Consider the following 55,148-nt stretch of genomic DNA (forward strand, 5'->3'; position numbering starts at 1 on the left):
CCCGTCCGAAGCACTCACCGTCCTTCCAGGAGACAGCCCCGGGAGCCCCCCATAAACTCCTCTTCTCCAGCAGCTCCGTGCAAAAGCGATGTGAGGAAAACCCCCTAAATCAGCCCTCGGAGGAGCCGCCCCCTCCTCATCATCCTCACAGCTCACACCTGGGGCTGCTCTGAGCCCCCATCATCCTAACAGCTCACACCTGCCGCTGTTGCCACTCTCCAACAGCGTCTCTCCCTCTCCAGCACACAGCGCACTTCTCACAGACACAGATCCAACAGAAATCTGCTACGGGTGTCAGCTTTTCTTAATCCATCTGGTTACACGATTAAAACACATACATGCATTGATGGTCATTGAGAGAAAGCTTTCCCCTGGAGAAAATAGTCACTTTGGTAGCACACTTTGATATATCTGTGGAAAAGCAGAATCAGCACCAACTCCTAAGACCCCTGCTGAGGAACCCAGCCCTCCTTGGGACACCCAAAGCAGCAGACCTCGAAAAAGGAGGGGAAAAATGAAGCTTGGAGTGGAAAAAGAGGATAGAAGTACAGAAGCCTTTAAAAATGCCTGCATGGAGCAATAGTGGGAACCAGTCACATTTCTTCTTTCCTTGCTTTCTGTGATGACATAAATAGAAAGTAAGAACACGTTAAACAAAAGGCAGAGCTAGGATTTTACAGGTCTTTATTTTGGCAGGCTGGAATGACAAACGCCTCTTCCGGGGCTGCGACACGTTTTGAGGAATGGCAGAGAACGGAGGCAAAAGGTGCCGGGGAGCCCTTTCTGTTCCATTTAGCCCCTGCAGCTGCTCCGCTGGTTTCAGGGCACTCGCTTGGTTCGTTCCTAGAGAAAAAGGCTACGGCATGATTTTCAAAACTACTGCCCATCCACAGTCAGAGTTTCCTACATTCCTGGGTACAAATGAGTGGATCGAGAGAGGGCTTCTTTTCAAATTAGTTTAGCCATAGCTTCCTATTCTTTACCAATACCTGTGAAAACGAAACACTTGCCAGGTTTTAGTATTCTACACACACCCCTCCCTGGGAATTTTGGGGTAGCTTTGGGTCCCTCTGCGGGACGGCACCCAGCGTGACCCCCCCTCTCATCTGCCACCCACCCGCTCCCCCACCGCAGTGTGCGTCCCTCTCCTAGCGACCTTGGGGTGCCCCAAATGACATCAGAGCCCCGAGTCTTCAGCCCCTAACCCTGACTCCCGAAGAAGGCACAGGACGAGTCCAACTGCCCCGGACAGCAGCCCAGCACTCCCTTCCAGCCCTTCCCACGCGTCCATCCCCCCAGAAAGGGACTCCGCCGCAACAAGGAAGGGGGGACAGCCCCCAGAAGGCTCGAAGCTCCTGCCCCGCCTCGCTGTCGCGGGCCAGGGGCAGAAAGAGGGAGCGGCAGAGGCGGCGGGGACGCGGCACGGCCGGCACGGCACAGAGCGGGGGCCGCTCGCAGCGCGATGCCGGCGGAGCCGCAGGTCCGGCAGCGCCGGGGCGGGGTCCGAGCGGCGCGGGGGATCCGCCGAGAGCCTCCGGCCCCGTGCGGGGACTCCCGCAAGGCCCGGGGGGCGCCGGGCTCCGGCCCTCGGGGCTTTATTCTCCGGCGCCCCGAGCCCCGCGGCTGCGGGGGAAAGAAGCGAAGGGGCGACGGGAAGAGAGGAGGGAGAGCGGGGCATGCGAAAGGTCGGGGAGGGAGGACGGGCTGCGGAGGAAAGCGGGCGGGGAAGGGAAAGGCCGGCAGGGGAGGAAGAGGGACGGTGAACAGAGGAGGGAGAGAGGGGGAATGGAACGGAGGAGCAGGGCAGGGACAGGACAGGAAGGAGCCGAGTTTGGGGGGGGACACGGAAACGGGGGAAAGAGAGGTAACTGAGGGGAATACGGGGAGGAGGATGGAGCGGTAGAGAGAGGGACAGGAGGGGATCCTCCCAGCGCCCCGCCCTGCCCGGGCTGCTGCGCTCGGCCGAGCTCGGCTCGGTTCGGCTGGACTCGGCTCCTCGGCCAGCTTCGGCTACTTTGGGCCACGCTCGGCTATTACCAGCCGCATTCGGCTCGATTAGCCTCTTCGGCAAAGCTCGGCTCGCCTCGGCTGTACTCGGAGCCGCTCGGCTACGCTCGGCTCCTCGGCCAGCTTCGGTTACTTTCGGCTAAGCTCGGCTATTTCCGACCGCATTCGGCCCCACTCGCCTCTTCGGCGCAGCTCGGCTCCACTCGCCTCCACGGGCCCTCCCGACCACTTTCGGCCACGCTCGGCTATTCCCGCCCGCACCCGCCTCCATTCGCCCACTCCCACAGCTCGGCTCCCTCCGGCTCACACATTTCCTCAGGGCACCTCATTCCAGGGCACACAAATTGCAGCCCCTAAAGGCTTGCGGCTCTTTCAACACACACTTGTAACTCAACTCTCGGGACAGAGCTGATGGCTCCTTTAGGACAAGAATAGTTACATCTAAAAGCAATTCCCTCATTTTGCATCTCCTTTTCATTTAACCCCCCCCCAAAATCCCATACATATCACAAGGAATGTGCAGTTCTGGTTTCCCCACCCTCCGTATACTATTTGTACAAAGGACCTGGCCACAGCACACACAACTGAATAAAGCCCAGCTTCAATAATCAGAACAACTGACATTTGTTTACAAATTAGGTGCAGTTTTGTATGGTGCTGCGTACCCTCGGAGGCGAGTCGAGGAAAAAGAGCTACAGCACTGGAACCTAAGTTTTAGCAGCTGAGTCATTTGTAACTTGTGCCATAAAGTAAACCAAGCATCACTACAGTATTATCTGCTGAAGTTCTCCACTGTAGGTTTAAGGTACAGCAGCACGTGCTTTACTCCCAACAAAAGCTGCTCAGGTGGGGGGAGCCGGGAAGCCAAGTCTCTCCACTTTGTCTGAACACCATCTTCCAGGAAGGTACTGCTTCCTCTCTCCCGGGCTCCCTTCAGCAAAGTAGCAAATACAGAATCCGGTGCCACAGAAGGCTCTTGCCTGACCTCCTTGTGGTTTTCAAACTGTTTAAAGCGAAACAAAAAGCGTAAGAGAAAAACAGTGATGAGTATGAAACAAAAGTCTCTTCAGCCACCTTTGGTTTGAGATGAGCTCTGAACTGAAGCTCTGGGAGCACAGGCGTGCAGTCCTGCTAGAACAGAGCTGTCCAGTAGTGTCCCCAGGGGTATCTGGAGTGTTCACACTGCTGAACTGAGAAAAACTCACCAAACCCAGCCCAGGGGCCTGTGATCCTCCACCCACCCGGGGGAACTCCGGGCGCTGTAAACAGAGGCCACAGCGCACACCAGGCTCTGCTGTGCCTGCTGAGGAGTCTCTGTATGAGCCCTGAGGCCTGGTATCGCCTCCCAAACACCACAGAGACCTCTTGTGTCATCAGAGAAAAGCCCTGGAGCAAACGTGTGTCCCCAGCACGATCAACAAGGATGCAGAATTACCTCCTCAATAAAAACGCTGTTCCTGATGGAAATGTAACCTCTGTCAACTGTGAGGATTTTATAGGAATACTGGCTCAAGAATTCAGTGACTTCAGGTATTCCATACCACAGGTTCCTGGGACTACTTGGGCATCCAGAGTCTATAGTATCGGTTAAACTGGTAGAGCTGAGGATACTTAGCAGCTTTGTCACAGAGCTGGAACGTCAAGCAGGGAGAAAGGGGCTCTCTCGGAGAGTGCAGGAGGCCAGTGAAAACAGCAACAAAGTCCTCCACGACATCTGCTCCTAGAAAAGCCAAATAAATTAAACTATTGACATGAGCACGGACACTGGGGCAACCTTCCTTACTTTGGGCCTTGCCAGCAGCCCACAGAGCCTCACGCAGAAAAGAACTGAACGAGATCAAAAAGTGTTCGCAGTGACCTAGACACGTGCTCCTGACTGCAGAGGTACCTGAAAAACCCTCCAGACATCATCAGCTCCTGCTGAAGCAAACAATCCACCTTCGCTGTCTTGTGCCAAAAACACGCCCGTCTCTTTACAGGGAGACACCCTGCCAGGCACCGCCTCAGAGAAGAACCGAGCTGTACTGGGGGGATACACCCAGCCAACGTGTACAAGTTAAACAGAATTTTCTGTCAGAACTGGGACTTTCAGCACCCCCCAGGTGCTACTCGACTGCCACATACACAGAGAGGGCTTCGTGAGGTGCTCTGCGGTTGGCCAGTCCTGTTCCAAGCCCTGCTGATGCCCCTGTGGTTTTAACGCTGTCCTCAAGGAGGTAGTAGAACCTCGCAGTATTTGCCCCTGGAGCTTAATTTCTGAAGTTTTCCTTGGGAAACGCATCCATTTCCTACTTAACAAGGCAGTCCCCTCTCCCTGATCTCGGGAAGAGCTGCCCACAGGCACGGGAAACACCTTCCTCTCCTGATCGCCATGCTCTGCCCTTAAAACGCTGTGTTACTGAGGCCAACTACTTCCAGACCAAGACTGTCCATGCAGGGACAGTGTCCCTTCTCTTCAGGGTCAGGGAATTAGGGCAGAAGCACCTACAGAGCTTCAATGCCCCTCTTGAGCACAAAACACCATCAATCTGCACCTCCTTCTGCTTGCAGGGAAGGTAATAACATGCCTCAAGGTAAAAAATTATAAACGGTAAAAAATTATTACAAGAGAGTAGAAATGATGCCACTTTCACTCCACTGCTAGAAACGACACATAAAACATAAAAAAAAAAAACTGTACCTGTTCCGTTTTCAGACTGAAGCAACAGCATATTCCTGGCTGCTAATGCAGCAGGGACAACAGCACTGAAGGGAAATGTCTGGATAATCACGCCTTCATTTAAAGAGAACACAATTTCCTCATCTAAGCCATCACTGCCCTCCATCAGAACAGCCAGCATATCCACGACATCTAATAAGTGAAGGAAAAAATGTAAGCAGAGGATCCAGACTAACTGGGAAAACAACAGAGGTAGAATGCAACATTCCAGGAACACAAGGTATCTTTTTAGTTCCCAAAAAAACCCAAAAACAAAACAACAACAACAACAACAAAAAAAAAAAACGAAAGCAAACAAAACAAACAAGAAAACCTTAAAAAAAAAAAAAAAAAAAAAAAATTCAAAGGCACATTTGCCAGGCAATACAATGTTGGGGGCAGCACAAAAATCACAGCTGTACTTCATTCTGCCTTTCAAAGCTGCTGTCCAGCACAGGTTGCCCAGAGAAGCTGTGGCTGCCCCCGGATCCATGGAAGTGTCCAAGGCCAGGCTGGACAGGGCTTAGAGCACCCTGGCATGGTGGAAGGTGTCCCTGCCCATGGCAGGGGGTGGAACGGGATGAGCTTTAAAAAAAGGTGCCTTCCCATCCAAACCCTTCTGGGATTCCACGATTCTGTGAACAGCTTCAGGCAGGACTACATTTCCATTGTAGTTCAATAATGCTGCTGCAAGAACACGAAGAGAGATTTCAAATACTGTTAAAGTGGCACAACCACATCAAAAATTACGTCTGGGAGTAAAGTGGAAACTCTGCTGATTCCAAGGACACATGGAGGGCTGAATCCTGGAGATCCTTACATAACAGGATCTCTAGAGTTATCCATCCCCAGTTTGTTGCTTAGGGTTAGAAAAGGTAGCCCCAAGTCGTGGAGTTCTGTTCTTAAGGGGTTACCACATACCATCAATGTGAGAGACGGGGATGCTGATGTTTGATCAGAGTCCTGTAGCAACCTGGAGCACGCTGGCTTCCCGAACCAGGTCTGCTGCTTTGTCCGTGTAGCGGTAGGGCTTTGTCCTCAGCCTTCAGCAGGATCTGTCAGCAAAGGTGGAGAGAAAAGTAGAGTGCAGCGCCTCTCAAGCATGGGGGAACCATGTGCTGCTAAGGAAGACCACGTGCTGAAAGTGGTTTGAAGCCGGGTGGGTTTTGGGAGGACAAATTCCATATTACTTCTGCAGGATTCTGTCTGCAGTTCCTGCTCTACAAACCAAATACATCAAACGACAAAAACAAACAAATAAAAAAAACCCCACATTAAATTAACAACAACAAAATAATTATTCCTACCTCAATAAACCCATAACGCCTCGAACCATTCCAAGGAGGGCGGCAGGAGGGGCGGGCAGAGCCAGGGCCCCGCTCCGCCGCCCCGGCGGCATTTTCCGGCACGCGGCCGCTCCCGGCGTCTGGAGAGGGGCGCGGGGCCGGGAAAGGCGGCGCAGCCCTGCTCCGATGCCGCTCGGCCGGGGCCCGGGAGCGCTGCGACCGCGCCTCCGCCGCCCGCCGGCACCGGCCCCACCGGGCTGCCCTCGCCGCCATCCTCGCCGCCGCTGAGCCGCCTTCAGCCCTCCCCTCACTCACAGACACCGCCCCACTCGCCGCTCGCTCCCGCCCCGTCTCGGTGGTTTTGCCGGGCGCTGGCTGGGGGGCTGCAGTACCACCCTCTGTCCACAAGGCGGCAGCACTTGTCAAGAGAGTGCGCGACAAGCACTCGCAAGATGGCGGCCCGTGAGGACCTTGACGGAGACAGGCGTTTTGCCGATGCCTGTCGGCTCGTGCCAAAATCCCGCAGGCTCGCGGTGCTGCTGACCCCACAGCCCGTGTGCACGGCACCAGAACTGCCGCGGAAAATCCCCTAGGGGGGCGCCGGCGGTGCGGGCAATTCAGGCAGTGTGGAAAACAGACACGGGTCCTCGACTTTCTTGTCCTCGTTTTTGCACCCTCTTGAGAAGGTCAAGCCGAGTCCGCGCCAAGCCACTCCCAAGATGGCGCCCGCGGGCTGTGTCTGTAGTACCCACCTCTGTCCACAAGGCGGCAGCACTGCCGCCCGCCACCGCCGGGGGCCGCCGCTCGCCTCGGGGCCGCGGGCGGGGCAGGCGGCAAAAAGAACGGGCGCCGTCCCCTCCGGAACATCCTCGGTAGCAAATGCCCCAAAATATCCCGCGCGGAAAAGAACGCCAACAAAAAAAAAACCCCTTGCCTCTAACCCAACAAGAACCAAAAGAAAAAACCTTTTCTTTTAAACTGCATTTCAATGTATTTTATTTTTATATTTTTCATATTTATATTCACATTCGGATTTATAATGTATATTGATGTATAACTGAATTTTTATAATTTCTTACATTTATTTCTATTATATTTTATTCTATTTTAGTACATATCTTAATATATTGCTTATATATTTCTATAGTTAGATTTAGATTTCTAGAAGGTTTATATTGCTTAAAATAAACCCCTGCCTCCATCCAAGTCAAAATCTTTAAAAAAATCCCATTATTTAAGCTCCGTTTACGTTTATCTCTATTTTTTGCATTTATATTCAAATTTACATTTTAAATGTAGATTGATGTATGATGTTATTTATAGCCTATCTCTTCCTAATACTTATTTTTATTTTTTTATATTTTTATATATATCTGTATACATTGAATATATATTTCCATATTTAGAACGATATCAAAATAAAATGTATATTCATATTTTTTCTATTAAAGCCCCGTCTCTAACCAAATTTAAAAAAAAAAGCTCTGTCTATAAGCAATACTTGATTATTCATATAATTTTTCATCATTATAGTCACATTTGTATTTCTACTTTACACTGATGTATTTATAAATATATATTATATATATTATAAGGTAGCAAGATAGATAAATTATTATTTAAACTCTATTTCGTACATACTGCTAATACTTATATTTACTTACCACTGAATTTTTATATAGATCTTAATGTATTTAGGATATATTTCTACACATAGATTTCTAATTTTATTTTATTTATATTTATAATTTTTGTAATAAAACCCCTACCTACTACCAAATAGAAAATAAAAATCCCCTTTATTTTAAACGATATTTAAATATTTCTATATTTTATTTTTAATAGTACTTATATCTTCTATCACAATATATTGAGGTACTATATTTTGATATATAATATTTATGACATATAATGCGTTATAATAACACATATACTGTAAAATATGCATTATGTACTGCATTGATTTCTATTATTTTGTAATTTTTATATTTATATATCCACACGAATTAATTATACAACTCTATATGGTTATTTTGCTTGTATTTATAATCTCTATTTATATGTATTTATATATACATATAAAATACTCTATATCAAACAATATAATACCTAATAGTAATGGATAACATTATTTATGTTACATGTTTTATTTATATGTATTCCGTTTATATTTAAAATTGAAGGTTTATATTCCATTTTCATATTTATGCATTTCTTTTGTTTCATTAGAGTTATAGTTAAAACTTTGCAGTTATAATCCAATTCCTAAAAATAAAATGCCAAAACAAACAGCATCAAATTCCCACCAATACCATCCAAAAAATTCAGAAAGGCTCCACCAGCCAACCAACTACCAGCAAAAAAACCCACACTACACTCCTTTCACTAACAGTTCTTATCACATCACAAAAACGAAACAAACATTTAAAACAACCTATAGAAATCCACACAGCAAATCACAAAAACCACTAAAATGAAAAAAAAAAAAACCCAACTAACTTACTATACTGCAAATCATACAACAGACCCCGAACGTTTCTAAAAAAAATAACCAAAACTCTACCACTACACTAACTCATAAAGAGAACCCAATGCTCTATAAAATGAACTAAAAAAACCCACCAAATAATTACAGATATTAAAAAATCGAAACCACGAAGGAAAAAAAATTCACCACCCAGATAAAATAACTGCGCATAAGGACCCACCATAGATAGACCCATGTTCCCAAAAATAAAACTAATAAAAAAACAACAACCAAATACATCAAACTAAAAAAAAAAAAATATATATATTAACAACAACAAAATAATTATTCCTAACTCAATAAACCCATTATGCCTCAAACCATCAAAACACAAATACCACCTAGAAATAAACACGTCGCCAAAAGAGAAATGTAACAATTTTAATAACTCCCGAACTCTCTGCAACAATAAAACATACACGGCAATCAAATACGCCAAATGCATAAAACCCCTATAACATAATAAACAAGAATGCAATAATCAATATTAAAAAAAAAACTCACTGATTAACTACAGGACACTACCTCAAACCCACCAAAACAAACACTACATATGCTCATGCTAATAAAAGCCTTCACAAACGAATTAAAAACCTAACGTCTACTTCATGCTACGACCCATAAAAACCATTGTAAACCTTTAAGAACACATTCTTTAGAAACATAAGAACGGATCAAAAAGAAATCCAACAACACTCAATCAAAAAAAACCCCCTTGTCATGCGCACCTGAAGCAAGAACCGTAACAACCAAAAAGTAACACCATGGCCCTTCTCCTACAGCAACTACGAACAAAAGAAAAGGATCCCATAAATTCCTCAAAAGCAGCGCAGCGAGGGAGGCTGGAAGATGCGGAGCCGCGCTCCCGGCCCCGGGCGCAGCGCGGCTCCGGCAGGAAAGCGGATCCTCCGGCAGGCAGAGGCGGCGCCGCGCCGGCAGACCCCCGCCCGCTGCCCCCGGCCCGGCGGGGCCGGCACCGGGCCCGGGGGGCCCCGGCGGCGCCCGAGCCCCGCGCCCGGAGCGGCGGCACCGGCCGGCGCCGGGGCGCGCCGCCCGCGCCGCCTCCCCCGCCCGCCGGCCCGGCCAAAGCTCCGCTCGGCTCCGCACGGCTCGCACCGGCGCGGCTCCGGCGGGCCCGCGGCAGCCCAGCCGCGCCCAGCTCCCCTTCCGCCCCGGCCAGCCCCGGCACTGCCGCCAGGGCTCCGCGCCGGACCCTTCGCTGCCGGGCCGGGGGCAGAAGAAGCGCCCCGAATGCAGCGGCACAGCGCGATCCCCGCCCTGCCAGCGCTGCCACGGCTGCAGCTCCCTTCCTCTGAAGGCCCGACAGTGACGCCACGCTCCAGCGCTCACCTCACCCCAACGAGGGCACAGAAACGTGCGCTCCCCCCCTTCAATTGCGTCCCCTAGAAGAGCAGAAAACAAGGGGCCTGCCTCAAATAATGGTAAAAGGGAGAATTTTACCTCAATCCAAACCTCTTAAAAGGCGGGACCACAGGACTGACCCCTCCATTTCAACCTCAGGATGACGAAATTTCAAAGGGAAAGGACAAAAGCCCCCACTACAAAGGCGCACCGGCTCACCTGTTTGGCTACTGCTTCTCGGCACAAGGGTTTGTCCCTCGGCTCCTCCTTTGAGCAATGCTCCACGTCTCCAAGTGCATATCCAGGTGATCCCCCAGACCCCGTCCGAAGCACTCACCGTCCTTCCAGGAGACAGCCCCGGGAGCCCCCCATAAACTCCTCTTCTCCAGCAGCTCCGTGCAAAAGCGATGTGAGGAAAACCCCCTAAATCAGCCCTCGGAGGAGCCGCCCCCTCCTCATCATCCTCACAGCTCACACCTGGGGCTGCTCTGAGCCCCCATCATCCTAACAGCTCACACCTGCCGCTGTTGCCACTCTCCAACAGCGTCTCTCCCTCTCCAGCACACAGCGCACTTCTCACAGACACAGATCCAACAGAAATCTGCTACGGGTGTCAGCTTTTCTTAATCCATCTGGTTACACGATTAAAACACATACATGCATTGATGGTCATTGAGAGAAAGCTTTCCCCTGGAGAAAATAGTCACTTTGGTAGCACACTTTGATATATCTGTGGAAAAGCAGAATCAGCACCAACTCCTAAGACCCCTGCTGAGGAACCCAGCCCTCCTTGGGACACCCAAAGCAGCAGACCTCGAAAAAGGAGGGGAAAAATGAAGCTTGGAGTGGAAAAAGAGGATAGAAGTACAGAAGCCTTTAAAAATGCCTGCATGGAGCAATAGTGGGAACCAGTCACATTTCTTCTTTCCTTGCTTTCTGTGATGACATAAATAGAAAGTAAGAACACGTTAAACAAAAGGCAGAGCTAGGATTTTACAGGTCTTTATTTTGGCAGGCTGGAATGACAAACGCCTCTTCCGGGGCTGCGACACGTTTTGAGGAATGGCAGAGAACGGAGGCAAAAGGTGCCGGGGAGCCCTTTCTGTTCCATTTAGCCCCTGCAGCTGCTCCGCTGGTTTCAGGGCACTCGCTTGGTTCGTTCCTAGAGAAAAAGGCTACGGCATGATTTTCAAAACTACTGCCCATCCACAGTCAGAGTTTCCTACATTCCTGGGTACAAATGAGTGGATCGAGAGAGGGCTTCTTTTCAAATTAGTTTAGCCATAGCTTCCTATTCTTTACCAATACCTGTGAAAACGAAACACTTGCCAGGTTTTAGTATTCTACACACACCCCTCCCTGGGAATTTTGGGGTAGCTTTGGGTCCCTCTGCGGGACGGCACCCAGCGTGACCCCCCCTCTCATCTGCCACCCACCCGCTCCCCCACCGCAGTGTGCGTCCCTCTCCTAGCGACCTTGGGGTGCCCCAAATGACATCAGAGCCCCGAGTCTTCAGCCCCTAACCCTGACTCCCGAAGAAGGCACAGGACGAGTCCAACTGCCCCGGACAGCAGCCCAGCACTCCCTTCCAGCCCTTCCCACGCGTCCATCCCCCCAGAAAGGGACTCCGCCGCAACAAGGAAGGGGGGACAGCCCCCAGAAGGCTCGAAGCTCCTGCCCCGCCTCGCTGTCGCGGGCCAGGGGCAGAAAGAGGGAGCGGCAGAGGCGGCGGGGACGCGGCACGGCCGGCACGGCACAGAGCGGGGGCCGCTCGCAGCGCGATGCCGGCGGAGCCGCAGGTCCGGCAGCGCCGGGGCGGGGTCCGAGCGGCGCGGGGGATCCGCCGAGAGCCTCCGGCCCCGTGCGGGGACTCCCGCAAGGCCCGGGGGGCGCCGGGCTCCGGCCCTCGGGGCTTTATTCTCCGGCGCCCCGAGCCCCGCGGCTGCGGGGGAAAGAAGCGAAGGGGCGACGGGAAGAGAGGAGGGAGAGCGGGGCATGCGAAAGGTCGGGGAGGGAGGACGGGCTGCGGAGGAAAGCGGGCGGGGAAGGGAAAGGCCGGCAGGGGAGGAAGAGGGACGGTGAACAGAGGAGGGAGAGAGGGGGAATGGAACGGAGGAGCAGGGCAGGGACAGGACAGGAAGGAGCCGAGTTTGGGGGGGGACACGGAAACGGGGGAAAGAGAGGTAACTGAGGGGAATACGGGGAGGAGGATGGAGCGGTAGAGAGAGGGACAGGAGGGGATCCTCCCAGCGCCCCGCCCTGCCCGGGCTGCTGCGCTCGGCCGAGCTCGGCTCGGTTCGGCTGGACTCGGCTCCTCGGCCAGCTTCGGCTACTTTGGGCCACGCTCGGCTATTACCAGCCGCATTCGGCTCGATTAGCCTCTTCGGCAAAGCTCGGCTCGCCTCGGCTGTACTCGGAGCCGCTCGGCTACGCTCGGCTCCTCGGCCAGCTTCGGTTACTTTCGGCTAAGCTCGGCTATTTCCGACCGCATTCGGCCCCACTCGCCTCTTCGGCGCAGCTCGGCTCCACTCGCCTCCACGGGCCCTCCCGACCACTTTCGGCCACGCTCGGCTATTCCCGCCCGCACCCGCCTCCATTCGCCCACTCCCACAGCTCGGCTCCCTCCGGCTCACACATTTCCTCAGGGCACCTCATTCCAGGGCACACAAATTGCAGCCCCTAAAGGCTTGCGGCTCTTTCAACACACACTTGTAACTCAACTCTCGGGACAGAGCTGATGGCTCCTTTAGGACAAGAATAGTTACATCTAAAAGCAATTCCCTCATTTTGCATCTCCTTTTCATTTAACCCCCCCCCAAAATCCCATACATATCACAAGGAATGTGCAGTTCTGGTTTCCCCACCCTCCGTATACTATTTGTACAAAGGACCTGGCCACAGCACACACAACTGAATAAAGCCCAGCTTCAATAATCAGAACAACTGACATTTGTTTACAAATTAGGTGCAGTTTTGTATGGTGCTGCGTACCCTCGGAGGCGAGTCGAGGAAAAAGAGCTACAGCACTGGAACCTAAGTTTTAGCAGCTGAGTCATTTGTAACTTGTGCCATAAAGTAAACCAAGCATCACTACAGTATTATCTGCTGAAGTTCTCCACTGTAGGTTTAAGGTACAGCAGCACGTGCTTTACTCCCAACAAAAGCTGCTCAGGTGGGGGGAGCCGGGAAGCCAAGTCTCTCCACTTTGTCTGAACACCATCTTCCAGGAAGGTACTGCTTCCTCTCTCCCGGGCTCCCTTCAGCAAAGTAGCAAATACAGAATCCGGTGCCACAGAAGGCTCTTGCCTGACCTCCTTGTGGTTTTCAAACTGTTTAAAGCGAAACAAAAAGCGTAAGAGAAAAACAGTGATGAGTATGAAACAAAAGTCTCTTCAGCCACCTTTGGTTTGAGATGAGCTCTGAACTGAAGCTCTGAGAGCACAGGCGTGCAGTCCTGCTAGAACAGAGCTGTCCAGTAGTGTCCCCAGGGGTATCTGGAGTGTTCACACTGCTGAACTGAGAAAAACTCACCAAACCCAGCCCAGGGGCCTGTGATCCTCCACCCACCCGGGGGAACTCCGGGCGCTGTAAACAGAGGCCACAGCGCACACCAGGCTCTGCTGTGCCTGCTGAGGAGTCTCTGTATGAGCCCTGAGGCCTGGTATCGCCTCCCAAACACCACAGAGACCTCTTGTGTCATCAGAGAAAAGCCCTGGAGCAAACGTGTGTCCCCAGCACGATCAACAAGGATGCAGAATTACCTCCTCAATAAAAACGCTGTTCCTGATGGAAATGTAACCTCTGTCAACTGTGAGGATTTTATAGGAATACTGGCTCAAGAATTCAGTGACTTCAGGTATTCCATACCACAGGTTCCTGGGACTACTTGGGCATCCAGAGTCTATAGTATCGGTTAAACTGGTAGAGCTGAGGATACTTAGCAGCTTTGTCACAGAGCTGGAACGTCAAGCAGGGAGAAAGGGGCTCTCTCGGAGAGTGCAGGAGGCCAGTGAAAACAGCAACAAAGTCCTCCACGACATCTGCTCCTAGAAAAGCCAAATAAATTAAACTATTGACATGAGCACGGACACTGGGGCAACCTTCCTTACTTTGGGCCTTGCCAGCAGCCCACAGAGCCTCACGCAGAAAAGAACTGAACGAGATCAAAAAGTGTTCGCAGTGACCTAGACACGTGCTCCTGACTGCAGAGGTACCTGAAAAACCCTCCAGACATCATCAGCTCCTGCTGAAGCAAACAATCCACCTTCGCTGTCTTGTGCCAAAAACACGCCCGTCTCTTTACAGGGAGACACCCTGCCAGGCACCGCCTCAGAGAAGAACCGAGCTGTACTGGGGGGATACACCCAGCCAACGTGTACAAGTTAAACAGAATTTTCTGTCAGAACTGGGACTTTCAGCACCCCCCAGGTGCTACTCGACTGCCACATACACAGAGAGGGCTTCGTGAGGTGCTCTGCGGTTGGCCAGTCCTGTTCCAAGCCCTGCTGATGCCCCTGTGGTTTTAACGCTGTCCTCAAGGAGGTAGTAGAACCTCGCAGTATTTGCCCCTGGAGCTTAATTTCTGAAGTTTTCCTTGGGAAACGCATCCATTTCCTACTTAACAAGGCAGTCCCCTCTCCCTGATCTCGGGAAGAGCTGCCCACAGGCACGGGAAACACCTTCCTCTCCTGATCGCCATGCTCTGCCCTTAAAACGCTGTGTTACTGAGGCCAACTACTTCCAGACCAAGACTGTCCATGCAGGGACAGTGTCCCTTCTCTTCAGGGTCAGGGAATTAGGGCAGAAGCACCTACAGAGCTTCAATGCCCCTCTTGAGCACAAAACACCATCAATCTGCACCTCCTTCTGCTTGCAGGGAAGGTAATAACATGCCTCAAGGTAAAAAATTATAAACGGTAAAAAATTATTACAAGAGAGTAGAAATGATGCCACTTTCACTCCACTGCTAGAAACGACACATAAAACATAAAAAAAAAAACCTGTACCTGTTCCGTTTTCAGACTGAAGCAACAGCATATTCCTGGCTGCTAATGCAGCAGGGACAACAGCACTGAAGGGAAATGTCTGGATAATCACGCCTTCATTTAAAGAGAACACAATTTCCTCATCTAAGCCATCACTGCCCTCCATCAGAACAGCCAGCATATCCACGACATCTAATAAGTGAAGGAAAAAATGTAAGCAGAGGATCCAGACTAACTGGGAAAACAACAGAGGTAGAATGCAACATTCCAGGAACACAAGGTATCTTTTTAGTTCCCAAAAAACCCAAAAACAAAACAACAACAACAACAACAACAAAAAAAAAACACAAAAGCAAACAAAACAAACAAGAAAACCTTAAAAAAAAAAAAAAAAAAAAAATTCAAAGGCACATTTGCCAGGCAATACAATGTTGGGGGCAGCACAAAAATCACAGCTGTACTTCATTCTGCCTTTCAAAGCTGCTGTCCAGCACAGGTTGCCCAGAGAAGCTGTGGCTGCCCCCGGATCCATGGAAGTGTCCAAGGCCAGGCTGGACAGGGCTTAGAGCACCCTGGCATGGTGGAAGGTGTCCCTGCCCATGGCAGGGGGTGGAACGGGATGAGCTTTAAAAAAAGGTGCCTTCCCATCCAAACCCTTCTGGGATTCCACGATTCTGTGAACAGCTTCAGGCAGGACTACATTTCCATTGTAGTTCAATAATGCTGCTGCAAGAACACGAAGAGAGATTTCAAATACTGTTAAAGTGGCACAACCACATCAAAAATTACGTCTGGGAGTAAAGTGGAAACTCTGCTGATTCCAAGGACACATGGAGGGCTGAATCCTGGAGATCCTTACATAACAGGATCTCTAGAGTTATCCATCCCCAGTTTGTTGCTTAGGGTTAGAAAAGGTAGCCCCAAGTCGTGGAGTTCTGTTCTTAAGGGGTTACCACATACCATCAATGTGAGAGACGGGGATGCTGATGTTTGATCAGAGTCCTGTAGCAACCTGGAGCACGCTGGCTTCCCGAACCAGGTCTGCTGCTTTGTCCGTGTAGCGGTAGGGCTTTGTCCTCAGCCTTCAGCAGGATCTGTCAGCAAAGGTGGAGAGAAAAGTAGAGTGCAGCGCCTCTCAAGCATGGGGGAACCATGTGCTGCTAAGGAAGACCACGTGCTGAAAGTGGTTTGAAGCCGGGTGGGTTTTGGGAGGACAAATTCCATATTACTTCTGCAGGATTCTGTCTGCAGTTCCTGCTCTACAAACCAAATACATCAAACGACAAAAACAAACAAATAAAAAAAACCCCACATTAAATTAACAACAACAAAATAATTATTCCTACCTCAATAAACCCATAACGCCTCGAACCATTCCAAGGAGGGCGGCAGGAGGGGCGGGCAGAGCCAGGGCCCCGCTCCGCCGCCCCGGCGGCATTTTCCGGCACGCGGCCGCTCCCGGCGTCTGGAGAGGGGCGCGGGGCCGGGAAAGGCGGCGCAGCCCTGCTCCGATGCCGCTCGGCCGCGGCCCGGGAGCGCTGCGACCGCGCCTCCGCCGCCCGCCGGCACCGGCCCCACCGGGCTGCCCTCGCCGCCATCCTCGCCGCCGCTGAGCCGCCCTCAGCCCTCCCCTCACTCACAGACACCGCCCCACTCGCCGCTCGCTCCCGCCCCGTCTCGGTGGTTTTGCCGGGCGCTGGCTGGGGGGCTGCAGTACCACCCTCTGTCCACAAGGCGGCAGCACTTGTCAAGAGAGTGCGCGACAAGCACTCGCAAGATGGCGGCCCGTGAGGACCTTGACGGAGACAGGCGTTTTGCCGATGCCTGTCGGCTCGTGCCAAAATCCCGCAGGCTCGCGGTGCTGCTGACCCCACAGCCCGTGTGCACGGCACCAGAACTGCCGCGGAAAATCCCCTAGGGGGGCGCCGGCGGTGCGGGCAATTCAGGCAGTGTGGAAAACAGACACGGGTCCTCGACTTTCTTGTCCTCGTTTTTGCACCCTCTTGAGAAGGTCAAGCCGAGTCCGCGCCAAGCCACTCCCAAGATGGCGCCCGCGGGCTGTGTCTGTAGTACCCACCTCTGTCCACAAGGCGGCAGCACTGCCGCCCGCCACCGCCGGGGGCCGCCGCTCGCCTCGGGGCCGCGGGCGGGGCAGGCGGCAAAAAGAACGGGCGCCGTCCCCTCCGGAACATCCTCGGTAGCAAATGCCCCAAAATATCCCGCGCGGAAAAGAACGCCAACAAAAAAAAAACCCCTTGCCTCTAACCCAACAAGAACCAAAAGAAAAAACCTTTTCTTTTAAACTGCATTTCAATGTATTTTATTTTTATATTTTTCATATTTATATTCACATTCGGATTTATAATGTATATTGATGTATAACTGAATTTTTATAATTTCTTACATTTATTTCTATTATATTTTATTCTATTTTAGTACATATCTTAATATATTGCTTATATATTTCTATAGTTAGATTTAGATTTCTAGAAGGTTTATATTGCTTAAAATAAACCCCTGCCTCCATCCAAGTCAAAATCTTTAAAAAAATCCCATTATTTAAGCTCCGTTTACGTTTATCTCTATTTTTTGCATTTATATTCAAATTTACATTTTAAATGTAGATTGATGTATGATGTTATTTATAGCCTATCTCTTCCTAATACTTATTTTTATTTTTTTATATTTTTATATATATCTGTATACATTGAATATATATTTCCATATTTAGAACGATATCAAAATAAAATGTATATTCATATTTTTTCTATTAAAGCCCCGTCTCTAACCAAATTTAAAAAAAAAAGCTCTGTCTATAAGCAATACTTGATTATTCATATAATTTTTCATCATTATAGTCACATTTGTATTTCTACTTTACACTGATGTATTTATAAATATATATTATATATATTATAAGGTAGCAAGATAGATAAATTATTATTTAAACTCTATTTCGTACATACTGCTAATACTTATATTTACTTACCACTGAATTTTTATATAGATCTTAATGTATTTAGGATATATTTCTACACATAGATTTCTAATTTTATTTTATTTATATTTATAATTTTTGTAATAAAACCCCTACCTACTACCAAATAGAAAATAAAAATCCCCTTTATTTTAAACGATATTTAAATATTTCTATATTTTATTTTTAATAGTACTTATATCTTCTATCACAATATATTGAGGTACTATATTTTGATATATAATATTTATGACATATAATGCGTTATAATAACACATATACTGTAAAATATGCATTATGTACTGCATTGATTTCTATTATTTTGTAATTTTTATATTTATATATCCACACGAATTAATTATACAACTCTATATGGTTATTTTGCTTGTATTTATAATCTCTATTTATATGTATTTATATATACATATAAAATACTCTATATCAAACAATATAATACCTAATAGTAATGGATAACATTATTTATGTTACATGTTTTATTTATATGTATTCCGTTTATATTTAAAATTGAAGGTTTATATTCCATTTTCATATTTATGCATTTCTTTTGTTTCATTAGAGTTATAGTTAAAACTTTGCAGTTATAATCCAATTCCTAAAAATAAAATGCCAAAACAAACAGCATCAAATTCCCACCAATACCATCCAAAAAATTCAGAAAGGCTCCACCAGCCAACCAACTACCAGCAAAAAAACCCACACTACACTCCTTTCACTAACAGTTCTTATCACATCACAAAAATGAAACAAACATTTAAAACAACCTATAGAAATCCACACAGCAAATCACAAAAACCACTAAAATGAAAAAAAAAAAAAACCCAACTAACTTACTATACTGCAAATCATACAACAGACCCCGAACGTTTCTAAAAAAAATAACCAAAACTCTACCACTACACTAACTCATAAAGAGAACCCAATGCTCTATAAAATGAACTAAAAAAACCCACCAAATAATTACAGATATTAAAAAATCGAAACCACGAAGGAAAAAAAATTCACCACCCAGATAAAATAACTGCGCATAAAGACCCACCATAGATAGACCCATGTTCCCAAAAATAAAACTAATAAAAAAACAACAACCAAATACATCAAACTAAAAAAAAAAAGATATATATATTAACAACAACAAAATAATTATTCCTAACTCAATAAACCCATTATGCCTCAAACCATCAAAACACAAATACCACCTAGAAATAAACACGTCGCCAAAAGAGAAATGTAACAATTTTAATAACTCCCGAACTCTCTGCAACAATAAAACATACACGGCAATCAAATATGCCAAATGCATAAAACCCCTATAACATAATAAACAAGAATGCAATAATCAATATTAAAAAAAAACCTCACTGATTAACTACAGGACACTACCTCAAACCCACCAAAACAAACACTACATATGCTCATGCTAATAAAAGCCTTCACAAACGAATTAAAAACCTAACGTCTACTTCATGCTACGACCCATAAAAACCATTGTAAACCTTTAAGAACACATTCTTTAGAAACATAAGAACGGATCAAAAAGAAATCCAACAACACTCAATCAAAAAAAACCCCCTTGTCATGCGCACCTGAAGCAAGAACCGTAACAACCAAAAAGTAACACCATGGCCCTTCTCCTACAGCAACTACGAACAAAAGAAAAGGATCCCATAAATTCCTCAAAAGCAGCGCAGCGAGGGAGGCTGGAAGATGCGGAGCCGCGCTCCCGGCCCCGGGCGCAGCGCGGCTCCGGCAGGAAAGCGGATCCTCCGGCAGGCAGAGGCGGCGCCGCGCCGGCAGACCCCCGCCCGCTGCCCCCGGCCCGGCGGGGCCGGCACCGGGCCCGGGGGGCCCCGGCGGCGCCCGAGCCCCGCGCCCGGAGCGGCGGCACCGGCCGGCGCCGGGGCGCGCCGCCCGCGCCGCCTCCCCCGCCCGCCGGCCCGGCCAAAGCTCCGCTCGGCTCCGCACGGCTCGCACCGGCGCGGCTCCGGCGGGCCCGCGGCAGCCCAGCCGCGCCCAGCTCCCCTTCCGCCCCGGCCAGCCCCGGCACTGCCGCCAGGGCTCCGCGCCGGACCCTTCGCTGCCGGGCCGGGGGCAGAAGAAGCGCCCCGAATGCAGCGGCACAGCGCGATCCCCGCCCTGCCAGCGCTGCCACGGCTGCAGCTCCCTTCCTCTGAAGGCCCGACACTGACGCCACGCTCCGGCGCTCACCTCACCCCAACGAGGGCACAGAAACGTGCGCTCCCCCCCTTCAATTGCGTCCCCTAGAAGAGCAGAAAACAAGGGGCCTGCCTCAAATAATGGTAAAAGGGAGAATTTTACCTCAATCCAAACCTCTTAAAAGGCGGGACCACAGGACTGACCCCTCCATTTCAACCTCAGGATGACGAAATTTCAAAGGGAAAGGACAAAAGCCCCCACTACAAAGGCGCACCGGCTCACCTGTTTGGCTACTGCTTCTCGGCACAAGGGTTTGTCCCTCGGCTCCTCCTTTGAGCAATGCTCCACGTCTCCAAGTGCATATCCAGGTGATCCCCCAGACCCCGTCCGAAGCACTCACCGTCCTTCCAGGAGACAGCCCCGGGAGCCCCCCATAAACTCCTCTTCTCCAGCAGCTCCATGCAAAAGCCAGCGGAGGCAAACCCTCGCCCTAAAATAACCTCCCCCCAGCAGGAGCCGCCCCTCCTCATCATCCTCACAGCTCACACCGGGGGCTGCTCTGAGCCCCCATCATCCTCACAGCTCACACCTGCCGCTGTTGCCACTCTCCAACAGCGTCTCTCCGTCTCCAGCACACAGCGCACTTCTCACAGACACAGATCCAACAGAAATCTGCTACGGGTGTCAGCTTTTCTTAATCCATCTGGTTACACGATTAAAACACATACATGCATTGATGGTCATTGAGAGAAAGCTTTCCCCTGGAGAAAATAGTCACTTTGGTAGCACACTTTGATATATCTGTGGAAAAGCAGAATCAGCACCAACTCCTAAGACCCCTGCTGAGGAACCCAGCCCTCCTTGGGACACCCAAAGCAGCAGACCTCGAAAAAGGAGGGGAAAAATGAAGCTTGGAGTGGAAAAAGAGGATAGAAGTACAGCAGCCTTTAAAAATGCCTGCATTGAGCAATAGTGGAAACTAGTCACATTTATTCTTTCCTTGCTTTCTGTGATGACATAAATAGGAAGTAAGAACACGTTAAACAAAAGGCAGAGCTAGGATTTTATTATTTATTAATTATTTATTATTTATTAGGTCTTTATTTTGGCAGGCTGGATGGCAAATGCCTCTTCTGGGACTGTGACACCTTTTGGGGAATGGCAGAGAATGGAGGCAAAGGTGCCAGAGAGCCCTTTCTGTTCCCTTCAGCTCCTGCTGATGCTCTGATGGTTTCAGGGCACTTGCTTGGTTCATTCCTAGATAAAAATGGGCATTAGGGCATTATTTTCAAAACTACTGCCCATCCTCAGTCAGTTTCCTACATTCCTGCATACAAATGAGTGGATAGAGACAGGACTTCTTTCCAATCTTCTTTCCAAATGAATTTAGTGATAGATTCCTATTCTTTACCAATAACTATAAAAACGAAACACTTGCCAGGTTTTAGTATTCTACACACACCCCTCCCTGGGAATTTTGGGGTAGCTTTGGGTCCCTCTGCGGGACGGCACCCAGCGTGACCCCCCCTCTCATCTGCCACCCACCCGCTCCCCCACCGCAGTGTGCGTCCCTCTCCTAGCGACCTTGGGGTGCCCCAAATGACATCAGAGCCCCGAGTCTTCAGCCCCTAACCCTGACTCCCGAAGAAGGCACAGGACGAGTCCAACTGCCCCGGACAGCAGCCCAGCACTCCCTTCCAGCCCTTCCCACGCGTCCATCCCCCCAGAAAGGGACTCCGCCGCAACAAGGAAGGGGGGGCAGCCCCCAGAAGGGTTGAAATTCCTGCCCAGCCTCGCTGTCACAGGCCAGGGGCAGAAAGGAGTGGCAGCAGAGACTACACAGGAAGGAAAAGAACAGGGTGCAGGATGAAATAAATAAAAAAAGCAAATCCCCAAAAAACCTGGGATGGGCAGCATGACAGAGAGGGATTAAAAAAACCAGGGACCGTAAACAGGACACAAGGATCTAGCGAGAAACAATGTCAATGGAGGCTTTTCAAGAGAAGGGTACAATGGGGAAGGAGGACTGGACAGCAGGTGTAGACAGGTACAGACAAAAGGACAGCTAGAGGGACAAAGAAATACAGTTATGGTGAAGGATAAAGGGGAAAAAAAGAGGAAAAAAGAAGGAGAAATAAAGATGCAGGCAGGGAGCGAGACAAAGATAAAAACTTTGGGCATCTGCCCCCAGGGATGGGGATTGAGTAATATTTATTAAATAAATATTGGGGATTTATTTGTTAAAACAAAAAAAAGAACAAGAGAGAGTGAAGTAGTGAAAGGGAAGGGGGAGCACATCGGACAAGAAAGAATCACGAGACACACTTTTACAGGTGTCATCAAAAAAAAAACCACCAGGCTGTATTCTTCTGGATTTGCCACTTGAAACTGCTCAGCACAAAGCTGACATACATCTTTGGCACTGATATCTGGCCCTACCAGAAAAGTCTTTCCTCCACAGCTGCTGGTAACTTCCTGGAATGCAGCACAAAGGTAGTACGAAGGTAGTTCTGTGGAACAAGAAAACAGACATCAGGAACTTGAAAAATCCTCATCCTCTGAAAACTGAAAAGTCAGCAACAAAAAGTAAGCCTATCCCTGCTCCAGCTGTCAAACACACCCGGCAATTCCTGGACATTACAGCCATCCTGTCAGCTGCAGCCTGGAGTCTAAGCATGGCCTTACCCAGCTTCACAGGACAGCATTTCATTTTTTTTTTACAGGGATTCAGAAAGAAAAGTTACTCTGCACCATTTGAGTAAATCCACATAATCTTGAGGCAAAAGCTGGATCTTTTCTCTTGTAGAAACTGACACGTGCCCACAACTCTGCTAACATGCATACATGCTAAATAGGCCCCAGAGGGAAATGCAGTTTCACCTGCTTTCTGTTTGTTTTAAAAGAAAAATTAGCTGGAATTAAAGAGTAAAATGCAGTAAGATGCAAGGAGATGGAAAAAGTTACAGTGATAAAGATTTGTTTATTGACTGAGCTGGCACCTATGGTTTGTATGCTGAATAAATTAAGCACGCTAATTCCCCATGGTAGAAGTTCATATTTCATAGAAACAAGCTGTTAAAAGATAGGACTGAAAAGGTTCCAATGACTGAAGTTCCAAAGAGTGGTCTTTTTTAATCAAATATCCTTGATACCATGCAGACTGAAACACTGAACCTCTGCAACAGGATTTTAAAAATTAGGACTGAACCGGACAGAATAGAACTAATCCAGTTTTGTTACCAGGTTTGAAGAACTTGTAGAAAAAAAACAGAGCCCTAGATAGGGCAGAACACACTAGTTTAATTCTTAATGCAGCTACCACACAGAAGACCTGTTCTGAAACACACAAGCTTTTAGAGAGACAGGACTGTTGCAAGGAAAGGATGAAGTTTTTTTATAGATGCCTGTAACTCACAGATGAAGTATCAAAATTATTTCCACAATATCAGAAAGCTGTATTTAATTATCATCAAAATACTGGAGTTTTTGCTTTTCCATCCATTTGGGGAAGGTAGAAAGACAGCCTCCAGGGCCCAAGAGCTGTGAGAGTACAGCAGAGAAATGGCATGACCACACCCTGCTTCCCTGGGAGAAAGATGATTGGAGCTGCAGATGTGTTCCATGCTGGTTGTAGGAAAGGTGCTTCATGGCAGGACTGCAGGACTCAGAAAGAGAAGAGAGAAAACTGTCATTCTGAGCAGAGAGTAAAATGCTTACATTTGTGCCAAGCACATGATGGGAGTGGTGGGATCCACTAATTCGAGGCACTCTTCTGAAAGAGATAACAGCAGGAGAAGCACTGACAGCTCTTCCCTGCCCCCTGCATCTTCCTGCATCCAAGTGAACATTGAGCCTGGACCAAATTCATTTGCACAGAAAGGGAAGATGGAATTTCCTACAAGACCCTGCAGAAAGATTGTTCTGTCGTTTCCTCACCCAGCAGAACTACAAGGTGCTGGATGCTTCTACAGAAAGTGCAGATTTTTGCCGAAAGAACAGACTCCAGCTGCTGGAATCTAACACACTGTGGTTCCCAGGGTGTTGGGGATTAGGTTTCTCTCTTTTTTACCTATAGAATTTTCCCCATACATTTATAGGAAACTAAATACTGGGTACTTAGGATTACTTAAGAAAAACTGAAGAAGCGGCCAAGCTCAGGAGAGGAGTGTAGCATCTGGCTACACTTCTTTTTCTCTGTGAGTTTCTGTCTGAGAGGGAAGATAGTGTGAATTTTGGGGACAGGTAAAAGACGCGGTTGTGGGCAGCTGTTCTGTCTCACTCACAGAAGGAAAACGGTCAAGCTATTGCTTACTGCGGGGAGAATTTACTGCCACTGCCGGAGTTCAGGCCTGTACTGCCTCTTCCTTTCTGTAAGTAAACCTTTGCTCATAAGAGCAGCCGTTGGACTGGGACCTTAATAAACACCCTACCTCACTAAAAGTGGAATCTATCACCATCTGCTCGTGTGCCCGGGAATCCTGAGCTCGCCTCTCCCTGCCCTGCTGAGAACCAGGCCACCGCTGTCCCACCCCACGGTTTCTTCGGCACTGCTCTGGGTTTCTCTACGCTGTAGTCCCACACTGCCCTGCCCTGCCCTGTCAGGATGTCCCGCAGTTCCAGCTACCACCATGGAGCTGTGGATACATCTCGTCCGCCAGTCCAGAATTTTTGTTCATTCCTGCTGTTCCAGTTTGGTGCTCCTCAGAGTCCTGCAGGGGCACGGGGAACAACTGCTCCAAGGTTTTGGGAAGCAAAGCTCTCCTCCAGCATCAGCCGCACAATCTCTGGGGAGGGGGAATCTTAATCTTGATCCTAAACCTAGTTCTGATCCTAAACCTGATCCTAATTCTGATCCTGATCCTAAATATTATCCTGATCCTAATCCTGATTCTTATCCTAAACCTAAACCTGACTCTGATCCTGATCTTAAACCTGATCCTAAACCTGATCCTGATCCCATCCCTGACCTGGCTCCAGCAGCAGCCACACGATCTCTGGGATGGGGAAAAAAATCCTAATTCTGATCCTAATCCTAATCCTGATCCTATTCCTGATCTCACTCCTGACCTCGCTCCAGCAGCAGCCGCAGGATCTCTGAGGAGGGAAATATTGATCCTAATCCTGATCCTTTCTAAACCTGATCCTAATCTTGATCCCAATCCCTATCCCATTCCTGGTCCTGATCCCATCCCTGATCCTGCTCCAGCAGCAGCCGCACGATTTCTGGGGAGGAGAATCTTCATCCTAATCCATCTCAGCTGATAAAGCTATCACAGGGTTCCTGGTTCTGTTTGTTGCTAACACCATAGCTGTTGTTTGTTTGCCTTGTTATACATCCTAGTAAAGGACTGTTACTCCTATGCTCTTATCTTTGCCGGAGAGCCCCTTAATTTCCAAATTATAATAATTTGGAGGGAAGAGGTTTACATTCTCCATTCCAAGGGAGGCTCCTGCCTTCCCTAGCAGACGCCTGCCTTTCAAGCCATAACATGGGCAGATGGGCAGGCTTTGAGCACTGGACAGGCATTGGAATTGCTCATAAACACTTCTCTTCCTCACTGAAGACAGCTGAACACTAAGGAGTAAATCCTCTCTTCCCAATTCCAACATCCTCCCTCTTTCAGCCCACAGACTGCTTTACCTTAACAGTCAGTCCAAAGCATATGAAAGAGATGCAGGCATGCTTTCAGAAGATGAAGTAATAAATGACTGTTTTGTTATTCTGCCCTTGAAGGGTACTGCCCTACTCTGGAAGAGCAGTACAAAATACAGGGGACAAAAAAAATCCCAAAACATAAACACAAGAACATCCATATTAGAGAATTGTGCTGCCTGCCTAAACTTCTCAACTGTTGGGGAACATTTCTCCCACCTCTCCTCTCTGCTATCTGATTTATGTCACCACTGGCCGCTGGGGAGTTGTACTGATTTATACTCCTGGAAATCTGGGTTTGATCTTTTTAACAGTAAAGCATATAGAAAATCTGGATCGAAGATAAAATTCAGTTTGTCCTCACTTTAGGAAGTGAGGACAAACTGAACTTAAAAGGGAAGGTAAGAAAGCTGTATTATATAGTGTTTTCTTCAGACCATCATAATGAAACTATTTGATAAAAAGTGCAAAGACTTCAAAACAGAGGCTAATTTTCCAGATGTAATCTCAGCACTTGTGGCCCCAAGGGAATTTGCTATGAATTATATGTCTCAAATGGGAATTTTCAACAACACAATCATTCCATTTTCTATTTCAGCTCTAAGCTCTATGTGAAAATCATCAGCTGAAGATATTGTCCTGTTTGTTGTCCTCCTCTTGTGCCATTGCCAGAGAGTATCTCTGGCCTCTGAACTGAGCAGCTGGGCAGCTTGTTCTTCCTGGAATTTCTTGAGGAGCAAAAAGTGCTCCATAAGCACTCCTCAAGTACTTGCCTCCTGTGAAGGATAGCAAGAAAAGAACTTCTCAGAGTGATCCCAGTCATAAGTACAGGCAGTTTTCTTTGAGATACATAAATATGCACAGAGAGGCACCCAGACAGACACATAGACATGAGAGTCCCCAGATTGTATTGCCAAAATATTTACACACAAAAGGAAAATGGCTCACTGGCCTGCAAAACACTGTGGGGTGTGTTCTCAGCTGCTCAGAGAGGTGCAGTGGCTGCATTTACACAGCGGTGCCCATGGCTGGTTCCTCCTCTCATGTTGAGGAAAGCTGATTCCTTAAATGACTCCTGTCACTCTTTCACTCCTGAGTGTTCACTCCTCCACTCTTAGGACACCAGCTTTATTCTAAACAATTTCCAAACACTGTTTTGGTTTCTTCCCAAGCTTCAGAGGTGGATGAAATAAACGTGGCTGATCAATCAAAGTAAAAGACAGTCTACCAGTGTTCATCAACTTAAAAGCAACCACCCTCAGTGGCAATAAAGCAACAACTGAGTGTGAGATTTGTACTCTGGAATCATCCCGAAGAATTGCCTTTGTTTTTAAAACAACAACTGATCTGTCACCTTCTTAGCATTCCCCATAACATCCAACTAGTTCAGGAGATGGTGAGTACAGCCCTACATACTCCATCTTTATTACAGGAGTCGAGAACAAATTAAAGCCACAACAGAGTTGCCAATGTACAAAAGAAGCTGTAGGGTCTCAAGAGTCTCAACGGGAGGTAACAGTTCTCAGCAACCAGGAGAAACAAAAGACCTGTCTGTCTTGGGTGGGAGTGCCCAGCTAAAAGGCAGCACAGTCTATTCAGAGGCATTCAGAGATGCATTCTATGCCCACAGTAGTATCTTCTGTATTACTGACAGCATCCCCTCTCAGCCTTTTAGCTCTGCAACAAGATTAACACATAAAATGCATGCAAAACCCGTTAGACAAATTTGGCAATACATTACAGTTGAAATGTACAACCCCAAAGCATTAAACAATTTTTTTTTGCACAGTAGAGCTGAGCTAGTGCAAATGACAGGCCCAGCCAATAGACAGACTTCCTTTGCTGCATTCAAAACAATATGACTTAATAGTCCAGTAAACCTTTTTGCTTTTCAAACATGTTAATGATGTCCAGCTTCACATCTCAAGTATCTTCCGTGCTAAGATTCCTAACAATGCACTCAAGGATGCTCTGTACCCCAAGCAAGGAACAGACTAGTGCCAAATTGGAGGAATCATGGCATGAATTCTCTCAGGCATACTGGCATGCAAGAGGATATAGCAATTTCAGAAAGCCAAGATATAGCAGGAACAGGAAACACATACATACACCTAAACATGCAGCTAAGATTGGCTGCAAGAACCTTTAAACTTCCTCATATATCTGGGACCTACCAGCGCCTTGCAGAAAACTTCTTCGTTAAAAATGCTACCACGGAAACAGCAAAGAGGTAGATTTCCTTGCCTCTAGCAGACTTTAGCCCTCATTCAAGAAATGAGGCTCAGGAAACATATTCCTAGGGCTCATAAAAATACTTTGTGAGAAGTAAATATTGGGAAGAAGAAAAGATCATTTAAAAGGAGCACTATTTTTAAAAGCAATTCCACAAAATTGCAAAGAAGTACCCCAGAAGTTTTCAAAAAGCACCTAACCCAAGTCTCATGATGTGCCTCACAATTAGCTCAGTGCTGCTGCCCCATAAATCCTTCCAGGAAATTTTCAGGCACAAAAGGCTAACACCATTTGGCACCTGCGCAGTGCATGTGTTTACCTGCTGAGTCAAAATGGGTTGGAAACAACATATTTGCTCATAAAGCAATACACAACAGCAGATTTTCAGGGCACTGGGGCTTGTGCTCCGCAAGCTCCACAGCAGCGGCAATGATAACATTCTCTTGTTACACTAGCAACATCACTGTCATTAGGTCTCCTGTTAATAGGATTCCTACTTAAAAAAGGGTAACAGCAACTGTGTTGGGAGGAAAAACGCCCCCCTCACTAGTCATTCATGCAGTTCTAGTAAAAATAAAAAACCCAGACTACCTTCTCCATGCAGCAAGGATGGATGCAACATCCCCATCATCATTCCATTTCAGTCCCGGGGCACTGGCGCGTGCCCCCCTTTCCCGGGGGCTGCAACCCCTCCTGTCCGCCAGCAGGTGGCGGCAGCGAGCAGCCCCACGCGCGGCGCTCCCCCTTGGCCGCGCGTGCGCCGCTCCGCGAGCCGTCGCTCGTCTCTTTGCTTGTTGGAGTTGTGCCGCTCATGCGCACGCAGTGTTGCTGGGTGTTTTTATGTTTGAGTAGTTTTATTACTGCTTTTTAATTGCGCATGCGCGACATTGCAGAGTTCCGTGTGCACGGGTGGAATCCTCCGCTGCACACAGAACAAAACGCTACTGCACACACAGTAGCAGAGGTCAGAATTGTAATGTGGAAAAATATGCTTTCCTTTTCGCCCCCAACACAGGAGCCCAGGATGGACACTTGGAGCATGTCCAGCTGAGCACCAAGGAGCTCTGCAGGAGCCACAGCCTTAAATATTGACAGTGGCACTGAGCACCTTTGCATCCTGTCAATCTCACAGCTCTTAACTGGCCCCAGGATGGGATGAAGCTCTCAATTCTGCAGCTTGTTCCCATTCACACATGGATCTGTTATCACTGGCCTCGTTAGGGCGATCTGGGCCCACCACTGAGGATCAGGTATGCCTATTAATTGCTAAAACAAGCAACAAGCCACAGTTACTCCTCATGTCTTAAAACCCTGGGAACAAACAGGGCACATACATGTGTGGATGAGAGAAAATGCATGTTTGCACAGACACCCGCATGGACACACGTGCAATGTGCTAACAAAAATCTGCTTGCATGGACCCAAAGAGCTTGCACAGATAGGTGTGCCCGTTGACAGAGATCTCACGCCACAGCTACACAGATGACAACTAATCTGGCCACTCCCAGGCTCTACCTATCTAAAGCTGTGGAGCATCAGGGCTGCAAGGCAGCTCTCCTCTGAGAAGGCAGCTGGGTCCAGTGGCACCATTCTTGCCAACTGGTGCATTCAGACCCTCTACTCTTCACCAATTCCACTGTGGCATTCCCCCATGTCACTCATTTGCACTGAAACTCGATAAAGCTGTAGGACACCGAACGTACATATCACTTCAGCCACATTTGTACGTGGAGCTCCTTACATTGCTCACCTTCATGGAATGGCATTTGTTACAAAGACTGAGGAAAAATTCTTTAAAATATCCTTCAAGTCATGAATTTATTAGGGTATCAGAACCCATGCTTGTAACCCTAAATGTATTTGAGTGCATATAAAATACTGACTACTTCCATTTATGACATCTTCTTAAGCAGTACCATCTAACTCAGCAAGGATTGAACATTTATTATAAACTTCAATTCACCTTCTTCAGAAACAAGTTAGAAACATCCTCACATATGCCTGGACTTTCACTTTTCAGATAAATGTCCCGGAGCTGTATTTCAACTCATTACTGAATAATACTTTTAAGTGTTGGCACCAAATGCCTAAAAATACCAAAATGGATACAGAAATGCCATTTCCTTAGTGTTCCATTTTTTTTTCCAAGTCTTACAGATGACAGGCCAACTCATGTAATGCTAGCAAAGTCAACTCTACAAATCACAAGTTCATTTCAGCTGGTAATGCACATCCTTTCATCTGCACAAGTTAGTTTTACATACTGCGACAATAAACTAGACTCATGGCAATTCAACATACTGCACTCTTTGCAGATACATTGTTACTGTGGTTATCACAAAACTAACACATATCTGTAGGAAATGCAATTCCAACACATGTATAAGAATTTATTGTACCACCATTTATACAAAGCATTTCAATCCAAAATGGTTAGAACTATCTTATATATCTGGATAAGAATTTAGTAACATTAGTAAAGATATCCCACAGACTCCAGCTTTCTATGTTTTCATGTGTAAGTTCTGGTAGATATCCACATTTAAATGAAATGGACAATACCAGTAGAGATGCATACCTCTTTTGTCTTTATTTATAAAGAAGTGACAACACTAGAAAACACATTGATAACTGGTGCTTTGAACAGTGAAGGTGGGATCTAAAAAAAGTCTGATTAAACTAAACAACCAGAGGTCTTTGTCAAGTTGCATATCTGCCAGGAATGCTGAAATGCAAGAGTTTACACCTGCAATATTCCATAATGGAATAGCCACATGATATCAAATATAATCTCAGATTTCCAAACTGGTACATAAAAAAGCCATGACCAAGTATTAAAAGACCACTGCAAGTTCTTATTGCTTTTTGAGTTAAATAATAATCTTCAAATAAGCCTAAAGCCAAACAATCTCTACAGTACCTTGCTTATCCTCCTGTTCATTCATTAACAATGGAAGCAATCAGTTATATGATGCAGCAAAAGAGGCATTTAAGAACACCCAAACGAAACCTATTTAAGTACACGGGCATCCCCACCCTCCCCCTGAAACCCCTTATAACCACTTAGTGCCAGTACAGGAGCAAAACTCGGTAAGACAAAACCAGAACTTTGACTACAGTAAGAAGGAAACACAAAGGGAGACAGAGCTTCCTTAAATATTCAGACTCCAATGTCTTCCAAAACAAAGCACAACATCCTCATAATTTGAAAAGGGAGGTTGCTTTCTATGTATCTAATCCTCACACATGCTGAGTAGTTCTCAAGTCTACTGAGCTCCACTGTGCAGCAGTTGATTTTGAATTCAACAATGCTTCAAAAACTACAGTAATATTCAATGCGCGTTTTACTAAGGAGAGGAATAAAAAAATGCATATTGATGTTGTTCTTGCCACTTCAGCATTTCTGCAGCAATTCCATTTGTTTCTTGCAGTAAGAAAGTTCTTCCAGCATCAGTCTTCAGAGTCATCTTCAGAAGCTGTTGGGACAACACAGTAATCAGATACCTTGACAAAAATGTGCAAAATTAAAGCACTTTAGGATGAGTAGAGGAAATAAAGGTGATTTTATAATATCAAATAGCAGACTGCAATACCCACCCAAACCTTGAGTAATTACATAACTTAATTCTTAAATGCATTTAATGTCAGAAAAATACAGCATTTTCAAATCAAAACTCAACAGATCATACAATTTGCTGTGTCCTCCTACTCTCCTTCCTCAAAATAAGAGGAAGAAAACTTAATTATGCCAGAGATTCAACTTTTATGTAGTGCTTAGAGTGACTAATTCCAGCAGTAGTCAGAAGAGGATATACTCAATCCATGACAGCAGCACCCAATATAAGGGAAAGAAATTACTAAGTTAGCAACTTGGATACTAAAAATACCTAGAATGATCCAGCAGTCTAAAAATAGACTCTTACGTTTTATATATATAAATATATATGTATGTTGCTTAATGCAAACTGGGCCTGCTTGGAAGCGGCTCCTCTCTCTAGTCCTGTCCTTTCAGCATATGCAAGACGAACACAAAGCCCACATATGCACGGGATTTTGTCATTGCAAGGCGAGTTAAAAGACAAATGCACACTTGTCAACTATTGTAGAAAAGTCAGTATGCACATCTACATCAGGTTTGTAAAATGTTAGCTTCTCTGTAACAGGAATTTAGTGTGTCCTCTTAAGCAAGGTCTGCAGGCAAGGAAGTATCTATACTGGAATAACTTGTTCCATCCCTGAACACAGAAAGAAGAAAAGTCTAACTCCTTGCTTCTTCAGTTCTTAAAAATGTAACTGAAGTGCATCAATAATAAATCTAGAACTCAGTATTCCTCATCTGCAGGTTAAAAGCTGAATCAAATATAGATTGAATTAAGGAGTAAAATGACACTCCTTAATTTTTCCTCTAATAGAGAAAATGCACATAACTTAGGAATGAATAACTCAAGTCCACATTTGACCACTCTGAATGCAGAAATAATCACCTTGAACCAGAACTCCCTCTTTCACACACACACACACACTCCCTTTCTTTATGGTATTCCAAATGCATCCTGTGTACTGAAAACTCATATACAGTTGACAGACACGTACACACTAGGAAAAAAAGGGCAGACCAACTTCCCTTGCACTGCCTATTCAACACGCCCAGAAACAGATCCAGGGTGTATTTACGAGAAATGTAACATATCAGCATATAGTTTTGAATTTAAGCACACACCCACAAAAAAGACATTAGATGAAAATAGGCTAATGCTTTGCCAAAATTGGCAACTTTTAGAATTCATTAGAGATCTGATCAAGGAACCCACACAACCAAAAAGTGTATGTGAATGGGAAAAACAAAGGTGAGAAGAGAGAAAGAAAAAGAAAGGGAAGAAAGCTGGCAATACAAGTGTCTAATTTAAATGCAGTAAAATTAAATTCTAAATGTTTCTTTCCTACTACTTTCTTTCCTACTTTCGCTTGTAAAAGGAAGCAACCTGAAGGTCATAATTTATCCTGTAATTATGAATTACCAGAACTACAATAACCAAACTGTAACTACTATGGAATTTTGTTAGTGACTGCAGATAATTCTTCTGTGGTCTTAAACAACTGTGTGCTCTTGGCAAGTTAATCATGGAGAATTAAAATCGGTTCCCCCTCAGAATAATTCTACTGATGATGGAAAAAGCACTGCTGAGTAAGGTTTTCAGTAATTATGTTCAGTATTATGAATCTTGGCAAGGAGGATTGTACTCGTTAACTTTTAGTTGACTAATGGGAGGGGAGGAAAAGAGGGGAAGCACCTACTTTCAATATCTTCCATATGTGCCTGAAGAGTTCTTGCAAGGTTAATAAACTAGAAACAAGGCAGAGAGAAAGTAGTTTAAAAGTTGCAAAGTTACCTGCAGACATTTGCAACAAGTTAGCAAATTTTTCTTCACTTTTTACATCCCAAAGGTTCATGACAGATATTGGTTAACTAACCCATTTGCCCAATTTACAAAAAACAATGCAAAATTTAACATAAATCCCCACACTCTAGACTTCAAATTGCTACTGCAGTTATTTCAGCTTTAAAATGTTTGTGGTAGCGACTTGTGACTATAAAACACATCAAGTTTGAAAGCAGCAAACATAAACAAGTGTCAGTTTAATGAAAACCATTCCTAGAAACTGTAATGCAGAAAAACAATCACAGTAAGGACTTGCATTAGTTAAATCCATTTTGTTTAATTCATGACTAATACAACAAAACAGAGCCCTCTGAATGTATGTGGTTTAGGAAAAATGCATAAACACAAGTTTTTGTTTACAGTTAAAAATCTTAAGAGCATGATTACTATTGGGCAATGGTGGCAGTCTGATGTAAGAAACACGCAGTATCAAAACCCAAAGCCAAAATTCCTACAATTAAAGTCTCAGCCAAGTGGTTTTCTTTTGTCACTGCCAATCTGCATCACTGCTTCAGTTAAAAGTCCAGACACTGAGACACAGCAGATAACAAGAGCTTCCACAGCTTATTCATATGCTTGATATAAAATACCAGCATTGGTGCTCTCACTGGTTTAAAATGCAGTGTCACACACTCAAGTATGTAATGCCTCCTCTGATGGGAAACCGGTAAAAACATCTGCAATACACTCAAGCTAAACAATCTGTGCTGGATGCTGGCTACAATTAGATCATGCATCTTTTATATCTCTACACTTGTAGCATAGAATACAAGCCCTATATTGGATCTGTACAGAGAAGAGGAGCACTGTTCTAATACATTAAGAGATTAGGCAGAGCAGTCTTGCCTCTTCCAAAGATCTACTACCTGCTACCAGCCAACCACTACCATATGCACTAGATAAGGTTAATACTGTCACTTCTTTGTACGTAAGAAAAAAATCCAAAAATAACCAGCTTTTCAGGAGCTCAGTTGACTAAGAGCACTGATTAATTATCTAGTATCAAATAACCATGAAGAATACTGGATTTATGAGTGAATCACTGTGCAGAAAGAACGCTGTATGCTGATCTCTTACTGGTTAAAGGTATATTAAACACGTTCCTAAGCCAGGCATTGCAAGTGACGAGAATGCAGTCAAATGCAACAAATAAGAGTTTGGACTAATGCTAGAGAAACCATACGACAGCTATAGGCTGCTGCAGAATGTTAATATTCAAGTACACTTTTAGGTGTAGTCTGGCAGACGAGCACTAGTCTAGTGCACTAGACAAGCACAAGTGCCAGGCCTTTGCAATAGGAGACTTGCATAATGAGAAAAATTAAACAAATCAGGTAGTACAACATTCTTAACTACACACCTGGCAGAGAGGTTAACCTCCCGTTTTGCTTAAATTCACAATAATCATGACAACACGTATGCTATCTGTATGCTAACTAATAAATTACCAACAACCTTGACAGAAAGTATTCTGTAGCAGAGTACCTGCAATTATTCCAATTTATTAGTTTCCAATCAAACACGGTGCACTGACAAGCACAGCCCATTTTAAACCTAAATTTGTTTAAAAAGTTTGTTTCTTGGCTATCTAGTCCTAGGTCACTCAAGGTAACAATCTGTTTGCAAGTTCTCTGTATGAGCAATTCCTGCCAGAAAATCACTGCATACTTACTCTGACACGTGTGCTGGCCTCAATTGCAGTTCCTAACATATCAGAAAAGCGCTGCTCGCATAAGTGTAACAACACTACAAGGTAGAGACCAGAGCTGATAAATTCATAGTCTGCCTTAAAGGAGATCAAAAGAAACATTCAGAATGTCAGTAATACATCTGCATATATGTTTCAAGTAGAACAACAATTAGATTTTAATGAAACCGTTACAGATTTATCTCTAATTGTTCCGAAAGAATTAGGAAAATGTAATACTAAAAAATTTAAGCTGCTGAAAAGCTAGTTATGCTTCTGGTCCTTCCCATCCACCCCAAATCTAACATATTATCCTTGAAAATAAATAGTTCTACAAATAAAATCTCAGTCAGCATGATTAGTTCAGAGGAAAGAATGTGCAAATCAGAGTATTATATCACTTGAGGAAATAAAACCAGTATTGCTGGTTTCTTCTCTGTGGTCCCAAGGCTTTACAGAAAGCCATAATAAAGGAATCTATTTTAAGAATGTTATGATGTTACAAATATTTAAGGAATTCCTTTACCTGCTAAGGTAAGAGAAAAGTTTTTAAAATGCTTCTGCTGAACAGATAATTTAGTAAATTCTTTACAAAAAAAATTCCAAGTTCTTATTTCTAGTAAAGTGCAATGACAGCAACTAATAAGCACTAGCACTAAAACAAGATAATTAGCACTCTTGAAAAATACCTTTCAGAGACTCCCCAAATAAACAGGAATTAAGAGTACTAGGGTAAGAACTTACTTTAAATAATAAAAATATTAGAGGCCAATGTTTTGCCCCAAAATTGATGTCACTTGGTATTTTCTTTAAACATTTGAGGTAGGCTAATAGCATTAGTCTTTGTATATTGTCAGATTACAACTGAGAGAATAGGAAAAAACCCTCCAAATAAAGTTGATTAAAAACACCAGCTTTGTCTTATTTACTCTTTTTTAAATACTACGCAATCCAGTAGTTCTCAGACATTCGATTTTAAATAACAAGTCTAATACCAATGGGCCTTTGATTATTGTTTAAGTTAGTGAATTATTTGAAGGAGCAGTTAGAAACTGCTGGAACAGAGGTTAGTTTCTACCACTCTAATGAAACAAAAGAAGTTTGTAATTTTATGTTTAAAACAACTGCTAAACTGTGTCCAAAACCAGCTAAAAGTGACAACAACACCTGACTTAATGTGAAATTCAATCTAATCATGCTAGACTTCACACTGCACCTATGTGGCAGAGACACTGGATTACAAAGCTAGATGACAGATACGCAACTATGGAAAGAGATATATTACACTTACTGAAAGCTCAGCTGTAGGAAGCGTAGCAGGAAGGTACTGGTAGTTGGAATATTGAGAAGAAAAGTCTGTTCCACATTAACATTACTTAATATGCATAACAGTCCGTCTGAGATGCATTTGGCTTCTCTAAAAACTGTCCTCCCAGCACTACATCAACACTTACCAAATAAGGTAAAATATACTAACTTGTTCATTTGCATGTGCCCTATAGAGTTCATGAATGTCAAAGTCTTCCAGATTAAGATGCAACTTCTCCTTGCACAATTCACAAGTTGTCACTGCTTCCAAAGAAGAACCTGGTGGGGTGGCAGGCAAGGGGAAAACTCAGTGTCAAATTTCAACAATCCGTAACATATGACACACTCACATAAACATTAAAAACTCTGTAATTTTTGGTTTTATTTTGCAGATCAAGGTTAGAAGAAAAGCAAGCCTCTAATAGGAATGTAGTGACATCTGCTACTGTCAGAATTTAAACACTGTAGAATGTTTATTCTCTATCCAGCTGCACCTCTTTTGCCTCCCATTCACTCTGGGCATTAATATGCCTCTTCCTGCAAGTCTGGTATAAAACAGCTTCTTGGGCTTTCCGAATTTTACCATGTAATCCAAATACACACAGAAGTAAAAATAAATATACTAGAACATTGTTAAGTAACATTTTGTCTTAAGTACCAGTTTTAAAACAGACAGCAAGTTGATAGTGTATGTAAGTCTTCATATATAGCTAAATAATTCAAAGTAATTTTCTTCTACAGGCTGAGGCTTCTAAAACATCCTCTGGTGCTGAGTAAAAAAGTCAGATATTAGCACCATCCTTTAGTATAAAGTATTTCATGTCTTCTATCAAGCCACCTACTTTTAAGAATACTGCAGATAACAGATACTAACCGGTCAATCAATCTGTTACAGAAATATTTCTACAACATGCAATATCTGAAGCATTTCTTAAAATTCTTAAAGAATTATATATGCACTTTGAAGTAATTTTTGAACAAGCATTTTTAAAGTGCCTTGCACAGGAGTTAGTATCTTTAAGAAAAAAAAATAACATACTTTGGTTACAATTCAAAATAATTTCTGGATTTTCAAATTCCTATCACTGCTAACAGTTAGCTCAGCTATAGAAGTCTTGGAAAAAAGCACAATCATTTCCATAAGGAAGGGTGGGGGAACAAATGCTACCCAAAGTAGTATCACTGAAGTGGCAGAATAATTCTAAAGCTACACTTTTTCAATGTTATCTTTCATCTAACATCTTAGTAGATGACCCCAAAAAATGTAGTTCTCTAAAGAAATACAGTTCTTCGAACTACTCACATGAGAGGCTGCACAGAACACAAAAAGCCTGGAAGTGTCACACTACTGTTTGTCCCCACTGCTTGCTTTTCAACTAAATACTTCAGTAACTGCAACTCTTCTGATAAGCCTCCATGTATAACTAGAAGTCTACCTTGGTCTAGAGTTTGCTTTACCTGAATTTATCTTTGACTGCAGCCATTTTTTCATGCACTCCTGGTGAACATACTGCAGACTTCCAGTGCATTTGCATGGCTCTATTAAAAGGTTGTCAGAACTTGCAGAGGACATCTGACAGATTCTGCATAAGTCACCCTCTTCATCTTCAGAATCTTCTAAAAGCAGGCTGAATAGGATGGAATACCAACAAATGCTGTGATATTTCATGTAGGACTTTTTAAAATGAGAATTCCACTTATCAAACTGTTCTCAAACGGGTGAGAATAAAAAAAAGTTTCTTTAAAGACAAAAGTGAGAATATAAGTGGACAGGGGACTGAGCTGACACCTCCTCTAAAGGAAAGTTTTCTTTTAAAATCACAACTGCAGAAAGCCCTCTCAGGTTAAAACAGGTACATTTTACTGTTGCAAAAAGAACATACTAACTTACCTTTCTTTAATTTTCTGGAGTCTTTCCGGATCTCTTGAAGGTGGTATTTTAGACTTGCCACTTTCTTGTCCATCAGACTGATTCCAGCCAGAGGGAATAATATCTACAGTTATCATAAGATTGTCAGACAGACTGCTTCCTAATGTTGGAGGCACTGCAAAGCGAAAGAGAGAAGCAGGCAGAATTCCCGAACTTCTTCCACTGGGGGCTGAATCTGGTGGGGAGGCAGTAGCTGTAGAAATAACAGACACTGCAGGCATTGGTCTGCTAACAGAAGCCCGAGGAGGGTTATCTGATGCTTCAAGAGAGGTCTCCTCACCTGACTCTCTCCTTCTGAAGAAATGTTGTGATCTAGCAGTTGTATCAGGGGTAGAGATCCTTGCAGATTCATCTCTTCCTTCTCTTCTTCTTCTGGTAAAGAGAGGTGTACATCTGTTCCTCAAAGAGGATGACAACCAGGATCCCGTGCTTCTACTTTCATTGTCTGGTCTGTAACTTTCCCCATCAGAATCAGAGTTGCGATTCTGTGAAACTCCTGATAAACCCCATCTTCGTCCAAGAAAACTGAACCCCTGAGAAGCTTCAGATGACTGAAGTCCTGTAACTTCTGGAGTTGCAGCTCCATTACTACTTGACAGAGCAGTAGCTTGAATTCCTGGGACCACTGTTGACTCTTCAGAGCCTAATGACCTTGCATGCAATGGGTCTTGGCTAGACCTTCGAGAGAAAAATGTAGATGACATACTAGATGCTAAACGAGACAGCAGCTGTCTGGTTGTGCGCCTCCCTTCACTGTCAGCTGCAGACTCATTCAATGACCTCTGAGAAGATAAAATCCTTTCAGAACCACTTGAGGAAGGGATTTCATCTCTAGCAGCAGTAAGAGAAAATGCTGGCTGCACACTCCTCTGGGGAGATTCCAATTCATTTCTCCTTTGTCTTGAAGAATAGCTGGATCTTGAAGAGCTCATGTTAGAGTCTCTGTTGAAAAAAGATGGCTGATGATCAGAAGGCAACTGGTGGTTCATGGTTGCATTCAGCCTCAAAGTGCTTAATGAGTTCTCTTTTGGTCTTGCTCCCTCTGCATATGAAGAGGCAGGCCTGTCTTGAATATCTGTTGCAGAAAAGCAGAGGAAAATGACAAGATGTGCTCAAACATATCAGGAAACATTCAAGGTCAGGTTCAACAGGGCTCTAGGCAACCTATCGTAGATGAAGATGTCCCTGCTCACGGCAACCTATCGTAGATGAAGATGTCCCTGCTCACTGCAGGGCGACTGGACTAGGGGATTTTAAAGGTCCCTTCCAACCCAAACCATTCTATCATTCTTACAAGCACATCCTCTGTAAGTGCTGTCTGAGCATCTCAACACTGAGAATTCCACTGCAGATGAACCGTAGTTCACATGAAGCAGCTGAGGTGGCTAGTCTCCTTCCTCAAATGGCTGTACTGGGTGGTTGTGGGTGGGAAAAAGGGGACAGAGGAACAAGCATGGATAGATGAAGGTAGGAAACAGAAGCTCTCTATGTAGTCTCAATTTTAAAACTTTCATCTTTGCAGTTTTGGTGACTTTCCTTTAATAGGTTCTGCATTGCAATTACAATTTACCACTGAAGATGAGCTTTATTTACCTGGCAGATTCCAGCTAATGAAACATCTGCACAGATGCCAATCATCTACCATATGTTTTTGATTACACATCAGGGAACACAGTTGGGAGTTATTTTTATAGCACTTAATAGCAGCACTACTGTTAGAAATGCAGCACAGACAGTACAAAGCAAGGCTGATCACTAATACACTTCTCCCATTAGACTCTAGCAGGTAGAGTAGTTGAACTGTCCACTTACTAAACAGTGCTAGGAGTATGATGACATTAAAATATACTCTTCTGTCAAGGCAAGACAATGGGACGAATTCTGAAAGTAATTTTTATCTTTTCTGCTTATCTTCTATACTTAGAAACGTGGCATTTTCTTTAACTTCTGCATGACAAAATACAGCTAATGCATCTGCAAAAGGCTGCAGATAAGACTAATGGTGAGCTTCCCCTGACACAGCTCTAGAAGGTCCACAGCACTCTGAACAGAAAGTGAAAATTACAGTGCTGAAGTCCTTACTAGTCCTAGAAGTTGCTATGAGACAAACCTCTGACCTCATGGAAAGTGTGGTTTTTTTCATTGTTATTTTCAGTAGGCTAGCAGTTTTCCCTAATAACCACTTGAGAACCCAAATAAAAAAAGATAATATGCACCTTTAAGAAAAAACTTCCTTGGGTCAAATCAACATTATTTCTCAACCCATACCTAAATACAAAGAGATTTTAAGACAAACAAGAAAAGAGCTTTACTGAGTAATCACAGAGTTACAGTGGCGACCACCAACACCACAATGCGTCTACAAGCTAGACCATTCATATATCCTTTGATGGTTTGGTCAACGCATGAAGAGTGGCCAATAAACTTTATTTAAAAGGATACTTTAAAATCTATTTTGTATTCATGTTTTGAATGAAGTATTAAAAGAACATGCCCAGTGAAGTTTTGGATGCTCCATCCCTGGAAGTGTTCAAGACCACGTCGGACAGGGCTTGAAACAACCTGGGATAGTGGAAAGTGTCCCTGCTCATGGCAGGAGGTAGAACAAAAGGTGCCTTCCAAACCAAATCATTCTGTCATCCTATGAACACATTAAGAAACTAAAAGCAATACAAACTGTAGGCTTATGAGTTTTCAGTTACACAAAACATACATGCTGAAGGTGAAAAATCACTGTTCCCGTAGCTGGGATCCACCAGGTTATTAACAGACAGATCTGTTCTTCTTTCTAACTGTGTTCGCTCTCTCACCAGATCAGTTCCAAGGGAGCCAAGCATTACTGATGAAGATCTAGGAATCCTACTGTATCTCCATGAGGAATCTAGAAAGAAAAAGTAAATAAATCCCATTTTTGTAATCATCTAAAAATCCGTTAAAACTGGCACTTATGCAGACATTTTCGTTATTCATATCAAGGGTAAGTTTAACACTACCACTTGGACCACTATACATTTAACATTTCCACGGACCAAGGACCCAGGTGCCAACATAAAGCTAAGTGCACTCTGCTGATGCAGGCACTTCATCTTGCAGAAAGCTGGCTCAGAAGGCTACGTAGAACAAAAAGTAGTAATACTTTTGTGAAAAGTCAGACCCATTAACACTCTTACAGGACAGAAGAGAAGTAGCATCTTGCCTCCTAATGGCAGCTAGTTTTTAAAAAGGTTTCACATTATAGCAAAACAGCAGCCTGAGACTTAGCAAATGCTGCCACTCTACTTGACACTACTTAGAAGAAATTTCATTTCTCATAAAAACAGCTGATGAAGCTTAAATGCAGTTTGGACACAGCTTTAAGAACAATGACTAGCACTATCCTCGTTCATATTACAGAGCAAAACACTTCAGCGTGAAAATGGATCTTGTTTTTTGTTGACCACTCCAACAACTGCATAGCAAGCTGCATATACATCAGCTGGGGAAAAAACTCTAGTTCCTAAAGAGTCTTCTTCAATGGCTCTGAAAAATTCACCTGATATCACTTCATTGCTAACATAGAAAAACAAATTTAAGCACTCGTTGATCGGCAGTGTGACAACCAACCAAGGCAGAAATGGAAAGAGAAACACTCCTACACCATAATGTGAAATGTTAACAGTTGTCAATTTATTGAAGTAAGAAAGTATGAATAATACTGAGGTTTGAGCAATAATTAATTTTTATTTGGATGTCTATGCAATTCCATAAGGGGTTATTAAAAAACCTATTAATCCATACTCACAAGGGTAATCTGAATTAATTTAACAACCTGTATCAAAATGGTTTAGAAATATTTTCAGTGTAAGCTGTTGACTGTTACTTCCTGAGCTTTAGACTTCTGCTGGCAAGTTTCACAAACTTACCCACAGCTTCAATGAAAATCTCAGGTTTTCCTGAATGAGCTCTTAGTGTAGAATGTTTCTTTAGCCAGGACCTGAAGAATGAGTTCAGGCCCTGCTAAAAAAGGAACTCTTTCTTCCCTGAGCCCTTACAATAGTGCTTTAACCAGCCATGACACTGTGCTTGAACATATTGCTAAGTATGGTAAAGATTTCCTTTCTGCTGTCCCTGGCACACATTGATGTATCAACACCATTTGACTCATTAAACAAGAACAGCTGCACTCATTCTTTTTTTGAAATCTTAACCAATGAAGCTATGTTTGAGCCATGAAGTTCAGCTTAACCACAAACGGATTAAGTACAGCTAATAATTCTGAAATGACATGAGTACAACTGGACTTTCAAAAGACCATGTTAACAGCATACTTGGAACTTTGGATACTGCTATCACTGTGAACATACTCTTCAGATGGGCATAAATTTTTATTACTTAAGAAACACATAAGCATAATACTTGAAGCAAGTCTTTTAAAACTTGGTAAAACCTGATCTTACTACTCAGACAATTTTGATGTAACTCAGCTCAAGTAATCAACCTCTCACCTGAAAAGGCAGTCAAGCCATTACTTCTCACAGAAGAGGTAGATGTACAAGATAGTTTAGGTCTCTTTGAATCACTATCTTGCTGCTGGCTATGCAGTCTTGAATATGCTCCCTGAGTTCTCTCAGACTCACCATAACACCCAGATGTGAAATGAGAGGAAGAAGATGTAGACTGAAATAACATTAAAAAATAAATGACATAGTACATCAGATGCACTTATACGGCACAAAAGTGTACATAATGTAAAACTCACAAACATTGTAAGGAATAACTTTAAATACAAACGCTTTTCTTTAAAAAAAAAAATTATTTAAAAATAAAAATAAAGTAGGAATTACGCTTGTGCTCTTGACTAGTATTTCCAGGTTTACCCAATACAGTCCTACACACAAAAGTCAGTTTCTATAACGTTCAGCATTTTATTTCCTTTCCAGATAGATGTGGCTTACAACAAAAAACTGGCGCAAAAAGGTGGAAAAAAATTATACTCCTGGCCCATAAGATGCTATAAACACAATCAAATATAGCTCTACAGATCCCCAAGGGAACATATTTTGCTGTCCAGAAATGGCCAAAACTGAAGAGGCTACATTGTTTTATTTAACAGTTTAACTAATCCAACATATTTTTTATCAACCTAAAATACAATTAACTAAGGAGTGAGATTCAGGAAAATTGTTTGAAACAAGTATATTTTGATTACAATAAGCTCAAGTGCAACTGAAGGATTTCAGAGTAAAGAACAGGTACAATACAATTTTTGCAGTGTACAGCACTGAAATAAAATTAGCACTATAAGACTTAAAATATAAAGTTTGGAATAGCCTACAAAGCTGTTCATCTGGTTACTTACAGTTAAGGCATTAATTTTCTACTTTAAATACTTTGGGTTTATTTTTTTCATATAAAAAAGTTAAGCTCAATCAAAAAGCTGAATTGAAACATTTGTCTTCCTAGAAACTATCCACAACCAAGATCCTTTACAGATCAATCAAATTAGAGTACATTGTGTTTTATTTCTACTTAGTTATGGTTTTTACTAAGTTTAACACATGACTTCTTACTCTTTCAAACTAAGAAGTCTCTTAAATATTTCCCTCATCATAAAAAAACAGGGAAACAAACCAACATTCAGCAACCAAGTACAAAGCCATGTTACCTTCCCTTATTAATCTTCTATTTAACATATCACTTATTTTTTAATAATTCATTATTTGATATGTGGAATTTTCAGAGCGTCTTCTGTAAGGTTCACTTGCATTAGAGTTTACTTTAAGAGAATAAGTAACCTTAATGGGGGGAAAGAAGGGTCTTCACCTTGAAAACCGCAGCACTAATTTATCTAGATATGTAGACCACTTAGAAGCACTGATTCATTTGCATTTAAACTATAGGTAGACATCTGCCATGACCTCCCTTGAAGGCCAACACATGCACACTAGCTCCTCCCTCCTCACCCTCCAATAATATCTCAGTGTCTTCACCTTCAAGGTACCTAAGAAAACCAATACCTCTTTAATGATTCAAGCCCAAACATCTTGGCCTTTGAAAGTGAGTAGAATTTTTATTTCGTTATCGTCCTGCCAAACTTGTCCACAGTTTTCTGCTTTTCCTATCTTCATATTTCTATTGTGCTTCCAAGTGTTTTACTGTTGCTCTACAATAAGCATGCCACAAGCAAACTGCTTTACTATTGGAGTTACTGAGGCACATTCTAGTGAAACGTAAATTTTAAGGAATTTAGAGATTTTAGAGGAGCTAAGATTTTAGTTAGAGATAAACCTTACTAGAGTTAATTAAAATAAATGAGTAGGCCTTGATGAAGTTAAGAGTTAGTAGTTAACTAATAACTTGTCAGCACAATGTTTAGTTAGCCGGGTTTATAATGAAGAATATAGAAACTGACAAAGAGCTTTTAGGAACTAAGACAATTGTGGGCCTCCTCTGTTCTGAAACCAATTGAAGCCAAGGAATGGGAGTTCTACCAAGAGTTCATTTGTCATATTTGCATTGAAAAGGTAGAAAGGTCAGAACAAGGAAGACTTCATTTATTTCCTCATTTGGGACCCCTCCCCATGAAAGGGACCATCGACTCACTTCAAGGAACAAACTACACATGCTTTATAGCTTTTGAAATGATTAGCATATGAAGCGAAGAATGGGATGTACCAAAATTATGAATATGTATTTGTATTTTGGGTATTCAATACTTGTATGGATAAAAAGACTCTGTAATCACCTGGAAGCTGCGGTGTGTATTTGGGAGCTGTCCCACACACAATAAACACACACTTTCTAACTTTAAACTGTTAGAGAGTTTTTGTCTGTCACAGTTGGATATCGGTACTAGAACAATATCCATATTTTTTTAATAAATCACTAGAACCCAGATAAGACAAACTCTTAGGGCCTGAGTCTTGAATCTCAGGCAACCATTCTTTTGCTGATTTAAGCAGCATGTAAGTCAGAACAATCAGACTATGAACTATACCTCACAATTACATTTCTTAAAGCAAGTCTCCAAACTCATGAACTTTGTGTTAACTCACAAAGCTAGTACCATCCAAGAAACACGCCCCCCCAGGAAATACCTGAAGGAACAAGTAGAAGCAATATGAACTTTGCCATCCACAGGACTATAACATGTCTGAGATTCTAATCACCCCCTCTCTTTTTTTCTTTTTAAATGGACTTTTACAGAGCTACTCACTTTAAATGCATTTCTGAACTCAGTAAAACTAATACACCTCACTATTTTCATCCTCTGAATTTCTCAAACACTGCCATCTTCTAGCTTCTGCTCTATCTTGAGAATTAGTAAGATTTGCTTATCTAAAAACGTAAATCTGTAAGAGTTTAGAGAGAGAGCCCCTGCTGGCAGCATTTCAGATAGGGAAGACTAAAGTAAAACCCCGGGGTTTCAAAATTTTTTCCCAAGTATCACACAGTAACAATTCTCACCAATCTGCTTCTGCTTCCCAAAAATCTTCCAGAATGAGGGTGATCAAGTGTCCCTGAGTAGCGAGTTGGAGACGATGCTGTAAGTTTCCAAGGAGTTTCATGGGTGTCCCTTTCTCCAAATCTCCAGTCTCTACTGGAACTATTCAATAAACTGGATTCCTGAAGAACAACATGATTATCATATGCATCTTGTAACTCAAAAATAGCTCAGTATCTGATCTGAGTATTGAAAATACAGGGAAATGGAAGCAGTAACAGATCTGGGAACATTTAATAAGAAACCTTGAGGGACAGCCAAGAAATGAAACAAACTTAGAGAGAACCACTGGCAAAAGGAAAAGTTGTGTTATTTGGTTTTTTTAAGTACTTTATAGCAATTCCTTCATCTGTCCTATGTTTTGACGAGGGACAATAAAAAGTTAAAATGTAAGGCTTTTGAAACATTAGCCTGACCTGGATACTGCAGCAACAGGGCAGAATTAAGGGTCTAAGTTTCACATGTTATGCAAAAAAACCCGCAGGGGTAGAAAGGGTGGCTGTGACAACAGAAGCACCTCATTGGCCACGAAAACCAACTGAATTTCAATGAACAGATTATAAAAGAGGCTGCAATTTAATTTGCTCCATAGAATAATAATGGAGAATAGCAAAATTAATAGAAAAAAAACCCAGAAATTCAACCATTTTATTAACACTAAGCAGCATTTTTAAGTGATTATTTGTCCATTCTCTATGAACTATGAGTACTACAAACAAAGTAATTGCTGTTACCATTTCTTAAAAGCAACAACAAAGCATTCAAAGCCAAACCAAAACAATACAAAAATTCCAGCTTGTTTTCTTCCTTCATTTCAGCTTAAGACTATTTAAAATCCCTTGTCAGAACTTAACAATTAAAGCCCTACATAAGGTATTCTGGTTATGGTGTCTATTGTCAGTAGCTGAAAAATTTAATCAGAAAAACATTCAAAACAATTTTATAAACTACTCTTAACCCTATGCCTCCACTGAAAAAAAAAATAAAACTTAAAATTCATTTTTTCATAGTAAACATAAAATGTTTACTATGTTGTATTGTAAAGGATAGGGTTTTTTTTCTCATACCATGACACTAGTTTCATTTTTCTATTTTAAAGTTACCTGGAAACAACACTATATCCCCTACATCTGATTAGTATACAATTAACCTCTTTGTTATGCCTCCTCAGATAAGCAGGGGCTAGTACGCAGATCAATCTCAAAAGTGCATGGTGTACAAGAATTCCGTATGTGCATGAAAAGAAAAACCAACAAAATAAAACAACAAACCCGCCCAATAGAAACCTTTCTTATTTGTTAGCCCTAATCAAAACCAAATATAAATTTTACTCATCTGTCCCAATAGCTTTTGAGTTAACCTATAATCAAGTGCTCTCTCTATAGAAATTGTACAAAAATTCAAGTCCTCCTTATACCTAAAAAATTACTGATAGTCCACGTTTTTCTTCTAAGTAACTGAACTAGATCTTAAAATACTTTATGGTAGGTTTTTGAATGGATTAACAAAGTGAAAATGCCTGTCCTTTGTATTCCTATCTGACTGGACTTAAAAATTTCTTGCTCCAGTCTCTGTAATCTTAACCTGCAAGCAACAATGCAATTTGCCCCTACCAGCTCTGTAAATACCAAAGGTTAGTTAAGAGTCCCTACAGTTTTATCACTAAGCACCAGTCTTGTGTAATGATTTCTCAGAGTACCTTTGACAAACTGGGAGTGAAAAAAAGGGACACAACATAATTTTCTATACACATATTTTCCGTGCTGTTTTAACTCGCAATTTTTATGAGATCATTCCTCAGCTCAGAATCACTTTGCTCAACAGGAAATAGTCAAAAGAATACACAGTGCAGTGAACACACTGCAATTCATGTAATAAATGAAATAATGAAAGGTACACTGTGTCAAAATCTTTGAACAGCACCAGGTCAGCTGATGACTTCTGATCAATGGCTTTCAGTATGTGTACACTGTGTGGACTATGTTCATATAGCTCTACAAAAAGTAAGACTGTTAGATTTGTTTTTGCTGAGCAGTCAGACAGCAAAAAACACATAGAACTCCAAAAGGCAAAAATGACCAACAACTGCTTCCTCTTGTACATTCAGCCTATATAATAACAAGTTCATGCATGCTGAAGATAACAAAAATGTAACACACATACATTTAATTGAGCTAAAAAAAATGTTCTATTACTTGTAAAACTGTTTCTCAAAAGGCATTATGTAATACAACGTCCCAGATAGCTTGCCAGCAGGGACCAAACTCCTAACCATTTTATTTTACATATGAACATTTACTCATAGAGTTAAGTTTCTGCAATTTCAAAGACCAAAATGGGCTTACATTTCTGAGCCCAAAACTGAGGTGAGAACTGCTAACAGGAGCAGAAAAAATGTACTAAGATAATTGAGCCAAAGTGCTATCTGTTGCTTCCAAGTGTCAAAAATAATTCCTAAAGTAGTTTTATCTCTGCTTCCCATAATACCCTCCTAAACTGCAAGTACCTGCACAGCGTGAATACCTCCTCCTGAGCACAGCTCCCCTTCCTCATAAAAGTAGCTTGGTTAGTGTAAAATGCTGCTTGTGAAACAGCAAAAGGCCTTTTTTCAGTCCCATGTAGTGCACACAAAGCCCAGCTGTACTAACACACTGACATGACAGACTAATGTGAGTCTCTGTTGGTTTTGCACAGCATGGATCTTGGTAGCTGCCAAAAACCTTGGGGACCAGAGAGGTGGCTTCTGTAATTAGCTGCTGGAAGCTTCCACCACATTTGGCAGAGCAAATTCCTCATGTGGCTCTGAAGATGGACGAGCTGCTGGTCAAGGCTGGGCCAATTAGAGATGGTGATAACACCTGTTGTGATAAGAGGTTTCAGAAGAAATCAAAACAAAAGTAGAGATGCAGTTTTAATTTCAGCCACAATAGAGTAGGAGGTGAGAAAACAACACAGTGACACCAAGGTCAGTGGAGAAGGAGGGGGAGGAGGTGCACCAGGCGCCAGAGTCAAGATTCCTCTGCAGACTTTGGTGAAGAACATGGTTGTCCCCCTGCAGTCCACGAGTCCACTGGGAAGGCAGAGATCCGCCCACAGCCCCTGGGGGAGGTGCTCACATTGGTGTTGGTGAATTCCTAGAGAAGGCTGTGATCCAGTGGGAGACCCGATGGAGAGAGAGGTCCCCAGCTCCCAGGCTGGAGCAGCCTGTCCTTGGAGGACTGCATCCTGTGGAAGAGTGACCCACAGTGCAGCAGTTTTGGGAGGACTGCTGCTCATGAGAGTGGACCCACACTGGAGAAGTTCACAGAGAACTGTCTCCCATGGGAGGGACCCCATGGCCTCAAAGGGGAAGGACTCCGGACCTGAGCCATGCGGAAAAAAACCTTGAGTAAGGAACTGACCAAAACCCTCATGCCCTCTCTCCATGCGCCGTCAGTGGGAAGGAGAGAGGGGCTGGGAGAAGGAAAGGTGTTTTTCAGGGCTTATTTTAGTTCTCATTATCCTCCTCTGATTTTGTTAGTAATAAATTCACTTCATATCTTTAAGTCAAGCCTGTTTTGCTTTGCTCTTGGAGTGTTTTCTCATAGCCCTTAACTCATGAACCCTTCATTAAGTTCTTCCCTCCTCTGCCTAGCTGCAGCAGGGGAGGGTGAGTGAGCAATTGTTGTGGGTGCCTGGGATTTGGCAGGTGCCGAACCATGACAGACTCTAAAGCTTGTCTTCTTACCTTTTCAAAATATAAACACAGGAGGTGTTGCAGAATGGTATAACCTTGTTAACTGACAAGTTAACAAGTGTTGACTAACACAGTCCTGTACTTTTTGCATCACCCTATACACATCAAAGTTCAAACAAAATCTCACCTCTCCCTCAACAAAAAACTCCATTTACCCAGGTTCAAAGATGGCAGTGGCTCATAAGAAAATGAATCCATATTATCAGAATGCCTTCTCATTCACTAAACTGCTGATTTCTAAAGGTGCAGCTACAAACAAAAGCAGGTAAAACCAGAAAATCTAGAACTACCAGTTCACCAATTACTGTCACTGGCCTGGTTAGTAAACTCTTGTCTTTTAGAAATTCTTTCTTAAGTTTTGGGGTTTTATTTAGTTAAAAAAGACACTTATAAATTATTTATACTTTATAAAAAGGGAAAAAATACATTACCTGGTATCCAGATTCTAATCTCCATGAAGATTCTCTTGTACTATATGCACCAGATAAACTGTTTCCAGTTCTAGATCCTACAGGAGAGCTGGAAGCCTGAACAGATATCCTGCGAGGAATTCTTGAGGGTTTTGACTCCATTCTTTGTATCCTGTACAAAGACATACCGATCATTTTTTTCTCGTGGAAGCAGGGAACTCATGCAAAATAGGCACAGGTCATTCTGGGTGCAACGTAAATATGACTCACACATACAAATATTTACCCAGTGCTTTGGTCTGACTGCATCAGCAAAATGGGGAAACAAATTCTTATCCTAGTTTTTGTAACCTCTTGTTTACATCTCCTCCCATCCCTCATTAGAAAACCAGTCCCTTTAATTATTTTGTTACAATATGTTCTTGCAATTGTAAGTGTAAGAAGTACTCCATTAAGAATTACACAGTACTCATATTAACACAAGTCAGGAACAGATTACTCAAATTTCTCAAATTCATATATTATGTTTTTGCTAATTAACTGCATCTCAACACTTGCAGAAATTATATTCAGACTTATTCCTCAGGGTTGAAATTGTGAAACTTCACCCTCCTCTGAAAAAACACATCTGCAGTCTATCTGCCTTCAACTTCTCCAAAGATAACACCCATGGAAGCTAACATATGCAAAGGAGCACAAGCTATCTCACAAGTGTATTAATAAATTTACTTCTCTCTTGCTGAGTCTTTATCTGCCTTTTGTTATTTCTAGGCATTTCAAAAGCAATGCTGGTGCCTTTTCCACATGAGATGTGCTTCCTATAGTTATCCCTGCCCTTGAAATGGTATCTGACTTAATGTTTACCTAAAACTCCAGACAGCTAGATTCTTCCTCCTCAGGACAGTACAAACAGAAGCAGACCACACATGTTAGCTCTTAAAAAAATTTAAGGAAATTGCAGTATCCTCAATGATGCGGTACATGAAGAGTAGCATGACATGCAATAACTCAAACATATGGCAGAGGATCCCACTGATAAAGGGTGATTTGCCAAAGTGGTACAGTCTATTTAACAACTTCTAACTCTGCTTTACAGCAGCAGCCAAAACACAAAGCAGCCAAAATGCTTTATCTTGCAAGTAGGACTCTGAAGTATACCAAGTTTAAGTGACTGTTTACCTTTGTGCACAAAAGAGCTACAGGCTTGTATTACAGAGCACACCTGCTTCAAGACCACACTTCCATAGTAACCTGTTCGTGTTTGTCAAAGTCATCACCAGGTACAAAAGATGCGGTTAAGAATCTGAAATCCTCACTTGCCCAACTTCGCATTAATATACTGAAGTAATTAATTAATTTCATTTCCCAGATCACATTTAAGACCTTTGGTAAATATTCAGCAATTTATGCAATTCTCAGGTTGTAAGCACATCTGTATCAACAAGAATGTTCTAAGCAGAAGTCCAGAGTTCAAAAAAAACCAGTTAATTGTGGAAGTTTAAAAGAAATTGATTACAAGCCTAATTATCTAAACTACACTGCTTCAAGTGCATCATTAGATCGATAAAACATAACAATAATATTTATTCTCAAACTGTAATGATAGTTAATTTAACCTTCAAAGTAATTTGCCATCATGTGCTCTACAAGTTTAGTACTTGTATGAAGCTGCAATTAGTGCAAAAAAGTAACTATCAAAGTCGCAAACTGTGAAGCTAAAATAATATCACAATATATAGACTAGAGTGTAGGCTGGACAGAACAGCCATACATCTTGATGAGATCTGATACACAAAGCACTGTCTGTCTATGTTTTACCCTGATATAAAATGTTCCTATTAGTAGGAATTAATGTCCACATGAGTCATTGGAGGAGACAGAAGTGTAAGACAACTTAAAAGACTGAATTATAAATCATCTAATACTAATATAATTGCTTATGCACCATCCACAGAACAGAATAAGAGCATTCACACAGAACAGGATGGGGTGGAAGACTGGACACCACAGCCAATATCCTGCAGAAGATGAAATGGAGTCCAAAATTAGCAAATTCCTTCTACAGATACACATAAATAGGAACAAAACTAATTTTCTCCTTCAGTGGTGGCCCCAAGAGGACAGACAATGTTACCCATCAGCCTAATCTTGTAAATTAGCACAGGTTGTGATTTCAATCAAAGTATGTCAGGATAATAGTATCTATAGAATATTTTCTTTCTACAAATAAAAAATCTTGCAGAAACTATAACCAAAAAAAGGTGTTTAAACCAAGTTAAGGCAGCACAATAGGAAAAGCAAAATTTTGTGTGTCAGTTTATGCACACACACTACAATTCATTTCCTGCATACAACTTTACATTTTTTTCTGCAGTCTTTGCTTCAGCCAGCAAATAAGAAGCATCTGCTATAAAGATCAGTCACGTGAGAATAGGCATTTTACATCTACCATGTCTGATGCAGAACTGAAAAGATGCTAAATAAAAGGCCTTATGATCTAGGCAAAGAAATTCTGATCAAGGAAATTGGATTTCACATTTACCTTTCAATACAGATTTGGTGACATAAAGCATGTTGTTAAGATGAATAATTTTCAAAAATCTGCTGCCTGAGAGCTCTTCAATTTCTGGGCATCCATTATAAAATTTATTTTCAATCCAACTAGCAGAAATCATAGAATAGTTTCAACTGGAAAGGATATCTCAAGGCCATCTAGTCCAACAGCCCTGCAATAAGCGATCAGAGTCCCATTCCACCTGACCTTGCATGTTTCCAGGAACAGAGCATCCACCACCTCTCTGAGCAATCTGTGCCCACCATAAAAAATGCCTTTCTTAAATTTACTCCTTGTCCTATCACAATAAGCTCTACTAAATGTCTGTACCCATCTTTCTTACAGACCCTTTTTAAGTACTGAAAGGCTGTAATGCGGTTTAGCCGGAGGCTTCTCTTCTCCAGGTGAAACAGCCCAAATTATTTCAGCCTTTCCTCATAGTCTTACCCAGATGGACAGAGATGCAGCTGTGGTCAGTCAATGGAGCCATGATGTCCATTTACTAGATAGACAAAACTAGACCTAGGCATTTCACCTCTGGTGACCAACACTAGTAAGATGTCTTTTGGGTTTTGGAGTTTTTCCCCCAGAGTTCTCTGAATGCCATTTTAAGTACTGTACCTTGAAAGCCTGAGCTGCAACATAGGTAGTTTGAATACAAACAAAATACATACATGGCTTATGCTGATCGTAGTAATACAATGAAATGGTTATAAATAAGGTGAGCAGACTAAGCTATCACAGAGCACAGGACAGAGCAATACAATGGTCTCATGCTAAAAGAACATTATTAAAGCCACAACAATACTTCTCTGCAAGGGGAATATTGTGCTTGTATACAATATTTCAGAATGAGAACGGTTCCCTTTTACAGTATCATCATCTTAAGGGTTTTTCTGAAGAAAAACACTCAAAACCTCAAACATTTTGCTTACACACACAGGAATTCAACAAACCCCAAGTGTTAATTAACATGCTGTGGGGCGAGTTCTGTAATGACAAAGCAGACACCTCAATTTACATAGAAGCTAGTAAGACCAAAAAATACTTAAATTTCTTCTCTGAAGAAATAATAACAATAATCATAGAACCAGAAATTGGGTTCTTAGTCTGAACTGATTAAAAAAACCTGTTGTTGCCAAAAAGTAAAGGAACGCCTTACTCAAAAATTACACTTGACGTGCCCTTCATTGAGAACCCTCCACATATTAACCGGTGAAAACACACTTCTGGCTTCTCCATTATTTTAACACTACTCACGCTCAGACCCAACAATAGAAAAATGAGAACATGTACATGTACAGCAGGATGAGCAGCACTCTTTATCAAAGAACACGTTTCATCAGCTTACGCCATGTTACACTACTCAGCCTCATTTAAAAAAACTGAAACAATTCTAGAGACTCCTGAAATAAGGGACATACATAATACCTCTTGCGACTTAGTCAGAAATCAAGTTCGGAAATAAAACTTTTAAGTCATACCTGAGAAACAGATGACCAACTTGAAAAAGGAGGTGGAGCAGCACAACCTATTTTGGGCACACAGATCAAATGTCCTGCCTTTTTTGATCTGTCATTCCTCTAACAGCATTGTAAAAGAGGAACTAGACCTAACACAGTCATGGATAGAGATAACGAAGTGCTAAAAGATCCAAGAGGCATTTGAGGGAAGCAATGCAATCGCAAAAGGCAAAAACAGTAACTATCCTTAACCATCCATTTTTACACCCCTTCCCAAAAAGGGATTCGTAAAACACAGACAGCAAATATTTCTCTTCTGCCTTGACCCTCTCTATCGATAAAAGAGGAGCAATTTCACGTAATCATGCCTACGAGTAAGTAAAGCGTTTTCCAGCTTCCATGATTACTACCAGTTTTAAGCAATCTTGTACCCTCCATCAGAGGGAAGCATAAGCTTCACCGACTGCTCCTAAATTCATTCTTCTAGGTTAGAACTATGCACTGACACTTCTACCTAAGACTCAAGCTCCCATGTCTACATGTTTTTTTGCAATTTAACATAAAATTATCCCCAATATTTTTTCCCGAGCAAACTATGCTTACGCGTCTTCCTCGGGGCTTACTCACAATCACGTTTTTATGACAAACAAGACGGCGCTCACTAGTCTTTCTCTCAGACTGTGCGATTCTTCGTTACGGCTATTTTCTCAAGCTTCAATATAGTGAAATTGACAACTCAGGAGCAATAATATTTACAATGTCGATGGATGGCTGCCCACGCTGCCGCGGCTGGTGTCCTAAGGCTGGGCTACTCCCGCAGGCAGCAGGTGCTGCGCAGAGCTGCCAAGGGCACCTCACTTCCCCCGCTGGGCCCCGGGCAGCGGCTCGCACGGCTCGGGCCCGGCCGTGGCCCGCGGCCGCACCCGATCCCGCTACCCAGGCAGCATTCGGCCCCAAGCGCTGGGCGGAGGCCGCGAGGAGGACGGAGAGGAAGAGGAGGCACCGGGTGTCACACGGCCTGGCTACGGGAGCGGGCGCGGGGCGAGAGGCCGTTGGTAGCGATGGCGGAGAGAAGGGCGGTTGGGCCGGTTCCAGCACGGCACGAAAAGGTTCCACCGGGGCGAGCAGGCCGCGCAGCGGGCGCAGCCCAGGCGCAGCCCGGGCGCAGCGGCCGCCGCGGGCAGCCCTCACTCACCGTCACGGCCGGGCCGGGCTGGGCCGGGCCGGGCCAGGC

General features: G+C 43.6%; 1 protein-coding gene and 3 long non-coding RNA genes across 6 annotated transcripts; all 4 read right to left on the reverse strand.

Moving 5' to 3' along the window:
- Positions 1 to 2,592: 2,592 nt before the first annotated feature.
- On the reverse strand, positions 2,593 to 4,993 carry LOC144246689 (uncharacterized). The gene is made up of 3 exons (XR_013340356.1): positions 4,688 to 4,993; positions 3,443 to 3,727; positions 2,593 to 3,010 (listed from the first exon to the last, which is right to left on the reverse strand). It is a non-coding gene; the product is annotated as an uncharacterized LOC144246689 (long non-coding RNA).
- A 7,798-nt stretch (positions 4,994 to 12,791) lies between these two features.
- Positions 12,792 to 15,179, reverse strand: LOC144246690 (uncharacterized). Its single transcript, XR_013340357.1, has 3 exons — positions 14,887 to 15,179; positions 13,642 to 13,926; positions 12,792 to 13,209 (listed from the first exon to the last, which is right to left on the reverse strand). It is a non-coding gene; the product is annotated as an uncharacterized LOC144246690 (long non-coding RNA).
- Positions 15,180 to 15,220: 41 nt separating this feature from the next.
- Positions 15,221 to 28,639, reverse strand: LOC144246643 (uncharacterized). 2 transcript variants are annotated; one of them, XR_013340304.1, is made up of 3 exons: positions 28,494 to 28,639; positions 22,373 to 22,527; positions 15,221 to 15,959 (listed from the first exon to the last, which is right to left on the reverse strand). It is a non-coding gene; the product is annotated as an uncharacterized LOC144246643 (long non-coding RNA). The 2 variants fall into 2 exon arrangements; XR_013340305.1 differs by lacking the exon at positions 15,221 to 15,959 and adding an exon at positions 21,075 to 21,274.
- A 2,503-nt stretch (positions 28,640 to 31,142) lies between these two features.
- Positions 31,143 to 54,658, reverse strand: MARCHF7 (membrane associated ring-CH-type finger 7). 2 transcript variants are annotated; one of them, XM_021543491.3, is made up of 10 exons: positions 49,919 to 54,658; positions 45,715 to 45,873; positions 42,753 to 42,924; positions 40,982 to 41,149; positions 38,549 to 39,343; positions 38,230 to 38,461; positions 37,797 to 37,966; positions 36,508 to 36,617; positions 35,016 to 35,129; positions 31,143 to 31,378 (listed from the first exon to the last, which is right to left on the reverse strand). In XM_021543491.3, the coding sequence occupies exons 1-10, from the start codon at positions 50,090 to 50,092 to the stop codon at positions 31,250 to 31,252; spliced, it is 2,223 nt and encodes a 740-aa protein (XP_021399166.2). In that variant the 5' UTR covers positions 50,093 to 54,658; the 3' UTR covers positions 31,143 to 31,249. The 2 variants fall into 2 exon arrangements, with proteins under 2 accessions (XP_021399166.2, XP_021399165.2); XM_021543490.3 differs by adding an exon at positions 33,198 to 33,246 and having other exon boundaries at positions 31,242 to 31,378; positions 38,230 to 39,343.
- Between the last annotated feature and the right edge of the window lie 490 nt (positions 54,659 to 55,148).

This window comes from Lonchura striata, chromosome 8 (genome assembly GCF_046129695.1).
Source record: "Lonchura striata isolate bLonStr1 chromosome 8, bLonStr1.mat, whole genome shotgun sequence".
NCBI lineage: Eukaryota > Metazoa > Chordata > Aves > Passeriformes > Estrildidae > Lonchura > Lonchura striata.

Excerpts from the sequence above, each read along its gene's own strand:
- MARCHF7 (XM_021543490.3), bottom strand. The coding sequence starts at position 50,092 with ATGATCGGTATGTCTTTGTACAGGATACAAAGAATGGAGTCAAAACCC. Across the intron at positions 45,874-49,918 it reads GATTAGAATCTGGATACCAG|GAATCCAGTTTATTGAATAG; the intron begins GTAATGTATTTT and ends GTTGTTCTTCAG. Across the intron at positions 36,618-37,796 it reads GCAGTCAAAGATAAATTCAG|GTTCTTCTTTGGAAGCAGTG; the intron begins GTAAAGCAAACT and ends CCACCCCACCAG.